Here is a 69,013-nt window from a genome sequence, read left to right as displayed (position 1 = left end):
ACCCGGTGTGCAAAACGCAGCACGCCAAATCCAGTGCGAACAACCCGTCACCCCGGGAACCGCTCCAGCGAGGCTCCCCGGCCTCTCCACGAGGTTATTCCTGTTATTAACACGTTATCGTTGCCTGGATAAACGTTTTCTTCCCAGCTCCCAGCGCTGCGTGGGCACATTGGTGCTGCCGCTCAGTGGCAACGCGCAGGACGGTTCCTCCTATGGGCCACCGAGCGGCTTGTAACTCATTTTATTTAACCAGATTCATTTATTTATTACTTAAATCATAAACATTTGGATGCTTATTATGGCTGCTACCACCCCACTGCGTGCATTTAATATATAAACGAATGTTTCTGTGTGTATATTTGTATTTAGAAGTGTCTGCTCGTATGTTTATTTACTGTATTTATGTTTATGGTTATGCCAGCAATGCCATCTACAGCTTGCAGAACGCCGCAGCATTTGTCCTCAGGCTATACATTAATTTATTAATTATTTTTAATTGGTTTATTAATTAAATCAATAAATTAAACAAGCATGAATTCAACGCCTGCGCCTTGGCCACGCCCCCGCGACTTGGCCACGCCCCTCGCACAACCACGCCCCCATACACCAACCGCGTCTCCCCTCGCACCCGTGGCCACGCCCCCCCGGGGAATCCCTTGCCCAGCCCAGCATCGCGAACGTCCGCGCCACGTGTATGCGTGCGTGCGTGCGTCACGTCCGGCGGCGGGCCCCGGAAGTGGCGCGGTGTCCCGTTGCTATGCGGCGGGGCGGGAGGTGAGCGCGGTGTCCGCTGCCCGGGGCCCGGCCGAGGGAATAGGGGAGCGGGAGCGGAGCTGCGGGGCACGGCGGGTTACACGGGGCCGGGCCGTGCGGCCTGCCCGCCGCTGGGGTCCGGAGGAAGGGCCGAGGGTCCTCCGGGGGCTGCTGGGGCCTGTTCCCTCCGCTCGGAGCGGGGCCTTGGTGGCACCTCGGGCTGGTGGTTTGTTAAGCGGGGGGCGTGTGTGAACGGGCTGTGGGAGCGGTGGGGAAGGACTGGCAGTCCTGGCCTGTGTTGAGCTGTCACCATTCGTGGGGTTTTTAAAATATTGCTTCTATTATGTTATGTCTGGAGCCCTTACAAAGATGATGGAGTGGAGCATCTCCCGGGTGAGGAAAGGCTGAGGGAGCTGGGGCTCTGGAGCTGGACAAGGGGAGACTGAGGGGGGACTCATTCATGTTTCCAGATATCTAAAGGGGGAGTGTCAGGAGGATGGAGCCAGGCTCTTCTGGGTGACAACCAGTGACAGGACAAGGGGTAATGGGTTCAAACTGGAACACAAGAGGTTCCACTTAAATTTGAGAAGAAACTTGTTCCCGGTGAGGGTGGCAGAGCCTGGCCCAGGCTGCCCAGGGGGTTGTGGAGTCTCCTTCTGTGCAGACATTCCAACCCGCCTGGACACCTTCCTGTGTAACCTCATCTGGGTGTTCCTGCTCCATGGGGGGATTGCACTGGATGAGCTTGCCAGGGCCCTTCCAACCCCTGACATTCTGGGATTCTGTGACTTACATCTTGGGGACTGGCTTTGCAGGTGGTAGCGGGGCTGAAGATCCATCTGCTGACAGTGCCCTTTGAACGCTCTCTAGATCATCTGTGTTTTCTTTCTAGCTCAGGAACAGAAGAGCGATGGCTTTGGGAATGGGGGACGTGCCTGCTCAGTCTGAGGTGACCGGCTGATGTCGGAGCACCAGCTGGTCTTTCTGTTCCTCACATCCCAAAATGGGGAGGTAAGAATCCCAAAGGAACTGTCAGATCAAGCTGTGATGTCTGTTGAGTGAAGGACAAGGAACTTAATCATTAATTCGTGGCTAATGGTGAATTCAAAGGTGGGAATAGTGTCTCGGTTACACTCAAGCCAGAGCACGAGCAAAGCTAGAGCAGAGTAAAAAGTTCTATAAATAATCTCTTTGTCCTTAGCCTGTTTTAAAATGCACTGTGCTTCTTTTTGGTAGTAAAGTCCATTTTTAAAGCAGATTATCCCCTTTGAATTTTAGGATCAGCATCTCGTGTTTGCTTCCTGCTTCTTGGCACTTCAGCATCTCCCCGGTGGGGTGTCCCCGGATTCTCAACACCACCCTGCGGCAGATCCTCGTGATAGGAATTCTCGCTGCTGCCGTCTCTTTGCTTTACTACTCGCTGGTTGTTATCCGCAATAAATATGGGCGTGCGTACAGGGACAAAAGGTTCCACAGGTGAGAGTGGGAGAGGCTTTTTGGGAAGGAACAAAATGTAGTTTTGGTGTGAAAGAGAAAACACTGGCAGGTTGCGTCTGTAAAATATGTGAATGGGGGGAAATGGATGAGTAAAACTTCCTGCATTTTATGAAGCGTTCCTTGTCTAAGTTGATTATCACTTATCAATAATTCAGCTTTCTAATATTTTATCTGTATGTAGCAGCTCAGTAAAACTATTGGTGCCAGAATGTTGCATGGTAAATTATTTTGAAAATTGCTTTCAGTATTTATTGTGGGAATTGGATTCTTATTGGTGGCACTTCACTTCCTTCAGCAATAGTGAAAACTGAGTGATTCCTATCAGGAATTATCTGATGTTGAGAAAAGCTTCTATATTCAACCCAACATCTGATTTTCTTCTAGATATCTTGCCCGAGTAACTGATACTGAAGCCACAGATACAAACAACCCCAATCTGAACTATGGGATCGTCGTGGACTGTGGCAGCAGCGGCTCGAGGATTTTTGTGTATTGTTGGCCACGGCACAACGGGAATCCGCACGATCTCTTGGACATCAAGCAGATGAGGGACAAAACCAGAAAACCGGTCGTTATGAAAATTAAACCAGGTACTGGAAAGAAATTAATATTAGATGCAATTTTCTAAGTAGTTGCCTGTCCCAACTTTGCTTTTTCGAAGCCCATATTTAAGGTCTCTGGGTAAAGGACACTTGTGAGTTGTCAGCGTGGCACTCCCCCCAGGCAATTATATAAATAGGTAATAAACCTAGTGCAGGTTTTTGTTTCATATTTGGAGGATGATTAACTGTGAACTTGGTTTGTATTCCTGTAGCCGATTTCCTGGGTTTGGCCTTGGGTTGCTCATTTCTCTGCGGTGTTGGTTGTTGAGATTTACCAGGGGATACCTGATGCCTGAGTTGTTTCACGCTCGTATTTATCTGTTTCACCAGGCATTTCGGAGTTTGCCAGCTCTCCTGAAAAGGTCAGCGATTATATTTCTCCACTTCTGAGCTTTGCTGCCGAACACGTGCCACGCGCAAAACACAAAGAGACGCCTCTTTACATTCTGTGTACTGCAGGAATGAGGATTCTGCCAGAAAGGTTATTGCACATCTGATTTTTAGCCTTTAGAATAGTGACCTTGGTGTGTCTGACTCTTTTTAACCGCCCCAAATGTAATTTTGCAGCCAGCAGAAGGCGATACTTGAAGATCTGCTCACTGATATTCCCGTGCATTTTGATTTTCTGTTTTCGGACTCGCATGCAGAGGTTATTTCAGGGAAGCAGGAAGGTAGGTTAACGTTGGAAAAGCGACCTTTGAAATGTGTATTATTTTCACGGTACAACTTGGATAATTTTGTTGTTACTGTTGCTTTTTAAAATTCTCGTTTGGTTGGGAGACCTTATTCCTCAGTAGCACCATGTGGAGTGTGGAGATGATCATCTGCTGTGATCCTCTAACTTGTCTAAATGTTTTCAATTATCCGTGAAAACAACTTCTCTGTGTTTAGCAGGAATTTCAATCTATTTTCTCCAGCTTTGGGGAGGGAGGGGTGAGGATAAGGCACAATGTTCTTGATGGAAGAAACTTTGCAGGGAAAAACAGTTTCTAAAGGAGCGATGTTCTGGTGTGATCAGCTTCAAATCACTTTAAAAGATAAAGTGCTCATTTTTGGTGAAATTTACGCATCAGTCTGTCTTTAATACATAGAATTAGGACTCTTTATTATAGCCTTGACTTGGGAGAGATGGAATAGACTAACTTGTCAGGAATGTTTAACTTGTAAATATTCTATGTCATAAACTATGAGCAGTGATATATCATAATAACTCACATGGAAAAAGATCCCTCTCTGTTTTTAAGATGATATGTACCAGATACTCCTGAAATCTGTTTTCTTATGCACGTAGGAGTATACGCGTGGATTGGCATCAACTTTGTTCTTGGGAGATTTGAACACACAGATGATGGTAAGTATCTTAGTTGTGAACTGCATTTTAGGGAGGACTTCGAGTACCTCCCTGTGCTTTCCCCGTTGATTTTGGACAGATATTAGTGAACAGTGCGTGTGCAGATGCTGATGTTGGCTTAATTTCTTTGTGAAACTTCAATGATCTGCATTGCTAAAAACCGAAAGTTAACTTTAGGCCCAGCTCAGCTGTATTTCTCGTTGGTCTTTTATGGTTCTGTGCAGAGGATGAGGCGATTGTGGAGGTGCACGTCCCAGGCAGCGAGAACAAAGAGGCCATTTTCCGTAAGAGGACAGTGGGTATTCTCGACATGGGCGGCGTGTCGACTCAGATAGCGTATGAAGTCCCTAAAACTGTAAGCTTTGCCTCTTCGCAGCAGGTTATTATCTGTGCAACTTCCTTCTTTTCCTTTTGGTTTATTTTCACACGCATTCGTTGGTTTGGTTTTCTTTGTTGCGAGTCCTGTTCTTCATTACATCACGTTCTAAAACCAAGGCAAGAGAAGGAGGCAAATACAAACCCTTCATCAGCTAAGCACTTCATTTGTATTTTGTTCATTTGAACACTTATTTCAGTTTCATTATTATAATTTGCCACTAATTTTTTCATTTAAGTGGGCATGCATTCTGTGTGTGTGTGTGCATGTATGTGCCATTTTTGAATTTCTAATAAGACTGTAGGAGTTTAGAAACAAAACATTGTGTGGTTCCTATACGAGAAGTTGTATATAATACGTTTTTTTCCTTCACGTTGGGTTGGAAGAAATGGAATTAACAGGACACGGGGGGTAACAGTACAGTTTTTTTAAATATCATCTACATCCTCAGCACAATTCATCTCTTGTAGGAAGCAAATGTCTTTGTTACAAGTCGTAAATGGAGCATAAATTGCTCTAACTTCAGTTCACTGAGTTCCAGAGGAATTCCTGACTTTTTGAAGCTGAATAACCTCCTATTAGCTTCATTGCGAAATTATCTAAATAGCATAAAAGCCCTATGTTTTGACTCTCAATGCATCGTTATAATGATATATATCTTCGCATGAAATGATGGGTTTTTATTATCACAGGTTGTATAAATTATAGATACAGATAAGTAAGGAGTGAAGTTTAAAGATGTCAAGGGCACCCAGTTGTCCAAAGCCCTAATTTGTTAGATTCTGGTTCATATTGTTTATAGCTAATTTTGGGTGTTTGTTCATACAGGAGGAAGTAGCCAAAAACTTACTTGCAGAATTCAACCTGGGCTGTGACGCTCATCAAACTGAGCACGTGTACAGAGTCTACGTAGCCACGTTCCTTGGCTTTGGAGGAAACGCAGCGCGCCAGAGATACGAAGACAGTGTGTTCACCAGCACAGTGCTTAAAAACAAGTAAGGGTCTGCTTGGGAATATGGTTCTGTGCATCACTGGGCTCAGGAAGCCCCTAACCTGGATGTATTTAGCAAAAGTCCTGATATAAAACTTAATTTCTCTGTGTGCAATGCTGAAGTTTCTTTAAATTTGATGCTGTTTTATCTCAGAGCTCGATGTTTCTGATTTGGGGTTGTTACTGTGCTTATTCTTTTCTTCTATACAGACTGCTGGGCAAACAGACTGGCATGAGTTCTGATTTACCCTACCTAGATCCTTGCTTGCCGCTGGATGCTCAGGACGAGATCCAGCAGAACGGACAGATCATGTATCTGCGAGGAACGGGAGACTTCAATCTGTGTCGTGAGATCATTCAGCCCTTCATGAATAAGACCAATGAAACGCAGACGTCCCTGAATGGTGTCTACCAGCCTGCCGTGCACTTCCAGAACAGCGAATTCTATGGTTTCTCAGAGTTCTACTACTGCACCGAGGACGTGTTACGCATGGGAGGAGATTACAATGCTGCCAAGTTTATGAAAGCTGCAAAGGTAAAGTGTTCTGGAGGGAAAGCTTTTTCTAAATCAAAACAAAAGCGTTTTGTTCTGAAAGTCTTGCAACAAAACTCTTCTTCTGAAGATCCAAAATGCTTTTATCCTGCAGTGAACTATCACAGAACATCATTCTTCCTCACTGGGTTTTCTTTCTTGTTTTAAGGCACAATAGTAAAATGGGCCATAGAGGGAACGGGGCTCATGCTAGTCAACTATTGATAATGAGGAAATCTGTGCTGATTCCATCCCTTGCTTCTTTTTAGGAATGTATTGGTTGTTAGGAAAAGAATTCCTCTTGCTTCATGCGCTTTGTAGCAGTTTCTCAGGTGTTATTCCTGACAGGGCTCGGTCTGTTGGGGACAGTTTCCAGTAAGGCTACAACATAAAGTAAATGAATATGAGCTGCTTTAATGCCCTAAAAACATCTCCAGGTACCTGACCAAAGACATTAAGTGCTACTGATATTAATTTATCTGCATGTGCCACGTATGGATCAAAATGTTACAGAAAATACCATTAAATTTGTGATCTGGATTATAAGTGGTGCAAGGCAAGCTGGTTTTTGGAGTTTTCCAGCTTTTTTTCTGCTCGAGGCAGAACCAATGTTGAAGTCTTTCTTTTTTTTTCCTTGAAGGATTATTGTGCCACTAAGTGGTCCGTCCTCCGGGAGCGTTTTGACCGTGGTCTTTATGCATCACATGCTGATCTCCACAGATTGAAGTGAGTATTTGTGTTTGTACAGCAAATTCATTTGCGCAGAGTCACCAGGGAGAGGTCGAGGTCATGTCCCAATGATCCATTTAATGAAATCATTGAAAGTGTGAATATAACCTTAAATATTGCATCAGCCGTTAAAAAGTACTGGTAATTATGTGTCTAATTGTGCTCCCTGGTCCTCTGGGACTCTCTGACTGCCGGTCTGACCTTGTGCTGCTCTTTCTATAGGTACCAGTGTTTTAAGTCCGCCTGGATGTATGAAGTATTTCACAGCGGCTTCTCTTTTCCTGTGAGTTACAACAATTTGAAAACAGCTCTGCAGGTTTATGATAAAGAGGTGCAGTGGACCTTGGGAGCCATTCTTTACCGAACACGGTTTTTACCTTTAAGGTACCAGCTGTTTTCTCAAATATCTGGAAATAGCGTTTGGGTGGAAGGTGTGGGAGTTCTGTGAAGGGGAGAGTGAAGCAGGTGATGTTGCCAGTGCCTTGTGTATGTCCTCAGTATGTATTTCAGGCAGCTCAATTAATGCTTTATAAAGATGATTCTACTCAAACGGGCTCTGTATTGTTTGGTAGGATAATTTGGAGGCAAAGTCTGACTTGCAACTTAGGTCTGTTATCCCTTTGATTCTTTTCAGAGACATCCAGCAAGAAAACTTCCGTGGCAGTCACTCCCACTGGAGGAGCTTCTCCTTCGTTTACAATCACTACTTGTTTTTTGTCTGTTTTCTGATCGTGCTGCTCTCCATCCTGCTTTACCTGCTGAGGCTGCGGCGCATCCACAGGCGGATGCTGCGGAACGGCTCGTCCTCTTCCCTCTGGATCGAGGAAGGTCTCCCAGCACAGAAGATCGCAGGACCCTTATGAGATGCTGCGGCGGAGACTTTTTATTGGACTTGCTACACAAAAAGCCATTTTTGCCTCAGGGTTCCTCCTTTTTGTCCCTTTAAACCATTGAAGAAGCAGATTGCCTAGAGCGTGGGATACAGCTGGGCTTTGGAAACGTGGGAAAACGGGGTCAACTTGGCTTAGTCTCATTAGACAATATCTGCCAAAAATTATGTGTTTTATTTTTAATATTGCACTTTTGTGTGTAATGGGACAAGCAAAGACTTGTCAGTAAATGAGTAGTAGCAGCTTAAGCTATGTATGGTAAGAGAATGAGTGTGAATTCTCATCCTTTGGGTGAGGTTGTGAAATACTGTTAGCTGGGGTGAATGAGGACTGCTTTTCTCTTCTTTTCCAGATTCCAGGATTGGTATCACTTGACTCCTTGATTCTGAGCCTGCTCAGTCAAAGAAAAGGAAGTGCAGGGTTTTCAAAAGCAGTAAGAGAACCTTTTAGGACAGCTTATCTGATTTTATATTCTGGAATAAGTACTGTGATGGAGAAGAAAAATCTATTGCACCCAATGCTGTGCTTCCACAAAACTGCTTAAATCAGTTTTGGTTATGTGACACTTGCCCCATTTGTCTCGGAAGCGATATCCTCATAGTGGCAAAAGTCACTAGTTTTTAATCCTTTATTTCTGTTTCATAATCATTCAGAGATGTCCCTGAAACTCCAGTAAGGTGAAGAGAACTGGAATACGCCCAGACTTGTGTTTCTGCTAGAGTAGACATGCACAGTGTCTCTTTTTGTTGTTTTTGGGTACTCTGATTTGTTAATTTATATTTTATTTAAAACTGTTGATTTTACTTGAAAGCAAATTTGTCCATGATTAAAAGTGGGATTTTTATGAACTTCTGGTGTATGGGTATTTTATTGCACATTATCCCTTTTGTTCTCGCTGCTTGTACCCAACTGGCCAGACTTTCTTCTCTTCTAGTAGGTGTGAATGTGCTGGAAAACTGGATGCTGTTTGCAGTGCTGGAAACTAGACACGTTCATACCATTTTTGTCGTATTTAAGGTGCAGTTTATTCATCTAAAAATCTAGATACTTTGAACTGGTTTGTCTCCTTTCCATATGCTTGGTTTTGCCTTTGTGTAGGGAATTTAGGCCTGATCTGCTGAACTGCAGCTAAATTTAGGTGCTAAACCTCCCGTCCCTTCCACCCAGTGTCTGGAGATGGCTGCTGCAGTCATAAGAATTACCTGGATACGTGATGGAATTTTGAAATGGCAACAGAATCTTTAACTGAATGTTCAGAAATAACAATGACTCCTTTTTATAAAGGAGCCTTTGTGCCTTTCAAATCCAAGCGCTGGTTTGCAATTTGCTACTTTTCGAGCACTTAGATAATACACAGTCAGGAGCTGTGGTACAAACTTGTTGCACTCCTGGGCCGATAAGAATGATCAGGAAGCTGACAGTGCCCATTGTTACAGAGCTTGTACTTCCCGATTCTGAGATGCCCAAAATGAAAGGCCGGAGCTTTTAATTGCGCCCTTAGATAAAGCAGCTCCTTCCATGATAGTGGAAGTATCAGTGTGGGACTTGGCAAAATCCAGGCAGACGCTGAGCATCTCTTAGCAAAAGAGACAGTGTCTTGAGTGCAGCAAGCAGAAAACAGTCCAGCCCAAAAGAGACCGATAGAGAAACTTATGAAAATCATAAAAATATGAAAAAAAGAAGGAATGTTTCAGACCTAAACCAGAAATTCCTTTTAGATGCTGCAGCGTTTTCTTCTTAGTGGCATCCTTAACACTTAAGAGAATGCCAAAAAGAGAGAAATCGCTGTAATATATAACTTTAAAATTTATTCTTTAATAAAGCCAGCAAATTGTTATTAAATAATGGACAGTCATGAAGAAAACCAAAATGAAACGACTATTCTGGCCTTAACCGAGGTGCTATAAGGAAAAACAGTTGTCTGAAGTTAAGTAGGATGTCACGGTTGAACCAAGCGCAGGATTTCGACGCTGCTTTTTTATCTTGTAGGATGGACCAGCCCTGGCTGTGCAGGATGGAGCGTGTGTGTTATGGCCCCCAGAGCTGGAAGGTTTTGGTAGAACGAGCCGCAGGTGAATGCAGCAGGAACAGGTACAGCACTGGGAGAACGGACACAAATGGGGCTTGTGCTCACATGGAGCTTTAGGGTTTCCACACTCAGGTTTTTTGAAAGCACCACGCTGGGGAATGAAGATATGAAGCAGGAGTGTTTGGAATGGGAAGGGAGATAAGGTGATGGATGGTGGTGAGAAAGTGTTTGAGGAAAATGGGGCAGGAAGCTTTTTTTCCATTGATTTTGTTCTCCTTCTGGGTCATGGTGGTATTGTCCTGCTTTTTCTAGTGAGTTGGTTCGGAATAAAGAGTGACACCCCTTGATCTCACTCAGGTGTGGGAGGAACAGTGAGAGGCAGCTGAGTTAATTAAGGTGCACAGGAGAAAGTGATTATACTCATTAGAAGCAAGAGCATATCAGGGCTGGGAGAACAGGAGGTTGAGGAAGAGCAGACAGTGCTGTGCTCTGGTGCTCTTTGGGCACGTTACTGTTCATCTGAGCTAATCCAGCTCCAAAATGAAGGTTTTGAGCTCTAGAGAAGGGGGGGAATTGTGGGTTTTGTTGCTGCCGTGGAGAAGGTGCAGTAGAAGTGGGGTGGGATGCTGTGACAGGCAGTGAAATGTGCAGAGGGGTCTACAGCCAAGAACTGAAGTGGAATAACAAGCCAAAAAACGACTGGTTGCCTTGGATTGATTTAACAACGCACCTTGGGGCATGGAGACCACTCCATAGAGTCCATAGGGGTGTAGAATCCATTCCTGCTGTTGCTTGGAGAGGACTGAGTGTCTTGAGGGGAATTTCAGCAGGTTCTTAGGCTGTGGATCTAAAAAGGTCAGTTGTCCTTGCTTTATACCTTTGGAAAGAGTAGAACACAAATGACTTGGAACTTGGATGCTTTCAGGAGGTGGTTTTAATGCTGTATCTGGGATGGGTTTGGGTTTAGGGTATGAGAGTAGGGGTTTTGTCCTGGGGAAACATGTTTTAGAAGAAAGGGTGTCAAAACCTGGGTTTGAATATGATCCTGACCATCAGGGCAGCAAACTGGCACCAGGCAACGCAAGATTTCAGCGCACGGGCTGCGTGAGGCCTTTGTGCGAGTTCACTGCGCGTTTGCTTTATTGAGAATGACAGATGTGCGAGTGCCTTTAATTGCTTTAAGAGCTTAAAGCCCACGAGGCAAGGGGAGGAGGTGCAGATTTCAAAAGTGATCAGTGAATACTAAACCTAAACGCCCGCATTGACAAGACCGCTGTGCTTTTTGGTGGTTGAACCATCCTGTGGCAAGTGTTTGCAAATTCAGCTCTTAGCTCCTTTGAAAATCTGACTGTAGTGTCTTAACCATTAGAATTAGAGTGTGTGTGGTGGTATTTTGTCGTGTTTCTTTGGTTTTTTTCCCTTCCCCTCATAGGGTTTTGCAGGATGAGGAAGAGGAGGAAGAAGTTTGTGACATGTCCATATTATTCTTACAGCTCTTTTTTCCCCCCACCTTTATCTGGAGCTGCAAAAAGAAAGAAAAGGAAGCCTTTCAAACCCACCCTTGGACAAGCCTGCTCTGAAGAGACTACATTAAACAACAGCACCGGAGGAAACACGATTCCTTTAAGAGACTTAGCAATACCTGTTTTCACTCAGCGCCTGTTCCTGGGCTCGGATTCCCAAGTCACAATGGTAATGTTTATCTGCTTGTGTCTGTTTCTGCATTAACATGCTTTATTTTCTTTCTTCTGCGTCTCCTATTCACCTCATCCTTTCTCCAGGTCCATTAGGGGCAGGTAAAGCCTGCGGAAAAGCGCAGAGGGGAGGCGAGGGCCCTGCTCTTTGACCTGTCCCAGTGACCTGGAACGGACAGGCCAGTGATACCAAAGCTTTTGGCTTCATGGCCTCTTAAAGATATCACTCTTCTTTGTGTTGTTGTGGTTTTGTGTGGGGAAAAATGGCCAAGTAAGGCCAGATGTGGCCCCTAATGGAAGAAGAAGTGGTTGGGAGACACAAGTTACGCCCATGAGAAAGGCAGAGTGTGATAGAGAGGATGGGAAGGGATGAAGCACAGGGCTCCTCCGGGAACACCAGCCCTGCAGAGCCAGTGGAAACAAAAGGGTTTTCGGTCTCTGCAGCACTTAGGGGACAGTCAATAGCGACTCGATGGCCTGCTCGATCGGGGGCACCGTGTTCTTTCTTGTCCTATTGTTTCTGCCATTGTTGCTACTAAATAACGCATGAAGCTCATTGAGAGCCCAAACGAGCCTTGTGAGGACTTGCTGTGTCCCTGTCCCTGGCCACCAGCCTCTGTGTGTTGTGTTCAGGGGACCTGGTCCCGATAGTTGTTTTTTTCCAGGTCACCCTCCCTTTGTTTAAAGAATGGGAGGATGACAATGACTTTCTCGCCTGCTTGTGCTTGAAGGTCTTTGGATTGGTAGGAAGTGGTGCTGGGAAATCACTTAGGACTGGTTTAACGGTGGGTGATGAGTGGTTTGTGTTGCTGGAGATACTTTTTAGAGCCTTGGTCTTTAAAAGGGAGTGCTCAGTACCATAGAAATGCACCAAAAACACTAGCATGACACCCAGGTTTTCCTGAAATCCAAATGCTTTCCAGGGTCCTGGAGGGAACTACAGCTCTACGTTCCCTGCCACAAATAATGTGCAGGATTTGAACCTCCAGGCTGCAGATGTTTTCTGTTCCTGGGTCTCACGTGTATGGTTCTTTGCCAGCATTTCTCTTCTGATAACTCCAGTGGTGAGTTGCAAATGAGATTCCAACAGTGCCATGTTTTCTAGCTGTTCTCTGGCCTCTCCAGCTTGATGTGGCCCAATTTTGGAGGGTGGTAATCTTGGGTAACTCTTGGGGCTTCACCTGCTGTGAAAACTGAGGCTCCTCAGCCCCTTCCTGATCACACAGGAACAAAGGACGTTAATAAAATGGTGGGATCAGACGCAAGGGTGTGTAATGCATCCACCACATTCCCTTCTGCATCCCATGTCCTGCCCTTTCTGTGAGCAAATTCAGCAAGTGGAGTCTCTGTCCTTGAACTCATTGTTCAAGTTTCTGCATAAGAGCAGAACCACCAGCGGAGATTGTCCTTGTTAGGACATGTTCTGTGGCCTGTCACGGTGAATCAGCCCAGAAGACATTAAACCAGATGTTTCCATAATGCCTTTTAAGGTTGAGGAGGGATTTGCTGTGTTTGCCTGGGAGTGATGGAGACCGGTACGTCGCGTTCTTGAGCTTCCTCCCCCTTTTTACAACCAAATGCCTTATTCTGTTTGTTTCCTCCCTTCTTCTGCCTTTCTCCTGCATGCAGCTTCCTCAGTCATAGCAAAACAAATCCTGATAGACTGGAGGAGAGGCCAGTTCTATCTGCTCACTGCTCGTCAGGGCTACAAGTCCCTTTTTGGGCTCCTCATCCCCGGCCGCGGTGTCTGTGCTGTTAGGAGGGGGACTCTTGCCATCTAGTGGGAAGGGATGGGAAACCTCAGCACCTCTGCCATCCCTTTGAGGTAAGAAGACAAAAATATGGCTCTCCTTCCTGAACTTCTAGTGTGTGTCATCAATGAGGTCCCACAGTGTTGCCACCGTCTTGAATTGCTGAAGCTGGATTTCTCAAACTCTTTCTAGACATCTCTTTTTGTGTTTTCTAGGGGCAAAGCTCTTTACACCCCTCTGTGCTCATCTTGTGGATGGCTGAGCTGCAAGAGGGAATCTGTCAGGAAGCTGTAGGTATGGGGAAGGATGCTGGTGTGTCCTGCTCAGATATTGCAGCCGCCTGCGTTTTGTCAGGAGGTTGCTTGGGGGAAGTTGCCTTTCAACAGCTGAATCAGTGCTCAGAGACAGCTCAGATCTCTGAGTAATTGCTCTTAGAGATAGCGAATGAAAAGTACTTGCCAAGTGCCTTGTGCTTGAGTCTTCCTTGGCCTAGGAAAACCAGCAGCTCACGTTCCTGTTGGGAGATTTCAGTACTAACTTTCTTGAAAGGTGAGGGAAAGAAATATAAGAACGTGCTTTATCTGGGTATGCGCTGCTCCACTGTTCAGGGGCTGAGAAGGAACTGCTGCTGTTGTGCACAAGAACAGACGTCACCTCTGAGCCCCCGGGTCTGCTACAGCAACCTATCTGCTGTGAATATTCACAGGGCTTCAGGCTTTCACCCACCTTGGTGTACGAGCCTTTTGTTTGCTCAGAGCTGGGTGTAGTGAATGGATGCTGAAGGTGCATTAATCTCTAAGTGATGCGTCAAACCGAGAGCTGGAAGACACGGCTCTGTTGCAGGTTTGGTGAAGCTGATTTGTGCTCCTGTTCAGATGGGTTTGTTAATGGTGGGGATCTTGTTTCTGAGTGTTTTTGTGGAGCATGGAGGTCGGCTGTGCCTTCTGCTACCTGATGTGAAAATCAGGTGGGTGATGGAAAAAGTAATCATGATGTGGTCATCATCTGCATTGCATTGACCATTGCACTGGAGCACATGCAGAGATTGATCTCAAAGGACTAAAGTTACTTCTTATAGAAAATGAATCTCATTTTCCTGGTTTTGTAGGCTGTAAAAGCTTTATGATGCAGGGGTCCCACCCTCAACAGGAGCAATGCAAGCTGACAGTCCCCTTGGCAGCAAATTGGCAGTAAGAACCAAATAGCAGGGGCTGGGACTCTGGACGGTCAGTTCAATCACTACCAAGCTCCTGATGTAGAAATTTCAGTAGGGATTAAACCTGTCATAAAATTGGGGGATGCCTGGACATACTTCTCTGTAATTGGTGTTTTTCACCGGCCTGCAAGCTGAAAAGCAGGGATTGAGCTCTGCAGTTACACATTGTGGGAACTTTCCACCAGGGCCAATGGGTGTGAAAATTGCCACGTGTCATTAACGCTCTTACAGGGCAGGCAGGTCCTGCCGTTCTTCAGGTATCGCCTCAATCATCTGTGTGCGGAGCAACCTTTACGGAGCTGAGCGTATCTGCTGCGTGAATTGGAAAGGGCGAGTCGACCTGCGGCTCCAGCGAGTCTACAGAGTGAAAACACGAGGTTTGGGGAGGCAATGAGCCTTTCCTTTTCAGAAGAACTGAAAATTGGAGACGAGAGATTATAGAACCTAATAGCGTGTATCTAATTTTTGGGAGCGTAGACCGTGACTGTGACTGCTTGTCTGTGTGGCAAGGTGTGTCCTTCAGGCAGATGCAGAAGAAAAGATGCAGGTAAAGGATGTGGACGTGGAATAGCCGCTGCATGTGTAGCCAAGAGACCAATTCAGCCAAGCTGGTACTTGTACAAGTGTTTTTCATTAAAATATCCAATATTTGCAGAGCTGCTGAATGCAGCAAAGCAGTGTCCGCCGTTAGCGATGGTGCTGCTGCCACAAGGGTGCATCTTTGGCCTTTTGTAGGGAGAGGCTGGGATATGGGGTGGCAGATCTGTGCATCCATTCTGGAGAACAGCAGTGAGCTCCACAGAGCCCAAAGAGCAATGAGGTCGCAATTAAACAGGTTGAGAGGTGACAGGGTGGCTGGTGGGCTTGACAAGTGGTTTCCCTCATTGCCTGTTTGCATGACCAGATGATGCAAATCCAGTTCAAGCAGCGTTTTTTTCTGTATGACATGATTTTGAGCAGTTTCCTAAGTTTTCCTCTTTCGGTCTTAACCAGCTGCAATATGAAGGGGGCAGCAAACTCCCTGAATCCAGCGTGTTACCTCGAAGAGCTTTGCTGAATTCCTGCTGAATGCTTCGCTTTATGCAACCGGCAAACCCTTCCATCAGCTGGAAGCCTGCATGGCATTTGCTGCTCGTATCCTTACCTGACCCGGGCATTCGGCAAACATTCCTTCGGCAGGCTGTCATGTTTCTCCATGCCCCGATCAGCAGACGCTCACACATTCCTCCTGGCCAAACTGCCTTCGGGTTCCTGCCAGTCCGAAATAACTCTGCGGAGCTTCTGCTGCGACACGTTTTCCCAACGACGTTCCTGAGACTGAACGAGGCGAGTCCAGCCGGGGTGGTGTGCTGCTGATTGCCATGGTGCTAATTGCAATCTGCAGCCTTTCGCTGCTTTTGTGAGTGGGGACAGGAGAATTAGGGCGCTGTGGTGGGCAAAACCCGCTGATGCTGGCTTCTCTGGGGAGAAAAGCCAAGCTTTGATTCCTTGCACCATGGGTTTAAGTCCTGACATCTTGATGTGCTGTGTATCACACCAAGAAACAACTGTCCTCTTTCTAATATTTCTTTTTCCTGTTTTTTTAAGAACACAATTGACCCTGCAGGAGGCTTTTCCAACTCATGGCAACGTGGCTGTCATGGCCATTACACTATTATCAGATGGTGTAGTCTCCTCTGGGTAGGTATCACCTCCAAAACCAGTAAGTACTGGGCCCATTGTGTTGAGCTGAACCCTCCGTTCTTGACCAGACCACTTTGTGTAGAGTCTGTTAAACGAAAATCAAGAGAGACTTTGTGCCGAACACCTTATGGTCTCTTGCAAGGCTGAGCTGCTCTGGTATTGTCAGTTCATTCAGTGAAGAGTTATGACATTCCTTAAATTATTCAGGGCCGCATTACGCTTCCAAACGAGCTTCCTGGCTGTTGCCAGCATGTTGCGGATTCCTTTTCTATTGGCGCCCAGTTCAGTGCAATGTCCTGTTCCAATAATAGGAACTAACCTAGAAGAGGATGCAGTGGTCCTGTGCTATGAAAGGGCTTGCTAGAGAGTCATTTACAAATATGAATATACTGAAATAAATGGGAATATTCCTTCCAAAATCAGCCTTTGGGAATACCCCCTGTTCTTTCTTCAGGCTTGTTTGAAAACCCATTGAACATCGATTTAAAAACCCAAGGTCAAAGGTGATGAGAAAATACATTTCTATTCTGCAGTGTAAGCATTTCCCAAAGAACATGTTGCTGTCTCAAACTGGGTCAGAAGACAAAGTTTCAAGGTCTTTTCTGTAACAGAGATTTGAAAGCCACCGTTTTCTTGGTATTTTCACAGTAACAGAAAAATGGGAGTGTATAGAATGGTTACGGTGCATTAAAAGCCTAAATGGCAGACAAAAAAGGATAGTTTTAAGATACAACCACCCCCAATTGAAACAACAGCAGAAGTTTACAGTTGCCTCGGAATAATATCTAATTGATTTGGCAACTTCTTGTTGATAGAAGAACCGTTTCAACCAGCTCAGACCAGTGTTCCTATTTCACTGGTTCTGTTCACACCACAGATGCTCTGAATTCCCTAACACAGCAGAGATTGGGATTTTTCATTGGTCTTTCCATTTTTTAATGAAGATTTTTAGCATCCGGTTAGTCTTTGGGACATCAAGGAGTAACTTGCTGCAGATCTAGATGGTTTTTACGTGTGTGCCTTGCTTTGAGCTGCTGTCGGTATGAGCTTTAAGAACATCGAGTGGCTGGAAAAGCAGTTGCTGGATGGCGAAGGGTTAAGGTGGGTGATTCCTGAATAGCGGGGAGAGCTGCAGAGTCCCCAAAGGGTTGGAGGTTTGACGATGGGGACTCCCCAAACCATGGGCAGGGGTGCGGGTTTGACGATGGGGACTCCCCAAACCATGGGCAGGGGTGCGGGTTTGACGATGGGGACTCCCCAAACCGCGGGCAGGGGTGCGGGTTTGACGATGGGGACTCCCCAAAGCGCAGGCAGGGGTGCGGGTTTGACAATGGGGACTCCCCAAAGTGCAGGCAGGGGTGCGGGTTTGACGATGGGGACTCCCCAAAGTGCAGGCAGGGGTGCGGGTTTGACGATGGGGACTCCCCAAACCGCGGGCAGGGCTGCGGGTTTGACGATGGGGACTCCCCAAACCGCAGGCAGGGGTGCAGGTTTGACAATGGGGACTCCCCAAACTGCAGGCAGGGGTGCGGGTTTGACGATGGGGACTCCCCAAACCGCGGGCAGGGGTGCGGGTTTGACGATGGGGACTCCCCAAACCATGGGCAGGGGTGCGGGTTTGACGATGGGGACTCCCCAAACCGCAGGCAGGGGTGCGGGTTTGACGATGGGGACTCCCCAAAGCGCAGGCAGGGGTGCGGGTTTGACAATGGGGACTCCCCAAAGCGCAGGCAGGGGTGCAGGTTTGAAGATGGGGACTCCCCAAAGCGCGGGCAGGGCTGTGGGTTTGAAGATGCTGCGCTGTACGATCCTGCGCTCCTCTGTATTTGTGGGGTGCTTGGCACTGTGATGCTCTGCATCAAATTGGGGTGCTTAAAACCCCCTGTGATCACACTGTATTATTGATTTAACCCTGGTATTGGTGTGATTCGCAATATTTGTTCTCTAGGAATGTCCCGAGAAAGCATTTGTGTACCTAATGCGCCTCCTTCCTTGCAGCTCTGGCTACATTTCCCCCCCCATTTCTCTTCTTTTTTTGCAGTCCTTCTGCTCGGATTACAAGACAAGCCCATGATATCACTGCTATGAGCTGAGGCTGAAGGGGCCGGGTCTTGGGAGGGGTTTGCTTGGCGAATTCTAGTGAAATTTGCCAGGAAGCAGCAGCTTCTCGCAGCGTATTTCTCTGCCTGCAGGATATTTTCCAGCGCAGAGGGGACCACTCAGCCGGCAAAGAAAGAACTTCGTCAAGCGGGACAAGAGCGAGGTCACCCCCAGCACAACCCACCACTGGCTCCGAGGTAAACGCCATCCTGCCCAGAGCAGCACAATTATTGCTAGAGTTGAAGGAGCTCATTAATTAGTTTAAACATTTCTAACCCTCTCTTGCTTCGGGGCTGAAAGTTTGATTCCTCTCCTTCTCTTTTCTCTTTGAATGTCTTTTCTTTCTCCCCATTAGTTTGTTAGAAAGTATGAAGTTTAGATGTAAAGGGCTGGGAAGAAGGGAGATATTTTTTCCTAATTCCTGCCCCCTGAGACTTGATTTGTTGGGGTGGGATGACACAGATGTCCAGTGTCACTTTGCCACATGTTGTGACCAAGTTACAGCTTTTTTCCCCTTGTTGCTCACAGGCACGCACAGATGAAATAGAAAAGACGTGTTGCAAACTGTCTACAAGTTCAGGCAATGCATATTCTGTAATATTATTAAAATATGCTTGATTTAGAGCAGAAAGCTAGAGCACATGCCATCAGCATTGTGTAAATGTTACCAGCTAAACTTCAGGAGCAGTTTAAATCCTCCTCTCTGAATAACTCTGCTCTTTCAGGGGAAAGGCTCCAGTGCAGATGTTTCCCATTGGCAGAAAGTGCAAAACAATCATATCTCTACTTTAGAAATGGTTCTGCTGTCATTGCTTGGGCTTCGCAGCCCCTTGCAAAGGAGCCCTCAGCCTCCCAGCAGCTTTCTTGAGGCTGTTTTATTGTGCAGCAGTCGCAGTATTTTTGGAGATGAGTCCAGGTTATGCAGCAATATCCACCTGAAAAGTTGCAGCATAGAAATGTGGGGTGTTTGTCTCTGCAACAAACCTAAGCCAGGTGGGGTTGTGGTTCTTCAGCATGCACACAGATAGCTTTGCCTTCTTTTACATTCATTTTTGTTGTTTATTTAAACAGGTGTTACTGTGTGGGGGTAAACAAAGGTATAAACACCAAGGTGTTTATACACCAAGGTAGTTGAGAAGACAATAAAGATGCTGGTTTAGCTGTCTGAAGGCATAGTATGAAAACTATTTAGCATCTCTATAATCAACTCATGAAGATGACATTGCAGTGCTTTCAAATTTGTACTGAATAGGGGCTGGAAAGAATTGCTTCAGGGCTCCTACTTGCCAGTTCCATTCTGTCTGTATTGAACTACCCAGAGTGGTGGAATTTCCTTGGTTGGAAGCTAGAGAGCAGTTAGGAAACATAACATGTTACCATGAACTACTGTGATAGCAGAACACAGAGGGAGAAACCAGAATGGGTCACTAATATGAAGCTGGATACTTCACTTGGGGTGATGAGGCTCAAGATGACTCTTTGCTCTCCAGTCAAGCCCAGTGTGGTGCTGGGGCACAAGTGCAGGGATGAGGCCTTTACATAAATGTTTAAGAAAGCTTTAGCAGCTTAGAAAAGCCACCAAGGTTGGAGAGAGTCTTGATGATGCAGTAGAGGACAAAGCCTTGGTCTTCAGCAGAGTGGTTTAATAGAGAAACTGTGCATTTTGCTGAACATACCATCCTTTTGCAAAGTAAGCGGGGACCCAAAATGCATGCCTAGCAATTATCTGGATTTGTTTCCAATATCTTGACTCCTAAGTTCATTGTCTTTACTGTACCGCTAACTTCCTGTCTGTGTTTTTTTCTGTTTCTTCCTTATTTATTTTAACCTTTTATTCTCTCTCCTCTTGAACTGTTCCATGACATCCTTGGTGCTGTCTAAAAACCCAGCGATGTCCTGTCTTGGGACAACGCCAGGGGATGGAATGATGCAGCAGATCAAGCCGTCGGTTTGTAAAGCGCTTTCTGTGCAATCCTCTGGGAGCACGTGTGTCCAGATACGTGTTTACTATGAAGAATATTTGGGAATGAGTTCTGTTTCCTATTAAGAGTACGGCCCAAGGTCTGTGGAGCAGCCAGCTGGTGCTGGCCAGGAGCCTGAGAGATGTCACAGTTCACATCTCCATTCGTCTTCGTTCTCTGACACCAGGCAAGGGGAAAGACAAGGAAAATAAAGAGCTTCCCAAAATGAAGCATGTTTGAATTGCAGCTGTGACTTGGAGGGAAGATGCTGAGTGTGTCCATCTGATCCCCAGGCAAGTTATTTTTGCCTTCTGAGATAAATGAGTGCATCAGGGAGCTAAAACTGGAAGCAAACGTGAATTGCTTCAGTTAGAGAAATAGACCTAAAGAACTCTGGTTAGGCAACTCCCACAAACACTGATTTTTCTGTTGGTAGACTTGCAGCTGTCTTTTAAAACACAAGTCAAGTGCCTTTTGTTTCCTCCTCTCCTAACTTGTGTGTGTCTGTCAGAGCTTCTCATGTTTAGTTTCAACAGCAACAACTTCAACATACCTTCCTGGGCCATATACATCTTTTTTTGCTGTCTATTCTAAGTGCTGTCTGTTGTAGTTTATCCCCATCAGCTGGCAAACACTCCAAACTGTTTTTTCTTCCAGGTAGGACATACTTCAGTAAGATTTTGGGGGGAAGTAAAGAGGGTGCGTATGTAGGTACCTTTGAATGGGAAGCAGAGGCTGGAAGGTTCTTTAGTAGTAATTAACTCATGTTATTTGTCTTGAGTGAGCTGGTGTTTCTGGTTTGGTCTGAGGTGACGTGGTGACATTCAGAAGGGGGTCCTTGCTGGGAGGAGCACGCTGTTGATTTGGGAAGGTGAACAGCCTGTTAATTTTACCTGGTGAAGGCTCCGAAGAAGTAAAAGCTCAAGATAATTCTGAAGTGGAGCTGGTGCGTGTTTCCCCATAAACCTGTGTCCATCTGCCCCCTTCAAGACTTTAGACCAGAGGCCTGGAAAGGACTGAGTCAGCAGCCAGCAGGAGCAAGCGTTCAAGCTTTAAATTACATGTTAATGTGGCGATGGAGAATCATCTTACAGCCTGAAGTGCAGGACGGAGAGCCAGGAGATCTGGAGTGTTTTCCTGGCTTCTCCACTGACTTTATTCAATAGGTTTTTAATGGTCTGTCTTGGATGCTTTTGAATGGGGAGACCAAAATATATACTTTTAGCATTATGTCATTAGTAAATCTGGAGGCTATAAAGGAGAGGGTGTGAGGGGAGGAATGAGCCCCACAATAAAGGGAATAGCCAGCCCAAACCAAACGTCCTGCAGATCTAAGCCTAGATTTGTTCCTTGGGAGTTCATGTGCAGCTTTATTTAAGGGAAAAAAATGTGTCCAACTCTTGCTCACGGGAGCAGAGATTTACTGAAACATTTTCCTTATTAAATTTTGTTATAGTGGCTTATAATGATGCTGCCACAGATGTGTGTGTAGTTGGCTGCTGTCGGATACTGTCCGTGTTTAAATGCTCTTAATGAGTCTGTTGTTGGGCTCCTGAAGTTTCCCCGCTGAACCTGGGTTGTGGAAACACTAAAACCTGCCCGTGTTCAAATTCCACTGGCTTCTACTTTTCCTGACATCGTGACTTAGTCTGAATAGTTTCTCTTTAGCACCTCAATAAACAAGACCTGTGGGTAGGGGGGTGGTATTTCTGGGGTGATGCAAACACTGTGCAAGCTTTGTCTCCTCTCCGTGTTTGAATGTGGGGCTATTTTGAAGCAGCCGGTAACACGACCTGAGGGAAAAGGGAGCTGTGGTTGCTGGTACACACTGCGGTGGTGTCTGCCGAAGCGTGGAGGATTGTGGCCGCTCTGATCTCATGGAGAATTCCTCTGGGATTTGCTTCCACAGGTGAAACTGGACTAGGATGGTTTTTTGGACCAGCCCAACCTGGTCCTCGCAGGATCCTGACAGAGGTGACACATGATGCCGTGTGGCCTGAGCACAAAATGTGTGTCCTGATTGATTTGCCTTAGTGAAGGTTTGGGATGGGGTTCCTACAGGCTTGTTAAAGTTCCTTTTTGCTGGTCAAACTTGCCTCTGTGGAACAGGGAGCTCTGGGGCAACCTTGTCCTCCCTCACCCCACTTCTATTGTTAAATGGGGAACAAAAACCCACTTGCAGTCGTCTTTTGGAGTTTTGAGGTTCTTGGGGTGTCTGAGTTCACGAGGCTTTGCGAGGAGTGACAATTACACCTCCTACATTTACTATAATCTTAAATTATTGTCTCCCTGACTAATCTTGGTATCAATTAAAGCAACCTGAAGTCTGTTGTCACCCTCCAGCTGCTCGTGGACCACGGGATCTCCCAGTGCTGTGACTTCTTTAAAGGGCTCTGACATGGTGCGGTGCTCTGTCTGCTTTGTTAATTAACACTGAAGGGAGCACCGCTCTCAGCTGGGAACTATTACATCCTGCCTCCGAATGGTTTCCCCACATCATTGTGTCTTTTGGCTGAAATCCTTCAGCGAAATGACTCGAGAGCTTTGGTTTGAATAGCAAGCGGTCCTGGAATTTGGATTTGTGCAGTTTTTAGCTGTTCCTTGGCCTCCAATCACGACACCCCCTATTAACCTGGTCACTGTTTGCCTTGGACCAGGGAACACATGCTGACCTGCTGGTTACACACTGTTTGTCCAGCCTTTTCTCCACTGAAATATTCTTATTTAGTTTACTGTTGGGCTCTCTGGAGTATGATAAAACTGTAATTTAGAGGGGAATTTGGTGTATTCTGTTAATTAAACCGATGTGCCTTCTGATGTCTTGAGAGCTAAAGGTCCTTCAGGACTTGACCGTAGGGCCACTCACCACACGTTATCTGCCTTTGCCTTCTCGAATATCCTGATACACAGCAAGAACATCCAGATGTTTCAGAATCCAGCAATATAGAACCTGCACAACATTCTAGTGTATGTGGGACAGCCATGGGAAAGCTATAATGACTTATTTAGGAAGAACTTGCAGCTAAGCCAGGGCCCTGCTACCCCTCATCTTAATTTTTGGAGAGAGATTGTTTCAGTCCCACTTAAGTTTGATGAACATTTGCTGAGGCTTTTAAAATCCAATGTATGCAGTAGCAAGAAACAACAGCTGCGTGAAATGAAGTAGGTCAAAACAGATGTTTAAAGCAGATTAAAACTCAAACAGATTTTTCCAAAGAGCACGAGGCTTGAGGTTAGACATCCCCGCTTTGGTATCCTCACTTATAACTAGCATATGTTATTCTTCTCTGTCATGATCTAAGGGGGTCACTTGCATTTTTGTATGCTGTTCATGGCAATTGCTCTGCCCATGTGTTTATCCTCTGGGCTAAAAAAGCATCTTGTATCCATGAGAAAACATTGTAAGAGGTTTCTTTTGAAATCCGTGCTGGTAGGTACTGAAGTCGGGCATGTCTGACTAGTACTAATGTGCCTTGACCAGAGAGCCTTTTATTTGTACAGAACACATGTATCCTGTGCTGTCGGGTGCATTTTCTTTGGGAAACCCTCTCTCTGGCATGGGGCAGGACTTGATTTTATCGCTCTCTCTCTCAGCTTCACCTCCTGACCTGCAAAAAAAGTGAAAAATACATCGTTTCCATAGCAATATTTCCCTGAATGCCTGATGCAAATATATAAATCTCAACCTTGTGAAACCAAGGTGAAAGTACCTGGCTCCTTGAAACCAAATGTTTGCTTTCCAGTAAATTTTTGCTGTATATTCCTCCTTTTACCCCTGAGATTTAGTTAGACCTGTTGTGAAGTCTCCACTTGCTTTTCTTGTTCCCTCCCCTGATGTCCAGTGCTTGACTTGTAACCCACGTTTTCTATATCATTTGTCTGTTCCTTAGGCAAATGCCTTTCGTCCCCAGGTCTCAAAGCACCTCAGTAGGAAGCGCAGGATCACCAGCCCTGTTTAACACCAGGGGAAACTGAGGCACGGCCCTGGACGTGACCTGCCCGAGGTCCCGCAGCAGGTCAGTGTCAGAACTGAGCTTTAAACCAACGTCTCTGGAACTTCAGGCTGGTTGCCTGGGGTTTCTGTGGCATCTCGGAAGGCTGGTTAATGTGTTTTGCTGCGTCTCCGTATGTATATCTGATTTTCTGAACGTTTTTTTAGGGATAGCTAAGACCTAGCGAAAATACAGGAGGATGTTAGCTTCTAGACATCCATTTTTGGAGCCAAGTCTTTCCCCTTCTCCCTCCCCTTTGGTGGCTGCCAGGAAATAACAGAGCTTTAAAGAGCTGGAGAGTTTTTTCCCACTATACTCTGGCATTGCTTCATTTGGAAACTATTCAATCATCAACCCCCACGTGTGCTGCTTGACCGCTCCATGTGCTGGGGACTGCGGGAAGCGGGGCAGAAAAGGGCCAGAATTCAAACTCCGCACAGCATCCGGGTGAAATTCCTTTAATGAGTCAAAAAGCTGCTGGTTCGTGGCTTAAATGATGAGCTTATTTAAGGATGTAGCACTTAGATGACAAGTCAGTCGCTATCCAGACTTAGCAACCCTAAACTGGAGACCACTAACTCCTGCATCGGACAAACGAGGTTGGCCAAGATTTCTGCCAAGTGTTTGTACAGTAACACATGTTGATTCTCTACAGATGAAACCGGACACGCAGCGATAGAAATAATTCTTCAATGGTCGTATTGGGAAAACAAGCTTCAATATAAACACTGTATTGTAATACGTTTCATTACCCTTCTGTTTTGCCACTGTTTAAGTGATCATTTTAGTTTCTTTATTTAAGGAGATATGGGGAAAAAGGGGTTTAGTTCTGACCTGGGTTTAAACCAGGGTTTGCCGTAGCTTGCTGGAGCTGCTGAACTATTGGATTTACAGAGAAACAGGAAAATCAATGGCTCGCACTTGCGACCTGTAGAATTTTACCCTGGAAAAAATGTTTTCCAGCTAAAACTATTCAGCAATGTGGTATAAAGTTTGAAATGCTTATCGTGATTTTGGGGGGGGGGTTTTGTTCTTTTACCCCCCAAGAAATAATTTATTGGTCTTTGTTTTTGACAGGGGGCATTGTACATAGTCTCCTCCATAAATGCTGAAAGAAGAAGCAGAAAGTCTGTGTCATTACCAAGCTTTACTGAAATTTCCTCTTATTTCAGGACAGCCACGCGGTCCCTACCTGCACTGGTCGGCCGCTGGTAGCAAAGGACTTGGCTCGGGGAGCTGTGAGCGCTGAAAATGGCGAGATTCCTGCGTTTTCCCCGTAACCACTGTCTCATCGCGCTGTTCTTCGCCTCCCTGAGCCCGCTGGGCTTTGCCCAGTATGAACACTGGCCCTACCTCCCCGGTTACCCCGAGCCACCCCCGCAGGTATACCAGCCCCCCCAGAGGCCGGCCAACGTCCCCAAGATCCAGCTGCGGCTCGCGGGGCAGAAGAGGAAGCACAACGAAGGAAGGGTTGAGGTGTTTTACAGCGGAGAGTGGGGCACGGTGTGCGACGACGACTTCTCCATCCACGCCGCGCACGTGGTCTGCAGGGAGCTGGGCTACGTGGAGGCCGTGTCCTGGCTGCCCAGCTCCAAGTACGGAAAGGGGGAAGGTAAGGAAAAGGAGCAGCCGGGTTGTACCAGTCATTCTTGACCAGACAATCAAACTGAAGGGAGAATGAGGTTTCCTACAAATGTAACAGAAATAGCTTCTCAGTGGAGCGGTGTCTCTTTAAATCAGGTTCCCATTAGATTAAATAAGAAGCGTTGGCTTGTTTGGACTGAAATAAGTTGAGGAATGAAGAGCTGAAGGAACAGATTGTGGCGTGTGAGCTCTGGCAGGGATGCTGGGGAGCAGCCAGCGCTGGGTAAGGGTAGGACCAGTATAGCTTATCAAAAGGGAAATCACACCAAGTGTAACTTATTCCCTATTCGTGCTTCCATTGCCTTGCAGTGAATCAAACAGAACATCTAAACGCTCCTTCCTCCTATTTGATTTTTCCTCTGAACTGTTTAGGCTCTAAACAGACCTACGTGATGCTATACAAATATTTCTTTTCCCTTGTTAGCCTCTTTAGAAACACATGCATCGCATTGTGCGGTGCAGACTAGCTATAAAACCCCTAAGGAGTGTGCGTGCTTCATCTCCTATATAAAGCTATATTTATAATAATTCTCTTGGGCTGTTCCTGGTGGGAAAAGCTATTCACCCCCGCCCCAAATTGTACAGCCCCAAATTGTACATCCTTTCTCGCTCTTTGAAATTGTACACGATAGACTTGTGAATAATTGCGGTTTGCACCTTGTTGCACCTCATTCCCAAATACGTGCTGAACAAAGACTTTGAAAGGTGAATGTTTGTTTGCTGTAGCAATGAGCTCTTAAAATAACAATGCTTGAGGGAGACTAGCTCTGTGATAGCATGGAACTCAATGGGTTTAATTGCTGTCTTTTCATGTGCTGTTAGTTAAATGTTGACTTATGGAGAGTTTTTCCTGCAAACACAGAAGTAACCCACAGATTATTTCCACTGCAGCAGGGATAAATGTGTCTGTTCCTTAGCACCACTTGTTAGTGCTCACACCTATAAAATTGCCCATAAAAGAGCAAGCGGACCCAAACAGTGACTTGACCGAGACGCGAAACCTTCAATGTTGTCCCAAGCTGTGGATTTTGGCTCTTGGGGTAGAGTAGGAGATTTCCAAGCAAGAAAGAGGCCGTGACATTTAAAAACAACCCAGAAACTGATTGCCAGGTGATTTTAATGGGAGCGAGTGTTCTCTGCATGCCAGAATAGCTGGGGAAATCTCAATGTAGGGGGAGTTATGCCTTCCTCAAACTGTAGGGCCAGGCTTTGCGGGAGCTCTTTGCTCCTGTTTGGGGGAGCACAGCGAGGGCTGGGGATTAACCAACTGAACCTAACAGACCTGGGACAGCCAAGGGAATCGGCTACAGAACCTCCTGGAGGCTCTGAAGATCATCCAAAGGATGTTACTCTTTAGATAAGTGAAGTATTTGGTACCCTAAAATATGGGGATTGCTTGTTTAGGGGGCAAATTGTAGGGGAGCAGCGGCTGCCCAGCGCATTTCCAAAGGGAAAAGCAGCGCTTTGAAAACATGAATCTGAGATGCCGTTGGGTCTTTTCCTCTCAGGTGCTTTGGGAAAACATGACGTGAAGTTTGCAGTTGACACCTATTGATGTCTGTCTGCTCATCTCAGAAATGACTTCTGAGGAACCTGGTTTTTGTTAAATATATATGCATGTACATGCGTACGTTTGTGTGCACACTTTTTGCTGGAGAGAAAATGGTAATTACAGTGTGGAAATTGGATCTGGCAATTTGTTTTCGAAGAGCACCCAAATCACAGGGGGTTCTAATCAGCAGCGGTTTGGTAAAGCTTTTGCAAAAATCTGCTTTTAAAAAGCTGGGGCATTTAATCAGAACTTTGAGCTGTCTCCAAGAAGACATTTAATGAGGATCTGATAAAGGAGGAGTGATGTGAAGAGAAGCCTTGAAGAGAGGAGGATGATTTGGTGAATATGATTAGAGGGCAGGGTCTAATCAGGCAAATCGAGGGGACCTGGTGACACTGCGTGCTGTGAAGTGGCCGTCATCAGAGGAGGTCAGTGGTCAGATCCACTTCAGGCTGCTGGTATGTTTTATTTCCATGTAAATAAGGAAAATGTGTGAGGCAAAGCTGTTTGCAGTTACTAAGCACCTGAGGTGTATCATTGATGTTCCTCAGCTGTTTTATTCAAGTTTATTTTAGCAATAATCTCTTCCCTTAACACAACAGCCTCACTTGTTTTTAGTACACTCCTGATTTACCCTCTTTGTGAGTCTCAGTTCCGTTTTCTTGCCCCTTTAGGGAAAATTTGGCTGGACAACGTCCACTGCACGGGCAAGGAGAGCACCCTGGCGGCGTGCACGTCCAACGGCTGGGGGGTGACGGACTGCAAGCACACCGAGGACGTGGGGGTGGTCTGCAGCGAGAAGAGGATCCCCGGCTTCAAGTTTGACAACTCCTTGCTTAACCAAATAGAGGTAAACTCACTTAAAACGCCAAGCTGCTGATCAAGGGCTCAAGGGCTGGCTGCTGCTGCGCCTTATGGATTATCCCAGCTGTGTGCTCTGGTTAGAGCAAACTCTTGATGGTGCTTCTAGACACAACTTTCAGATTTGAATTTCAGCCGTTCAGAGCACTTTGTGTGTAATAAGAATCTGAAAGGGTTTCTTAATAGGATAAATAAGGAGAAAATGTATTACGCCTGTTCTGCAGTTTTTGGAATTGAAGACGGGTTTATGGTGTTTATAGGAATGTATTTGAAGAGAACAGGATATGTGCTGTACTCATAGACCTTAAACCTGCGTGACTCTGTTCGTAGTAGTAAATTACTGAGTTTCCTTTCCCCTGATACCTCCTTTTTGGTCCTAGGGTCGGTTTGGAGTGCGGGTCAGCAGGTAGGCTGGGATATGGAGGTGAATAGGGCTAACAACCATGGCTTGAAAATGGGTGGATTTATAAGGAAGGATATACAGAGATTTTTGCACAGTTTGGCTAAGCAATGACCAAGTAACCATGATAACTGTATGGAAATATTTGCGGGAATGGGGGATTAGTACTGGAAGTGATGAAAGGAGTTGAAGAGAGGAAAACGTGGGCTGGTCGCTGTGGGGACGGTTCTGGTTCTTGAGGCTCTTGGGAAATGACAGAAGTGAGATGCTTGAGTCACCTTCCAGAGGACTTGTCAGCTCCCTGCAGAATGAAGAGCTGGGGGAATGCTGGGCTGGAAAGAAGCTGAGCTGAGCTTTCAAAAGAAAAGAAAAAATGTGGTGGTTTTCCTTCAGCTTTTCAGATTGGAAAGTATTTGTGGTGACTCCCTCATTTCAGATGCTCTGGTGTTTCAGTATGTGAATTTAGTGGTTGCCCCTGGTCAAAACTGATCGACAGAGCCTATCCAGGTAGCCAGAGCCAAATCTTATTTTAAGCAGAGAATCCAGGATGTATCACATACCACAATGTGGTTTCCATGGCTGAATCTTGGCTTTGTGCGTGATCTGAAACAGTGGATACAGCCTCCTTTATCACTCTAAAACCAAATTATTCCAGCAGTTGATTGATGTAGAAAAATTCTCCCAGCGTTTTCTTCTACCAGATTTTTGCATTGGAGGTTAACGCTGTGTGGGATATTTGACAAGGGAAGATAATACGCTCAGTCAAACCTTTTATTGCCCTGCTGAGGCTTTAGGAAAAACACTATATGGGTGAGCGGGCAGCATTCAGCATCTTCTGCAAGCGTGCAGATATAGGATCCGATAACCCAAATTCTCGCCTTGACCTTGCTAAGGAGGGGGAAGAAAGAGACTTTTCCGGAGGGATCCCAGGCTGCACCCGTCAACGTCCCCATTTGTTGCTCAGGGAATGAGGCGAGATCATGGAACATCCCTGATGGCTTTGGCAGACGCCTGTTCCCCAAAGCCACAGCGAACCCTCCAAACAGAAGCCTGGAAGAAAAGATGCTTTAGTCTAGACAGAGGTCACTTCACTCTGGGATGCTTGAGATATTAATCATAAAAGCTTTGGAGGGCTCGTCTTTTCCATTAGCTAAGCACTGGAGTTTGACTAATGAGTTGAACACACTGGGTAATTGAGGGCTGGCTTGTGCCGATGCTGTGGGGGTGCTTAAGCTTCACATAAGTAAAATGAATCATGAGATTGAAGCAGTTCATGTAGCAGGAGCCTGACTCATCAACAGGATCCCCCAGGAGAAATCGGTGTGAGACAAGTCGTGTCCTGGCAGCTCTTGGGAGCCCCGGTTGGATGAAAGTGTCCACGGATGCGACATGTAACGGCATCCACAGCAATCACTGAGGAGCACTGGGCGGGGGACAAAGTAAAGAGAAGAGTAGCTTTATTTTTAAGTACCTGCACTAAGTTGAGAGTTGTCAGACTGGGACTTTGTCTTGGTGGTAGAAAATAGTGTTGCATTTTCTGGGCGGCATGCTCTATGTGTCCATGTGCTTCTCCCCTCCCTATCACTGCCTGGATTTTATGAACAACTGTTGCTTTCTGCAAAACCAAGCTGATTCTTCTTATGTCCCTATAAGATCACTGGCAACCAAAGGGATCTTTTTCTGCTGGTTTCGTTGTAGCAGAATTAAGGCTGAAGGTGATATGCTATGCATTTTTAAGATGCCATTGTGGAAGAGGTTTTCAGTCACAGCTAGCTGTCAAATGTTTAAACTCTCTCCCCCTCTCTCAACTTTCCTCCTCTTCTTAATCTTCGCTTTATCTCGTTAGCAGCTGGCGTGACATAGTTTGAGTCAAAGACGATGAGCAGGGTTACTCATAGGGTCATAAACTCCAAAACAGGGAGGTCAAAAGGCTTGTGTGAACGCGAGCTGAAAGTCTTTGCCCTCTCTAACACGCCTGGGAATTCTGCACATCATACCTCGCATTCACCAGAGGAAACATCATCGTTTTGTGAGCTGCTGGGTCCTTTAGCCTGTAGCCCAAAGCTTGTCCTAGTGATATTTTTCTCTTTGGAATGAGATCGGGGGTTGGAATCTTCTACTGAGCAGTGATGCTGTGGTCGGGTCGCTCCACCAGTCCCACTGGCTTCAGCTGTTGCACGGACCTCAACCAGTACAAAATCCCCACTGAGTGAGCTTTCCAGTGGAAGAGATTTCAGTTTGCCCTAAAGCTGCTTTTACAGCCAGGCTTTACTCCAGATAGGCCTGGTTTAAGATGACGCACTGAGCTTATGTATTCAATTGCACCTTCCAGCGTTGCGTTCCCACGCTAATTAGTAACAACTGCAACGATTCCCAAATGCATCTGTTTGCAAACCGATGTTTTTATGACCAGGAGATTCACAGGAGCGAGCGCTGACCTCAGTGCATGTTCATGTGTCGGGGTAGGAGCAGCGATTTTGTTCCACTTTCCTGTTGCAGACGTTCCAGGTAAATAAATACATTGTGCATCCTGGTACCCCATCACCCTTGGGCTTCCCTTGCCTGTGACAGGGAGCTCTGTGTGTCCCCACTGCCAGGGACAGCTACGTCATCATAAATTCATCATTTAAAAGCATCTTAAAGACCCTTTAGTGCTGAGTTCTCTGGGGCTGCCAAGATTTACCATGGAAAGCCAAGAGGGAAAAGATAATATCTGACTTCATTTTGACGGGGCTCCAGCTTGGAGGGGCTGTCGCGAATTGCCGTTTGCTCCAATCTGGCCTTGCTTCCTAAAATCTGACAGGCAGAGAGTTCACACTCTCTTTAAAGCAACAGGATAACCCTCGAGCAGAGTTTATTTTTATTGGACGACGTACATACCTCCATTTCCCAGTTTGGAAGGGCTGCAGATAAGTAGTATAGAATGAGATTTTCCATCGCTATAAACCACTTGGCTGATGTAGATATGGTCAGGCTGATCTTTTCCCATCACAGCTCATATTTTGAGGGTCACGTCACATCTCTTCCTGTCCCTGAGCTGTTCCTTACCCCGCTGGGAAGGCACCCTTGCTTCTGTCAGACAAGTTACCATAGCAAAGCATTTTGGTCCAGCGTGAGTGATGGAAGATCTGTGATAAGAAGACGGGAGAGAGAAAGGAGGAGGGTTAATTCTTCTACCAGGACCGAGGTTGGGCAGGTCTGAAATCCATCAAAGAAACTCCCATCATTTCTTGCTTGCTATATTCCACAGCCGCTGCGGCTTTTTTAGCCTCAGGACTTGTTCAAAGGGCTGTTTCTCGGAGGGTGATGAATGTGCGCAGCAGGGCAGCCCTTTCACGGGCTGCTGGCCGCTTGGAATTAGCCTGATCCCCCTTTAGCTCGGTGGCCGCGTCACCACGGAAGGTTGCTCACCTTTTCAAAGCTCAGTGAGTGTTTGTTCGGCGCTGATGTGAGCGTAATTACATCGACTGCTTTTTACAGAGAGGCTTTTCCCCCTTTTTAAAGCATGTAGACTGAATACTTAGTCTTATGAATGGAGAGAGCAAGGGCTTGTGGTTTGATTGTTGCGTGTTATTACCTGTTTGCCTCTGGGAGCATTAGGAGGGAAAAAGCAGGTATGTATATTGTGGTATCACATCCTCTCTCATCCCACAGACCTGTGAGAGTAAGCTGAACGCTGAAAGGGTTAAAATAAAAGCAGTAGCTGTGCTTGGCAGTGCTGCAAGCGTGTGGCTGAGCCGGGCTTAACCCAGCAATTGTAGTTGAGTGTAAATGCTGCCCACAGGACTCCAGTTGGTGCTGACCCTGCTCGTTGGGATCCTCCACACAACATCTGCTCATCCTGCCCGATGAGGCCAAAGCTGCTGTTAAAACACCACCATTTAACTCAGAGTTTGATTTTTGCTTGCGTTCCTCCTTTTTTAGCCACAGCCTGGGGTAAACTTTCTGTTTTCCTTACTCTAACTCATATTAGTGGCTTGATGGACAAGTCAGGTCTAACCATGGTGGCAGAGCACAATACCCATTTTATTCGTGCTGGTTGCTCTTGTAGGAATTAGTGTGGCAGGAACATTGTCAGTGGTGTCTTGGGAGCTCAGAGGAAAAGTTTAATCATGTTGGTTTCAAGCGCTCAAAGCACAGAAACTGATGGAATTTGGGAGAAATAAGTGCTATAAATATATACATAGAATAGTTCGAGCTTTGTAAAATATAACAAGTGGAATCTGCTGCTTTAGCCGAAGATCTGTGAGCACATGGGACCTTGTGCTGTTTGCCCCAAGTAAGTGCTGTATCTGGTGGGGCAGGGGCAGCGAGCTGAGGACTCACCTGGAAACACAGTGAAACGGAGGAGAAAGGCTGGAAGCACCATCTGTGCGTCTCTCTGTTGACACGCTGGGGCAAAACGTACAAAGAACGGGATAAAATCAATGCAGAAGGTGCGGAGTGATGCCTGTTTCTTGTTGTGCAGCTCACAAGTGTGCGAAAGCCGTGGGGTGGGCAGCACGGACCCCCTTTAATGTCCCTTTCCAGGGTGCCAGCGCCTGCAGTTTGAATGCTGCACAGTCTCTAGTGTTTTCCCGAGTCTTTGCGGGATGCCAGAAGCTCTGAAATGAAAATGATTCAACGTCTGTTCACAAAACCACGAGCAGCGAATGCCATCCCTGCTTTTTCACTTTGTACTGTCCCAATGCAGCACAGACCCACCTGCGACTGCCTTACCAGGCTGACCAGCAATTTTAAGACCACAGTAACTAACTCCAACACTTAATATATTTCTTAAATAAATGCACGATGGGTGTTTGGTTTTTTTAACCCATCCCCCCCAAACATCCTTAACAAAATATTTGTTGTCCACCCTCTTCCTCTGTGTGCACACACGGAGGCTTCAAATAGGACATACTCTAAATATATCAAATTCCTGCAGTCGTTACAAGTTCACAAATAGATCTGGTACCTGGGCCTAAAGCACAGCTTTGGCCAGACGGTGGGCAGACGAGGTCTGGCTAAACACACCAGGCTGTGCTGCTATTTCTGGCTTCCTTTTCGCTTTTGGGTGTATGTGAAGCATTAAAAGTCTCACTTCAAAGCCCAGTGGCTCAAAGGCTGCGGTTATGCCAGGTTAAAAGTGGATTGAACTGTATTGTCTCAGTTTCTTAGTCGGTGGGTAAGTCTTGCTGCCAACTAAATTGGGCTCAGTGGATGAGACCATATAAAATGCTGCTGTATGCTGAGCTGCTTCTGAGTGGAAGGAGGGGAGGGGGACAAGGACATTTTTTGTGCCTTGGCACACGGGGAAATGTTCCTCTTATCCAGCTGTTTGCCACACATATCAGTGGGGACTCTATTGTGGGGAGTTTCAGGTGCTGGTGACCTAAATTGCGACTTGAGCTCCGTGTCTTGACTGTCTGGTTCTCAGTGTTTGGCAATAAAAGGTTTATTTGCCTGTTTGTTATGACAACAGTGAATCTCCTTCCCCTTGGTGTAAATGTTTACTTCTCCAAGCATAAGCCCCGAAGCTGATGCTTTGTGTGTCTAGAAGAGATCTCGGCATCTCTTCTGGTGCTAACTTCAGACAAATATTAATTAATCTGTTTTGGGGTCAGCCATCGTGTTTCTTTAGTGCTGTAATTTCAGAGTGTCTGATGGTTTCTAACTGCCTGCCTTGGTTTTTCTTTGTGGTGGCTCCTGGTGCTGGGTTCGATGGGCAGAGAGCTGGTGCTTGTCATCTTGGGGGACAAATTAACCTGTTTGTATCCAGGGCCTGAGTAGCTGATGCTGTGGTGCTGGATGTGAGACCGTTTTTGTGTTGCACGCATCAATAAACCATTTAGTGGGGACTTAGAACAGACTACGATCTTGTGCGAGTAATAAACTTGGCCAGCTTGCAGCGTCTGCTCCAGATTGCCTTTAAAATAGAAGGAAATGGAGAATGTAAAAGGTTTTGCTCATCGTGAAACCCTCGGACCATGATGTGCAGCATCCTCTCCAAAGCTGATATCTCCAGGGTTCAGTGCTCTTGCCTTCTCGCCCTCCATTCCATCACCAGCCTTTCTTTTCTCTGGCGCTTTTCATTGCCCTGCTTTGCATTGGCAGTCGCGAGGCTGCCGCTGAAGCATTTCACGGCTTAGCAAAGGCCTCGGCTTTTGTCGTTTATAATCCGCGCTGTATTTGCTCCTGGACCCTCACCCTGAATTGCACTCTCATCCCTTTACACTTTTGTCCTGCATAAATGAGAACAAAAAGTGCTTGCGGTCCAATGCAGCGTGATGTTCCCAAGGGATTCCCGTCCCCCGTTGGTGACCCGTCTTTGTCCTGCAGCATCTGTTTCAGCCTGTTTATTTAACAGCTGGAACCTTGTTAGTGACTCAGAGGCGCAGCTCCAGATGTTTAAATGGAAACAGATTCCACCCATTCCTGTGTATGTGGAGAGAGAGCTTTCTACAAAGTCATCTTCAGGGGAAGGGACTTAAGGGTTTCAATAGAGAAGATGCCTCTGGGGTGAGCAAAGTCTTTGTGGAAAGATTTTGTGTTATGTTCTTAAATGGGGGAAAAAAAAAAAAAAAGACAAAACATCAATTAATTTCTTGTCCAGGTTGCAGCCTTAATGTCTTGGTGTTTGGGAAGCCAAGAAATCCTGGAGCTCTCTTGTACATGAAAAGTGATGCAAATAGGTGCATCCAAGGGGTGGTGGGATAGGTCAGGCCTAGGGAAGGAAGGAGCAGTTTGAGTGGATTATGGGCAATCTTAAAGCAGGAAAGAAACAAACATGGACTATCTGGAGACAGCACACAGGCTCCCTGCATTTGTTAAATCAAGGATTTGTGGTAAGAAATGCACCTTTGCCAAAGCTGTGTGTCTGTACCATCACCTGGCGACCAGATAGCGGCTGGAGCCAGCACCAAACTCTTCTGCTCCTGCTCTGCCGGCCTCAGCATCACTCATGGGGATGGGTTTTGTAAATAAAATGATAAAGTAAAATACACAGAAGCAAAATTTCATTGCGGTTACTTTCCTGCCTGCATTTGAGTCGTTTCTCTGGCTGCAAGGGAGCCACACGCAACCATAGCAGCGCAGACCTGCCTGCCCCGTGCAGCTCTCTGGTTCCTTAATCTCATGGCTGAGAACGTGGCCGTGTGTTTAATGTGAATATTGAGATGCTTTTCCAAAGAGCCCCTCTGCAATCCCAGCTGCTGTGGCTTGAGTTCAGCCGGGGATTCAGGACCAGCGTCTGCACTCGGCAAAGTCACAGTTGTGTTTCTAGGAATGGAATCTGCTCTTGGTATTAATTACTGGGCATGCTCAGGGCTGCTGCAAGAAGAAAAGGGCATTGCTGAGAAAAGGGTATTGAAACAAGCCTGCTGTCCTGGGTGTAAGTGTTCTGCCATCAAAAAACAGCAAAAGGTGAAAGAAACCATTATACAAGTTATGTTGTTTTTTGCAATCAGATCTGAAGCTGTGGGGAAGCGTTTGGTTCAGAGAGTGGAAACAAAAGCAGCTGAGGCTCATGTGAAAACGTTCCGAGCCAGGAATCCTTTTGTGCGAGCTCAAAAACAAGCCCCTTTCTCTTTGCTGTCCCCAGGCAGGCCCCGGCTCTCCAAAGCCGAGATTCGTTGGGTTTGTGACCGAGAGTCTTGGCTTGTGGTTAAGAGGAGCAGCCATGCAGGTCTTGGATGTGGCTCTTGGCCAAGAAAGGAGCGTGGTGGAGGGGAATATGGCCCAACCCAGAATAGTTGGACACTTTAAGTTTTTTTCACCTATTTTCACACTGATTTGCCTTGTAGAAATGTTGGAAGTCCCAGCCAAAATTGCATCTTTGCCTTGAGTAAATACAGATGTGATGCCATTGCCACAAAGGTTTTGCGGTTCAAAGCCGTCAAGATGGGTAGAGCGTTGTCATCGCATTTCGGAAGAGGTGAAGACGCACAAGCAAGAGGTGCCAGTGAGGAGGTGGCTGCAATGACACAGACCTGTGGCAGAACTGAGCATCATCTCTTCAGCCTCAGACCACAGAGTTATTTTAGCTATGGTCTGATTTTTATACCATTAAATGCAATCAAGCGACTCCAGTGAAAAGCTGGTTGATGCGGAAGCCAGTGTTGAATCTAGGAATAGATGTATTACGCTTCCCCCTCCTGCCCTCCAGATTTATTTTGCTTTCTGTTTCTTCACACCTTTCAAGGCTGAGGAGGCTTAACTCAAGCAGGAGAAAAACACCTTAGGATTTCTTGTTGCTTGTGCCAGAATGGGTGACTTTGGTGAAAATAAGGCTGTGGTTTGAGGGGTGAGGCCGGTAGTGATGGAGCAGACCCGCAGACTCCATGCCCGGGGTCAGCAATGTGAGACACGCAATGCATCCTCAGAACGTTCCTCCAGCAACGGCGAGAGCTGATTCAGCCTCGAGCATGTGGGTGGGATCGTTTCATAAGCGGAGAGCTTGGAGATCCAGGTCTTGATTATGCTGGTAGCTGGATTCTAAGATTTAGAGTTTAGGGGGAGGAAAGGCAAGAGGAAAAGGGGCTGGCGCGCACATCTGCACAGCTGTTGGCCTGGATAGCGGGAGTTGCGCAAGGCTGGCAGGGAAGGGCTGTGGTGTGCGAGCCAGGACAGTTGACTTTTTCTGGGTTCGCTCCCTCTTCTTGCTTTATGGGTAGAAAAACCCTCAGCAGCGTTTTCCCCTTGTGCTGGGAAGCTGCGTGTGGTTTTCTCCCTCCCTGCTTTGTGTTGCTCAGCCTTAGACTGAGTGAACCGTGTCCCGTTGGCTTTGGGGCTTGGGCTTCTATTTGCCTTCCTGTAATGTGGGGTGCAGCCAACCCAGTGTTATTTCCTAGAGGCAGCATTGCTCTTTGAAGGCTTTACTTCACGGCTGATACCTGCTTTGCGATCCTCAGATCTCCTTTAAAGGATTGATTTACCAGGTCCACCTTGGAGCTTCTGTGTATGGCTACGATGCGAAAATAAGTCATACTTTCGGAGATGAGGTTTCCTCGTTGATACGACAGCTTCTTGTAGGCATTTGTCTCCACGTGTACATAGAGCAGGGACAGAGTGATTTAAAGAGGTCTGCTCTAGCCATTAAGTATTGTTTGCTTCTGATTTTTATGTGGAGCCTGTTTTTACCATTAGCCCGGCCGCTCTACACGTTGGTGTTGGAAGATAAAGTATAAATCTGCCTGTATTTGCATTATTGAATACTCCCGGTGTAACAAAAACTCCGTAATGAAAGGAAAACATTCAAATCTGCAACGAGTTATCAAGAGAAAGCTCTTAGCGGCCCTTTCTCCTTGAGAAACCTACAGTATACATATTTCTATCCTTTGTTCTTTAATCTTTCTATGTAAAGCTGGTATCTACAGCACTTGGGATTCTTCTCAGCCGTTTGCTCAGACTCACGGCAAACCCTTGAGTTGCTGTATCAATAATTCTCTGCCCTAAACCTACTCTCTGTGAGCCGAAAGGGGAATGGATGTGGATTGGTTTTGCTCTCAGACAGATCATGAAAATGTCATTGCGTGCCGGTCTGCTATAGCTATCTGGAGATAAATAACACCCTTGAGGGTATGAAATGATGGCTTATTTCATTCTAGTTTGCTCACTTCTTTTTCCCTTGGCAAAAAACCCATGACAGAGGGGTTGGGTTTGCTAGAACAGAGTCCCAGGTTGGAGCAGCATTTCTTTTAGTGTGTGTGTCAGCATCTCTGGGGGAAGAGGGACGTGTGGTGGGACCTTTGATGGGAGCCAGCGGTACCCAAGCCCTCGTGCTGGCTCCAACGGGGTCTTTGCGAGCCCAAGATCCAGCCGTTCAAGTTTGCACCTTATTTTTCGCGTCTGTAAAATGACCATCCAGGACAACCCTGTCCAACCAGTTAGTGGGAAGGAGCTGCCCAAACACACAGCCTGGCAGTAGGAAATGTGGGGATCTCGAATCCCGGCCGGGGTCACGGCTCCCCGTTTTTCTCCAAGAGCTTTTATATTCTTGCAACTTTGTGACTTGTCTCTCTTTCCTTTTCTGACTCAGTTTCTGGTTTCTCGTTGTTCTGATATCATAAATCCCAGCAAGGGATTCTCAAATGTGTTTGAACATTAAAATATACCTCCTGGCTTGGAAAATCTGTGGGATACAGATGCTCGGAAGCTGCAGGAATAGAGCAGGGACGAATTGCTGTGGGTTTCTTCAGCGTTCTCATTGGCAGCTATTGGAGGTGGGCTGGATGTCTTCATTTCTCTCTGCACCTTATTTCTCAACCTGCAAAAGGCAGCTGAGAATCCTCAATTTCTCCCACCCTTTGAGTGCCCCGTTTATCCTGAAGGCTTTGCAGATTTCTCACCCCCGTCCATCGCTGAGACCTCTAATGATGCGGGAGTGAGGATAGTGATGGATTAACGATGACTAATAGGAGCAACGTGGGAATAATGACTCTGCTGCTCCGCGGTGGAAGCATCAGGCAGATGTTTAACATCTGGAACGGCACTTGGTGTGATTTGAACAGGGCTTAGCACAAAACACGGGGGTTCAACGCGCTTCCTCAGTGTGAAATCCCAGTTTATTCCAAATGTTCCTCCTCTCCATCCTGCTGAGGACCGGCTGTGGCCTCGGATCTTTCTAAATTCAAGGAAAACGGAAGCGTCTGTCCAGCAAAAGACACGTGTGGGTTTTAGCACGTTGCTCGTGTCAGGTATAGTCAGGGAAAATGTTCCATTTCAGCTATTTAAATAGGCAGTATGGTTGATACTGACGTAACTATGTGTTGCAGACATACTTAGTGCTTTACGTAGGGTGGGAATATCCTGCCGTCACAGATGGAGAAACTCACTTTGGCTGTCTCGCCCCCTTTCTCAGCTCTCAATGCAGATTTCCTCCTTGGTTACTATCTTTTCGTGTGCTTTTCCAGTGCGATTTTAAGCTTTGGCTCTGTGGCCTTTGGGTTAATCCTTTTATTACAAACGCTTTTAGACTTTCAGCAGTCAAAACTATTTCCAAACGGATTTAAGGCTTTGATTACCTCTTGTTTCCTGGTGAAGAAACTAAGGCAAGGTAGAGCAGAGAAACAAGGTGCCCTCCCAGGCAGCACTGGCCTGTGGCTCCAGGTACACACATTTTCTCCATCAAGGGAAGAGCTGGAAACGTTTCCTAAACTACACCGGGGGAAAAGGGAGTTGGAGGTGTTGGAAACCAGCCTGGGGACACCTTTGATGCACAAAGGCTCTGCCGCTCTTCTGACAGCACGTAGTCAATACACCATGCAATATTTCAAGAGAATCTGCCACATTTCTTTTGCAGATGGACCTCCCAGGCTGCAAAAGGGCGCACAAGTTTGCTCTTGCAATCAGACCCTTTGAGCACCTTAAGATGCCTCAGATGTAACAAATTTGGATGTCATTGTGGGGGTATTTTTCTTTTTGAGGGCTACAGGAGCTTTCAAAAGCAAAGCCCAGACTGTGAACCATGTGTGGGTGGCACTGTCCTTACTGGGGACACCACAGGGTCCTGTTTGCCAGGGTCACTGGGGGCGTCTCATGGATGCTCCAGCATCCACGGTGGAAGGAGGAATCAGTGATCTGTAAAACTGGGTGGAAAATGCAGATGATATAAAAGGGGTTGAGGAGAAGAAAAGGGGGGAAAAAAGTGCCTTAAGTGCCTTGCTACACAGAGGCTCGTGTCTCTTTAAAGCTCTGGGCATTTTTCTTTTCCGAGCGATTGAATTTGAGCGAGAGGAGGGGAAGATTCCTCAGTTCTGATGTAACTGTGAGCAGAACCACGTGGTTTTATACTCTATTTTTTTTTGGTACAAGAAAAGCTCTCCTGGAAGCAAGTTATAACAATTTTCAGTAGCTCTTTTGTAATTGCTTGCTGTGGCGGATATTTTCCAGTCAGCCTTTTGCTCTGGGCTTGGGTCTCTGCGAAGGGTTTGTTTGTGCAGCGTCCTCACGTAGGCTCCAAATGTGAAATCCATTCCATTCCACCTTCCTGACTCATCTGCCGTCCCAGTAACGCTGCAGCCGGAGGAGGAACCTGGCTCGGGGTGAAACACCAGTGTCAGCACATCGGGATCCCAGTTTTCACAGTGGGGAAAGGCTTGATGATTGCCCCAAAGTCCTCCTCTGCAGGCTGCCAGCGTTAAGCTGGCCCTAGCAAAGCTTGGTTCACTTCTATAGTAGCTAAGACTAAGGTCACTGCGCTTCAGGAACAAGCACTTCAGTGAATTAAATGTACAAAGATTTGTTCGGTAGCCATTTGTAAAATAATGCTTGTTTTTAACGAGGAAAAGCATCCTCTTTTGCAAGATGGGGTTGCACGAGGTGGAAAGGGCTTTTCCTTTCCCGTTGTGTCTTTTCCTAAACAGCTCATCCTTTCTGCCTCCATTAGCCCTGAACAGAACTGGAATTAGTTCCCCGTTTCGAAGCTACACAACCAGTTTCCTTGCAAACCGCTATAATTTGCGTTTCTTTGTGCTTGCAGAACATGAACATCCAGGTGGAGGACATAAGGATCCGGCCCATCCTCGCCACCTACCGCAAGCGGGTGCCCGTCACCGAGGGATACGTGGAGGTGAAGGACGAGGGGACCTGGAAGCAAATCTGCGACAAGCACTGGACCATGAAAAACTCCCGCGTCGTCTGTGGCATGTTTGGGTTTCCGAGCGAGAGGAAATACAACACCAACGTCTACAAGTAAGAGCAGAGCTTTGCGTGAGACGCAAGTTTCTTTGAACACTCGGGGCCTTGTTCGAAAATGCAAATTGTCAAATGACACTGGAGACCTTGAGGTGGAAAAACCTCCAACTGCTTCATTCCTTCAGATCAGGTTTTCCTTCTGTGTCAATATTTGAAATGTCAAGTATTTCCCTGAGCAGAAAGGAGTCGTTTGATCCTCACCATTCGGGCCGAAGACCTGGTGTGGTATCAATTGTGTTTGATAGGTCCTATGGTAGGAGATGTAGACAGATGTGGGTAAATCTTTTGTTGTTTCCAGCTATAGCGCAGTCATTTCCTTCACCAGTGGGAACTTCAGGTTCTGTGTTGTGTGCAGAGGATGGAACTGAGCAAATTAATTGTACTCTATCAGTAAACCGAGCTGCTGCTTCTGCCTGTACATCTGAGATGCTGCTTTTGTGGGATGATTTCAGTGCTGCTTTTCCTTCCTATAACTGTAGATTGCTTTAACATGAGGGAAGAAAATAGCGATCCATGGGGAGGATGTTGTGTATTTCAGAGCTGAAAGCTGATCAGTTCGGGCTGTGATTCTTGTTCGTTGAAAGCCAGGAGCTCTGGTCTTCTGTTGCTTCAGCTTGCTTTTTGTCACCAGCCTCCATCACAGACTCGCTTCTTCCTACACTGTTCCCTAGAAACAACACCCTAAAGCAGATGCAATATAGCTTAAGTGAAATTGTCTCGTTGCTTTCCTACGCTGTGACCTATAGAGCGGGAAAGCATCGAGTGGTTAAGGGGAGAACCGAATTCTCCGCGCAGGAGTTGTGGTTTTCCTGCCTGCTCCCTTTGGCCTCTGCCATCGCTATTTCTGAAAGCTCCTCTGGAACCGTCTGGCCACGTTTCATTTCTTTCATTAGCCAGATAGAGATCGATTGAAGAGGTCCTTGGGTTGGAATAGCACAAAGCCCACATAGCAGCACAAAGACTATACAATAACCCGAGTGGAATCCTGTTTTCAAGCTTCCCAGGAGGACGAGCAGTGTATTAATAATTGCTACCAGGTGGTCTCATGTTTTGCCCTGGACATCAGTTCGAGGAGTGTTTGTGCAGAACATCTCCCTCAATCTCAGCTCTGAGATTCCCATCCCCTGCGTCAGAGCAGGAGGGCACAATAAATTACCTCTAGGAAGACCAAGTCGGTTTTTCCTGCTTCTCAGTTGTGCTGTTTCCAAGAAAAGCATTAACTTGAGCAGCTGGAGCCATCTGCCTTGAATCAAAGGGTGCTTGGTAATCGCCCTGTCTCTTGCACTGGTGCACGTAGGGATGGAAAAGCTGAGGCACCGTTGTTCAGCATAATACTCAGCAATGTTGAAAATCCCACTCACTGGAGCTATGAAAATACAAATACCAGGCTTGGAGATCTCTGCTACCGAGCCAGACAGATGGTGTCCTAAAACCTCCCTCACCTTTACTTGTTTTCATCAAGCAGCGACATCTCACTGGGCTCCTGCGCCCACAAAAAGATATGTTGGAAAATACACTGATTTTCCCAGGTTGGAAGAAGATGGGATGGCACTTTATTGGAGGGAAAAGCCTTGTAAAACTTTGTCAGCTAGATGGTTTTGCTTGGCTAGTGTAGTTTAAAAGGCTGCGGTCGTTCTTGGGGCATTTACCTTTGTGTTGGCAGAACTCGGGTCTTGCCCTCCCTCATTTGTCAATCCATTTCTCCCAAGAGCGGATCCTCTCCTGCAGCTGGAGATGGGTTGGAATTGGGTTTCTGCTGGGGGGCTACGAGTGTCCCCGTCCCACAGCCCCCCATCCTGCTCCCCACACACCACAGCTTTGCGAGCTGATCCCCTGCTCCTGCACAATGGTGGGAGGTGAAATGATTTGCAGATGGATCTCGCTTGAAAGAAAACAACTTAGTTCATTGCTGTCCCGGTGCCAGGGTTTGAGTCCTGAATGTAACCGAGACTCTGCAGTTGACAGCGCGATTTATGTTCGGAAACAAAACAAATCTCAGTGTTGTTTCCATGTTCTTGTTAATTCTTCAAAGTGATTTTTATATAAGCACTGTTAACTCCTCCTCCCGATTCCTGCTCTGATTGAGAAAGCAGAGTAGAATTAAATGCATTTTGTGGATGGGAAGAGTAGAAGTTTGTGACCGGAGATGCCTAAGGCAGAGAGATTGACCCGATACCTTAATGGTTTGGGCTTCAATTTGACCTGGAATTGACTAAACTTTCTGCATTAAAATGTAAATGAGAATGCCCTGAGTTTCTATCCATAGAGATCATCTGTATTCCCTTCTTTTTTCTTTCATATATTTGGTCTGGGGAAATGAGGTGGGGCTTTCTCTGGCTGTTTCTCCCCAGCCTACCAAGGGCTGTTAATACCAACCAGATGTTGATGCCTCCTGAAATTTCCAGGCTGAGGTCATTGTTTGCTATTCTAAGGCATCCCCGCAATTACTTCTCTAAGCCGGGCTGTGTTTCTTGTCTGCTTTGAAGTCTGCGGAGCATTCTGCACATTCTGCCTGCATCCTCCCTGGGTTTACTTTTCCATTTTTTTTAATTTTTATCCCCACTTTGTATTTCTCATTCATTTTCTGTCGATTCAGGGTCCCTGACAGCTGGTTTGGCAGATTTGGAGATTGACAGCCGGTGTTTTACCCCCAAGACAGGCAGGTTTTCGGTCGCTGCTCTATGGGGTGGATCTCAGCCTTGCTCCATCCTCCATCCTTCAGCTCAGCTTTGCGCTCAGCACACAATGCAGTTGCATCTCTATCTCCACACCAACTGTATTTGGCCATAACCCCAACCCGGAGAAATTTGGTTCCAGAAAGGATAAATCAGTGGCCGTGAGCCATATGAGCTTGTCAGCAAAGCTTAGCAAGCAGAGGGGAGAAGATGGTCCCATTGAGCAGCTGAGACTGTCCAAATTAGCCCACACAGGACCCCCAAAGAGCATCAGTGGGAAAAACTTGCCCTGTCCACTTTATTTCCAAACCTTTGGAAAGCTCCTTGTCCCTTCCCCAGATGCTGCCCGGGCTCCCTGTCCTGCAGGGCTGTGCTACAGTTAATCACTATTTGGTGCTCCTTTTTTTCCGGGCAGGTTCCACGCACCTCGCTGTGCCATTTACCACGGCTAATGCTTGGATGAGCCGGGCTGCATGGCAGCTGCTCCTGGAACAGAGCAGCCCAGGGAGCTCGCAAAGCCACGTCAAAGATCGCGGCAGGGCGTTGCCTCCTCTGCGCCGCCTTTTTAACTTCTAGCATTTCCCTTTTGGTAACGATATGACCCATATTTCATTGACTATTTTAGGTCCGATAGACTCATCCAACAACACAGTTAGGATGAAGCTGGATTACTTTATTTTCTTATCACACATGCCCTTTCCCCCTCAGGAGTCCCTGGAGCGACTCCAGGCAAGTGCTACGTTTTGGGAACCAGAAGCAGCAACTGCTGCCAATCTCCTCTGCTGTGAACTTGTCATCAAGGGAATTGCTCTCGCTCTCGGAAATTGCTTTCAGGCTCACGGTTGTTAACACCGCAGCTTTGAGAGATGCCGAAGAGCCGTGGTTTTCTTCCCAATCTGCCATCGTCTTCTCCCAGCTGATCGGTGATGGCTGGCAAAGGGCAAAGCTTGAGCACAGGACAGAGCTTTTGGGGGGCTCTGCAGTCCAAACTCACCCACCTTTATTTGCACAGGCCCTGTTTATACACTGTGATTTTAATTAACTCATCTCTGACCCCTACATAACGTAGATCTCTATTATGTGCATATTTGTTGCTCTAGCTGCACTGTTGATCCACGCTCTGATTTTTAGCTTAAGGAGATGACTTATTAACTCCCAAGTGTGACACCTTAACAGAGACTCATTGTGTGTATGAGCAAATAACGCCATTCAACCCTCATTTCATTTCAAGGCATTTTTTTCCCAAATGGAGCCACATCAGTGCAGCTTTTATGGATTCCTAACTTTCCCTGTTCTCTTTTATTCCTTCAAGGATGTTTGCCAGCAGAAGGAAGCAGCATTACTGGCCGTACTCAATGGACTGCAGTGGGAACGAAGCTCACATCTCCAGCTGCAAACTGGGCAACCACCTCAACGTGGACACGGGGAAGAACGTGACATGCGAGGACGGGATGCCCGCTGTCGTCAGCTGCGTCCCCGGACGCGCCTTCGCCCCCAGCAGCCACAGCGGCTTCCGAAAAGCCTTCAGGCAAGAGGTGAGCAGAGATTAAACACAACCTCTCGAGCAGGAAAAGCCAAGGAGTGTAACTATTCACCATGAGTTATCAGGCCTGAGCATGTATCTGCATGTAGCCACAAACCAGACAGTTGTGCCAATGTCCCCTTGTCTTTCTTGCTGAGTTTCTATCCCCTCAAATTCGTGGTGTCGTGTTTGTCTATAAGGGTCGAGACCAGCTCGCCGCTGCAGCTGGCAAAGCTGTGAGCAAGTAGTAAGAAAATACGTTTGTCACGTTTCTCTTCGAGCTGTTCCATTCAAGCCAGTTGAATTTGTGCCCAGTTGCTGCCGCGCTTTGCTGTTTCACAGCCACTTAAATGCTGCTGGGTCATTCCTCCTGTTGAGGTACGATGGAAATAAGCTGGTGTTTCCGCTACCCCTGTGTTTCCTGCAAAGAAATGCCCTGAGAAAACAGGAAAACACGGCCTAGAGAAAAGGCTGAATAAGCTCTGTTTGTTTAGTCTAGTGAGGAGAGGGCTGAGTGTAGCGTAAAAACTCTAAGATATGCAAAAAGCTGTTATAAAACGACCCTGGAGTCAAGTTGTTCTCAGTGTCAATGGGGCGACTGAATGCGACAGAACAGCTGAACTTGCAGCAAACATGTTTTAGGGTGATGCTAGAAGTTTTCCAGCTGTAACTATGTACAGCCTTAGAATGCAGGGCTGATTTTGGAACCTGGAGGCTCTTAATGCTGGGCCAGATGGGTTTTTTGGTGGGTGCGTTTAGGTGCTGTGGATCTTGGCCTGTAGCTCTGTGACTTTAGGAGGAATGGGCTGTTGCCCTGGTTTGCTTGCCTGGAATCCAGGCTCTTCTCTGCACGAGAGCTTGCAGGATCTAGGCCTCGAAGGTGAAAGATCTTGTAAATCATGACTAATCTTCTGAGCCACACACGCTGCCAAGTAATTCCTTAAGCCTTTGTGTAGGCTTTGGATGTCCTTTTTGTGACCCCAGCCTGGAAAACTGGATATGCTTCCAGTTTTAAAAGCGAAGGGGTTATTTTTTTGGGTCTCTGCACAAATCACATGGGTTTTAGGTGACTTGAATTCCACTTTGGTCTCCTCGGTTAACTCAGGACCCTGATCTGGAGATCTGCACAGCAAATTAATCCATCTGGCAACAGGTAGATGGTCTTTTCCAACCAAATGATTCTGTGCTAGCTGGCTCAGTGCGGCTCCCAAACCCCCTGCGAGGCTCCCAAGAGATATGGGATGGGAGCTGGGTTGGTGAATATCCAGCAGGGTTCTTATGCTTGTGTGAAGAAAAGCTACTAAATCCAAGCACTAAAACTGCAGAGAACTAAGACGACTCTTTCTTTTCTGCCCGTGAGAAACATCTGTCTACACATCCCATAAGCCTTAACAGATAAAGATCTCCCGTTAGCCTTTTGCATTACATGGTGGTTAAGATGCCTCAGGGTAATATTATTACTTTTTGCGCCACAACTTCCTTGTAATATGCTGTGAATAAGATCTGTAAGGCAAGGACGGCGGTGGTAACACCCTTTCTGTGTCTTCCAGCAACCCTTGGTGAGGCTGAAAGGAGGAGCCAACACGGGCGAAGGACGAGTGGAAGTGCTGAAAAACGGGGAGTGGGGGACGGTTTGCGACGACAACTGGAACCTGGTGTCGGCCAGCGTGGTGTGCCGGGAGCTGGGCTTTGGCAGCGCCAAGGAGGCGATAACGGGCGCCAGGCTCGGGCAAGGTGAGACCTCCAGGGACCGGTTGTGCATCATCCACCTCTAAGAAAACCCTTTCACATTGCAGGACAGAGCGTATTTTCACCGGAGTGTTCGTTTTGGGGACCAGGAATAGTTTTCTCTACCCTTAATAAGTCTCTTGAGTCCAGGAGCTTGAGGCCGAACTGGAATATGTAACTTAGAACAATCTTGAGATTCCTTGAGAGAAGTCTAGTGATGACGAGTTGAACCTTTCCCTCAGACATCTGTTTCAGTAATTACCTCTTTATTATCACATCCGTTCCTCTCAAATTCCCTTTAGAAGTTCTCTGGGTCCACATCACAGTGTAAACACATTACTAGAAGGTTCATGGCAAAAATGGGTCCTGGATCTGGACTTCAAACACTCTCCAATTTAAGATCAGAACACAAATTTAGCCCATTATAAATAGAAGGGCATTTGAATGGTTCAGAGCCAGGTTTGGGTTTGGATTTCCTGTATTTGGGAGTTGGCTTCAATCCCAAACTGTGGCGAGTGGCAACTCAAAGCCTAACGCGCCCCCTCGCAAACCACCTTCTGATTCACACGCCTTGCTCCCAAAAACCCTAAAGAAAATAACACCAACCAGACCTTCTAGTGCGAGACCAATATCTTCAGCCCATCATGACTTGGAGCAGGGGAGGGAAAGTACCAACACATGTAAAGCACTGTGGTGCTGACCGCAATCTGGAAAGCTTCAAAATGTGACCTATCCATTGGATTTGCCAAGAAAATTCTTGCGGTGGGATGTGAGGAGCTGCTGATGTATTCAGCTGCCTCTAGGAAACAGCAAAATCATCGTGGGGGGGGAAGCGGCTGCCACGTGAGGGGGGAGAACGTGCCGTTCCTGCCGAATCCGCAGCCTGGAAACTCTGAGCAGCCGCTGCCCGTTCCCACACGCTCGCTTTTCCTTTCTCTTAATGATGAACACCAGCAAAGAGTCAGTGCACGCTGTCAAAAGCTGTCCTCCGGGATGCTGAGCGCTTGCTAACTCCCTTCAGCAGCCGCATCACCGCGCTCTGGTAGGAAAAGCTGCTCTTTTGGCCCAAATTCACCTCCGCGCTCCCGTTGCACAGAGGAGTCTCCCAGCTGCTAAACTCCATATTTACACTTTGCTTTGTTACGGCTGCATCTCGGTGCATTTGTGTGTTCAAAGGCTGATTTGCAGGACCAGCCTCCTCATTGGGGGTTTAATTACGCCCTCTTGTTGCCGTTGGGGTTGTTGGAGTCACGGCTGCCCCAGAGCTCACTGACTTCTCACACATCCCCGTGCTGTTATGGTTTATTGTCCAAGCAAACGTGTGGATGTCCCCTCTAAATATCAGGGCTCGACGGGGAGCAGATTCCAGCAAACAGACCCAGCCAAAAGGTCATAATTTGTGAATTCCTCCAGCTGAAGTTTGTAAATTATGTAACAAGGAAACTTGGCTTTTTCTCTGTTCCTTGCACGCTGGAGTGCCAGAGACTACTGGAAAGAATGTAACGGTAAAATTATTAATAATAACCTTGCAGCTTTTTATTTTTACAAGAAATCACTGGAGTTTTTTCAGGATCACGGTGTTTTGAATGCTAGAGGCCCGCGTGATGTCTGCACTGTATTAATAAGCCGTCACTGGATATTTCTTCACCACACAGTAGCACGGGCAGAAGGTAAGGACCCTTTCCTTCTTTTCCTCCCCCAGGCATGGGTCCGATTCATCTCAACGAAATCGACTGCACGGGCTTTGAAAAATCCCTCACGGACTGCAAATTCAACACGGAGTCGCAGGGTTGTAACCACGAGGAAGACGCTGCCGTGAGATGCAACGTCCCAGCCATGGGTTTCCAGAATCAGGTGAGAACCCAAATTAAACCTGTGAGCACGGCGAGGGGGTTTCACCCTGGAGCAGCGTCTGCCCTCCCGTGCGGTGCAGGGCAGGAATCGCTTCACCTTCCATTTAGATTTTAACATCTGTATTGTATCAGGAGGGCAAATACGGATGATGCTGCCTTTTCGTACTGAGCTTTGAGCTCTTTCACCCATTTATAAGCCCCCAAACGGGTCTGTGAGCGCTGAACTGGGCTTTCTGGGCTCAATGACTTCAACCACAAGCCTTGAGAAGACCCCGAGCGCCGCTTGCCCAACTGTTGCCCCTTCCCTATGAAGTTTGTGATGATGATTATTGACATTTTATGCCCTGCAGCTGCGTCTGAGCGGCGGCCGCAACCCGTACGAGGGCCGGGTGGAGGTTTTGGCGGAACGCAACGGCACGTTGAAGTGGGGGACGGTCTGCAGCGAGAACTGGGGCACGGTGGAGGCCATGGTGGTGTGTCGGCAGCTGGGCCTGGGCTTCGCCAGCCATGCCTTCCAGGTGCGTCCCCGCTCCCTCCCGTGCCCGTGTTGCAGATATCCGGTCGGGTAGGGGCTGCTGGAGGAGGGGGAAAGCTTTTCTATTCAAAATACAAACCACAAACCACAGCGTTCAGCTTCAAGGCAATAGCTGGAGGGACCCTGAGGGTTAAAAACCCATTGCACAACAGCAACTGGGGGGAACCCAGAGCAGAAGGAGCCTGTTTTCAGGCTCAGCTTTCCTGGGAAGTCCGACTCCCTTAGTCCCGGTCAGGCTGGTGGTTTCGTGCACTTTGTTGTCCCTCCCTGAGCCAGTGAAGAGTTGAAGCCAAGTTTAACCCAGTGTCAAATCACTCGAAAACAATTTGATTTTGCTCCTGCAGTTACTTCTCGGTACACTGGTGTGGGGTGCAGCCGTATGCATTTCTTGCTCCTCTAACAACAAATGCCCTAAACCCTCCCTGCTTGCACACAACTAAGAATGGCACTTAATAAAGGCATAAAAGCTTCCAACTAACGAGCCTGCGATAACCACAAAGGAATAAAGTGTTCTTTCCCAGCGCAGTGAATGGCAGCCTGGTGTGCAGAATGGAGGAAAGCAAGAGGCAATGGGGAGAGCTGGAAGAGGGAAGGCAACAGCTTCCCACCCAGTTCCCAGCTGGATAAATGGCTGGATAAGCAGCTGGTGTAGGCAAATAATCGTGGTGTAAGATACTCTTCTGTACTGACACATCCCTCAAGGGTCACAAAGTGAAAGAGGGGCAGGCAGAGCTAGGTGTGATGGTAGATTTTTTGAAAGGAAATATATAACCTCTGGGTCTTTATTGTGGTTCACAGACGCTGGGAAAATGAAGGTTTTGGCTCCTAAAATAAACTGGTTTCTCCCTAGGACAAAGTAATCCCCTGCCAGAGCTTGCTGTGGAAATGCAGCCCCTTGATGAGGCATTTCAGCTGAAAATCAGCAATTGCCAGCAGCTTTGGGGAAACAGCCACTGAACAAATAAACTTCATGTGTGTTTATGTAGATGGAAACCCGCACACAGAAAACAGCCTTAGATCAGTTCTGGAAAGAGAACTATTTTCCCCAAACAATTTCTGGAAATCGAAAACTTGGGCAAACGAGCACAATGTGGTCATGGAGACCAGAGCCTGTCCCTGTTCCCCTGTATTTTCCTGCCTGCTCAGTGCTCGGATGCAGCCAGTTCTGCTGATAAACCCAGTGAGGATTCTCCTCTCTGCCCAGTTCCTGCTGGTTTTGTGTTGGGATGAACAATAAGGCCCCAAAATGCCTCAAAACCTCAGCATCCCCGGGGCTGCTGGGTGCGTGTTGAGAAAGCACGAGAGACCGTAGGCAGAAGGGGATGGTTATGACTCCGCCTGGAGATGAGTTTGTCTTTAAGCAATGACCAAGCCAGGATCCAGGAAGGACACACTGGGATTGTGGGCAGGCAGATTCCAAGCGTTTTAGCTGTTTTCCATGGATCTGCAGGTCCCCAAGGGACACAGCGAGGTCAGGGAGCTGGGAGGTAGGATGCTGGAGCTGCCCAAGCCGCTATCAAGGCGATTCCCCTATTCAAGCTGATTCCTCCAGCTGATTTACTCATATAAGTGCTGAGGATAGCCAAATCCGCTCAACACTCGCCTTTCCAGCTGCCTGGCTCTGTTGACATAGCCCTGAGAGCCCAGCAAGAAACAAGACATTTCTTCCTGTAGCCGAGACTGCTGGTATTTAGAACAGAAAAGGCCCTTATGCATATCCCGGCTGCACCAGCTACATGAGCATAAAGCTACACTGTGTTGAACAGGGCGGCCCTGTGTGCGTGTGTGCAAAGAGTGTTGCTAACGGGGCTCACAAACAGCCTGTAGCAATGGTACAGATGGGGTTTCTTTTCCTGGAAACGTGCTCCAAGTTTTGACACTAAAAGATCATATGATTCTTCTTCTTCTTCTTGTTCTTCTTCTCTTCTTCATCTTCTTTCTTCTATCTTCTTTTTCTATTTCTTCTTCTTCTTCTTCTTCTCTTCTTTTCTTCTTCTTCTTCTTTCTTCTTCTTTCTTCATCTTCTTTCTTCTTCTTCTTCTTCTTCTTCTTTCTTCTTCTTCTTCTTCTTCTTTTTATTCTTCTTCTTCTTCTTCTTCTAATTCTTCTTCTTCTATTTCTTCTTTCTTCCTTTCTCCCAAGCTTTGCAGTTGCAGCTTCATCAGGGTTTAGCACACTTAATTTTGGGGGTGGTGTTATGCTGTGAGTTAATTTTCTGACATTCCCACAGGTTTTGCAGAAGTGGGTGATGAGAAGAGTAGTGAGCAGGGTTTGAACATCTGTGAATTCCCGCTCAGAACCAAGAGATGCAGACCCTGTTAGTCCTGGTGCTCCTCAAATGCCTCGTTTCCACCGGCATTTCCAGCGTGTCTGTTAATTCTGCCTCCCCTCCCTGAGCAAGCAGCCATTCTGGCATTACTTGTGGCCCTCCCAAGTGCACAGATGTCACAAGACAAATGTGATTTAATTGCCGGGCATCTCTCCCAAAGGCATAGCCTAAGTGACTTAAAACAGCCCAAGGATGGACAGAGCAGGGTGGAAAAGTGACTTCACAGCTGGATTAAAAACAAGCAGAGATTTAAACCAGCTCAAAAACAAGGAGAGAGATTTGCTTAACACTAGTAAGATGGTCAGGGCAGGGAACATGGTTTTAATCCCAGTCTTAGCTTTTTGCTTAAACAGGCTTGGGCTCATTCCGTGAATTTCCAGCATCCTTTGGCAACATCCATCTCCTTGATAGCGTTGGCTTTTGTGTTGATCTTTGCTGGGGGAGCAAAGCAAGTTACGGGGGGGTGAATATTCCCCCTGCAGTCCTCTAAACACTAACAAGTGTGTGAAATGCCCTTTTTTCTGCCCAGGAAACCTGGTACTGGCACGGAGATGTCAGCGCTGACAACGTGGTCATGAGCGGCGTCAAGTGTTCGGGGACGGAGATGTCCCTGGCCCACTGTCGTCACGATGGAGCCCATGTCTCCTGTCCCAGAGGAGGCGGTCGCTTCGGTGCTGGTGTGTCCTGCTCGGAGAGTGAGTAACGTGGGTTTTATTTGATTTTTGCATAAGTGTTTGCCCTGAGATAGGAGAAAGGGGGGTGGCCTTGGATATAGAATCATAGGATCATTTTGGTTGGAAGAGACTCTCGAGATTATCAAGTCCACCCATTCCCAAGCCCCTGGCACTCACCCATGTCCCTGAGAACTTCATCTCCGTGTCTGTCCAGCCCTCCAGGGATGGTGACTCCAGCACTGCCCTGGGCAGCCTGTTCCAATGCCCCACAGCCCTTTGGGGAAGAAATCGTTCCCCACATCCAACCTCAACCTCCCCTGGTGCAACTTGAGGCCGTTTCCTCTCATCCTGTTGCCTGTTCAAGGTCAAAACAGCGGCAAATGCTTGCTGATGGGGCTGAGAAATCACGCAAGGAAGGGGCTGCATCTCTGGCAGACACTTGTGGGGGTTTTTTAGCAGCTTATCAATGAATTTCAAACCATCTTTCCGCCAAACCAGCTGCCCCGGACCTGGTGCTCAACGCGGAGCTGGTGGAGCAGACTGCGTACCTGGAGGACCGGCCGATGTTCATGCTGCAGTGCGCGCTGGAGGAGAACTGCCTGGCCAGCTCCGCCGCCAACACCTCGGTCACCTCGGGGTACCGGCGCCTGCTGCGCTTCTCCTCCCAGATCCACAACAACGGCCAGTCCGACTTCCGCCCCAAAAACGGCCGCCACGCCTGGGTCTGGCACGACTGTCACCGGTGAGCGCCGCGAAAATCGGGTTGGCGCGGTCGGCGTCTCTTCCGTCCCTCTCTGCTGACCACGGGGATGTTTTGCTGCGTTAGGGCAGCCGGGATCCTCTGACAGCAGAAAATCAGCTTATTACTGTAGGAATTATAATATAGAATGGTATGTGATGTGCAGCTCTCATTGGGAGAGATGTATGCACATGGGGATATGCATATATGCGTATGGACCTGCTGTGTGCGGGAAGGTGCGGCCATCTGAGCGAATTCCCTCACCTGGGAAAGGACCCAAGAACACGCTGTAATTCTGCTTTTTTTACAAAAATGCATCCCGACCCCACTTAAACTGTGTACAGCTGGGAGACTGTGCTGTGCTGATTCTGACAAACAGTAAATTCACCCCCAGAAATGCATCATTTTTCAGGGGGAAGCCAGTAGTTTCTGCCAAAGTAAATCAGAAAGAGGAGAGGGAGCTGGAACCAAGCCGTCCAGATGCTTTCCTTCTGAAATGATAGCTTGTTATACGGTTGATTTTCTCTAATTTGGGGAGCTAAGTGACTCACAGCGCAAAGCTCGCCCTGCTGCTAAGACTTACGCTTTGTGAAAACATTAGAGCAGTAAATTCTCAAATGTAGGAGTCCTTTCTAGTCTTGAGGGGGTGCAGGTAGCGCCATATCGCTCTTAAGCTTCAGATCGTGGCGTGGGGCAAATTCTGGCCACTCTTCCTGCACACAGGTTGGTTTGTAATATTTGCAGAACTAAAAGCTGAGCAGCGCGGAACTGAAGGTAAATAGAAAATAGTGTGTTTAGGGGAGGACGCTTGGACACGTTTCTGCCTTTCTGACCCTGCTGGGAGGGCGCTGGGGGAAGATTTGGGTACCATGAGGCTTTGAGCACATGGCAGGGTGGTTAAAAAGGCTCGGAGCAATTTGGGAGAGACTGGGAAAGCATCAGGGAGATGCCGAGAGCCATCTGGGGGCTTTAAACTGGATTCTGTTTACACAGAGGAGGATGAACTCAGCTCCTCTTCAGTCTTTCCAGTCTGTAAACACCAGGATGCAAACACCGCTTTGAATGATTCAGACATAGTTCAGAAACTGAGTCAGACTTGAGAAACTCCAGTTTTACTCAGAGACAGCCAAACTAAGCAGCCTCAGAGTCAACAGCTCAGAATGCCGCTGCTTTCCTCCCTCCATCACTGGGAGCTTCTGTTTGGATGGCTTTTGATGTGGAAGTAGAGCAACCAATGGGAAAGACCTGTAGCAGGGTGTGGAAAGGGATTAACTTTGGGCAGGTGGCGTTTTATTTAGTGTTTGCAGGATTTTTCGGTAAGGAGGTAAGAAGAATCTCAGTCTCTAAAGGAAAAATCTCCTCTTCCCTCCTTGCTTCTCCTTTACCTTCTAATTATGTGCACAGGGTGATGCTGCAATGATAGTTGGAAGCTTTTAAGCCATGAGTATTTTTAGAGCTGGAAAGGAGGATTTTTGCACCGTTTTCTCCCTTTTTGGTTTTTTAAACTCCTAAGCAACACCTTTTGAATTAAGCTTTGTCTGTGCAGTGGCATCACTCAGAGCTGCGGTCTCTACTTTGCTAGTCTGGGGTTTACAGCCCAAATTATGTGCTCTGGCCTAACTTGCCGTGCCCAGGAGTGCCGGAGCGCTCCTGCTCGCAGCCCGGGCTGAGTTGACACTAACACGTCCCCATTTAAAATGATGAGACGTCTCATGTGTGAACCCAGCTGTCAGATTGTTTAGATCTGAGCGGGGCAAGTGCTGAGAGAAGCTGGTTCCATCTGTTGTTAGTTTGCTGCCAATAAATTTACATCCCACTGCTTCAAAAGCAATAAATAAATACAAATAGCCAGGTTGCCGGTCTGGGTACGTCCAGCTCTGTTTGCAAGGAGAAATACTTCTCGTTCTGGTAAATTATGGGGCTGCTAGAAATGATGACCTGGCTGATGATGGCTTTGATTTTATTACTTCTCTTCCTTCCATTGTCCTGGGACAACTGGGGCTCTCCAAGAAACAGCTTTAGCACTTGATATAGAAACAAATATCCAGGCCAGGAGCCAGCACGGGTGATGATGCCCAGGGGAATATTTCCTGGCTGTGATTTCACTCTCGGTATTTACCCCCGTGGGGATGGGGCCGGGAGGTGAAATTCCTGGCCCGAGGGATGAAACAGCACAAAGAGTCAACTCTGGGCTGTACAAATCCAAATTTCTGCTGGGACAGCCTGTTAGACCTGGTAACAATGATAAAGAGGTGTGTGTTTTCCCTAAAGCTCCTTCTCTCTGTGCCTTGCAGACATTACCACAGCATGGAGGTTTTTACCCACTACGACCTGCTGAACCTCAACGGAACCAAGGTGGCCGAGGGACACAAAGCCAGCTTCTGCCTGGAGGACACCGAGTGCGAAGCAGGTTTGCCAGAGCCCTTTGTGCTGGCAATTTATTGCTGATTTTGGGCGAGGAATAACCTGATGAAATTTAACAAGGGCAAGTGTAGAGTCCTGCATCTGGGCAGGAACAACCCCAGGTTCCAGTATAGGTTGGGAAATTACATATTAGAGAGCAGTGTAGGGGAAAGGGACCTGGGGGTCCTGGGGACAGCAGGGTGACCATGAGCCAGCACTGGGCCCTTGTGGCCAGGAAGCCAATGGTACCTGGGGTGGGTTAGAAGGGGGTGGTCAGTAGGTCAGAGAGGTTCTCCTGCCCCTCTGCTCTGCCCTGGGGAGACCACACCTGGAATATTGTGTCCAGTTGTGGCCCCTCAGTTCCAGCAGGACAGGGAACTGCTGCAGAGAGTCCAGCGCAGGGCAACAAAGATGCTGAAGGGAGTGGAGCATCTCCTGGTGAGGAAAAGCTGAGGGAGCTGGGGCTCTGGAGCTGGACAAGAGGAGACTGAGGGGGGACTCATTCATGTTTCCAGATATCTAAAGGGGGAGTGTCAGGAGGATGGAGCCAGGCTCTTCTCGGTGACAACCAGTGACAGGACAAGGGGTAATGGGTTCAAACTGGAACACAAGAGGTTCCACTTAAATTTGAGAGGAAACTTGTTCCTGGTGAGGGTGGCAGAGCCTGGCCCAGGCTGCCCAGGGGGTTGTGGAGTCTCCTTCTGTGCAGACATTCCAACCCGCCTGGACACCTTCCTGTGTAACCTCATCTGGGTGTTCCTGCTCCATGGGGGGATTGCACTGCATGAGCTTGCCAGGTCCCTTCCAATCCCAAACATACTGTGATTTTTAGGTTTTCAGACCTCAGCTCTTACACTGAACTACCCTGAAAACCTAAATGTGCTTTTGCTGATTCCTGTTAAGTGAGAAATTCAAAGATGTGCCTCTGGGTGATGAGGTGGCAGCTCCCCCCATGCAGTTAAGCAGTACATATATTTTCATACCAGACATTAAGCAAAAACGCTGTTGTACTAAATCTCATCCAAAATCCCGTGCCCTGGAGCTTCTCGCTGTCTACGGGGGCTGGAGAACAACATGCCCAAGGGTGGGAAACGCCACTGTGGATCCAACACTTTTTGCCATTAACTCTTCCCATTTAGATGTGCAAAAACAGTACGAATGCGCCAATTTTGGTGAACAAGGCATCACGGTGGGGTGCTGGGACGTGTACCGGCACGACATCGACTGCCAGTGGATCGATATCACCGACGTCCCGCCGGGCGATTACCTCTTCCAGGTAGGGGAGAAAAGGCACATTTGTGACGCTGCCATTGCTTTTCTCTTATCCATTAGAGACAGGTAACCAGCGGGTTTATTTGTACACCTACAGTAATATAAAGTTATGTTTGCAAAGGGATTATATTCCCCAGATACCTAAAAGCTAAAGAATTACCTAAGAGGACAAAGTCTTACCAGATCACGTACTTTCCCAAGTGAAAAATCTTTGGAAATCTGCATCTAGCTAATAGTTGATGGTTTTATACACTCCATGTGCAGCTAATGTGAATACGCTGTGTTACATCTCATATTATATATATATATTTTATATATATATATATATATATGCACAGCATCCCACTGTCATCTTGTATGAAGTTTTTGAGCTGTTTGTAAACAACTCACTGTATTTGGGTATAAACAGGGCTATTTTCATGGTGTTTGCATGAGGAGTTAAGACTGTGCCTCCAGTTTGTTTAGTGCCAGTGGGTGGAGAGGGGAGAATTATTTAGCTCTAAAACCAGCCAATTAATAGGAATTATTGTTGTTTGTGCTGCATGCAAAAGCTGATTCTAAGTCTGACTAAAGTGTCATATCTAGTCCACCTTTACATAACTTGATGCTGCGTTTCTCCATCACTCCCTAGGTTGTCATCAACCCGAACTACGAAGTTGCTGAATCCGATTACTCGAACAACGTGATGAAGTGCAGGAGCCGCTACAACGGGCAGCGCATCTGGATGTACAACTGCCACATAGGTGAGAGCCGCTTCTGCAGGGGAAGCGTTCATGGTCTTCGAGGAGTGTTTTTCCTGAAAAGAATCCATGTAACCACCGATTTTTTTATCCTATTAATTGCTTGGGGTTATTTAAGAAAATACTTGCGTGTCGCGCTTCAGATTGCGACCTAGTTCAGAAAAGCCAAACCCGCTTAATCTGGATGAACAGGCACTTAAGTGTTGGATGGGTTCTCCAGCTGAGCTTGAAAATATTTCCATTTAAAAATCGGTGTATTTAGCTTTCATTGTCTCACCCGATATTTTTAAGCAACCAAAATTAGCAGTGAAATTGAGGGTAGGGTGTAGTTTGGTCCTCCAAATATGTAAGACTAGAAGCAGTAGTCCTGGGACTCGTGGCTGTTCTGGAAGATTTAATTAATGCATAAATTAATTAGGAAAATTGTTGCCCTTCTAAGGGCTCCAAGTGAGGAGTTGTGGTCACAGTTGACACACAACTGGGTGTGTTCTCTGCCTTGTGTCGCCAACTCTTTGTCTCCCCCTGCTCATCCTCTCTCTGTCCCGTCCCCTCCCCAGGCGGCTCCTTCAGCGACGAGACGGAGCAGAAGTTCGATCACTTCAGTGGACTCACAAATAACAAGGTGTCCACCCGATAGAACGGCGGCACCTCCCACCCCACTATTTAAAGAAGCGAGGTCTCCCGCTTCGGTCATTTCCCTAACCACTGCACACAAAGGAAAGAAAATCAAGCAAACAATCAAACTCTACGTTAGCAAGGTAAATTATTTCCTGAAGGCGCCTTCCTTCCCAGTTTAGGTGCTCAGACCACCATGTATCTCTAATTCCAGTCCTAAATACCGCGGTCCTTAGGAGCGGGATTTTAGACTCAGCTCCGTATCTTCACCGTTCCAACCTTCTCCCTCTGCTCGGCAGCACCATCTTTATTCCCAGACACAGCAAACGCAATTTGCCTTTGTTTGGGTCCCACCAACCTGAAGGTGTCTTGACTGTTCATTTTCTCCAAGGCATTAATCTCGGTATCTTTAAGCTCTTTTGACTCAAGCTTGAACGCACCATTGATGCAAACGCCTCCATTTGTGACGCGGCTTCTCGAACACAGCTAATCCTCCGTACCGCCACCGATTACTCCGTTTTAGCAAAGAAATAAAGGGGAAAAACCAAGAAAAAAGGAGCAGCTTTTTCTCAGCAGAACAGCATAAAGCATAATTTAATACTCTTGAAACTCTGGTATCCAACAACCAACCCCCAGCACAACCTCCGCAGAACTGTTTTCTGCTCCAACCTCCACCGTCGTATCCCAAAGACTTTGCGCATCTCCTGATGATGAGTCCACTGGGCTGGGAAATCCCATTCCACAAGTAAGCTATTTGCCCAAAACATCCTACATGTCTAAATATGACCCTCTATGCTGGATATTCCCTCCACCTTTCCCTTAAAGGATTTAGTTTAAGGCATCGTATCCTCACTGTACCTTAGAGGTCGCTTCGTGGGATCATCATCAGGGTTTGGACCCCCGTAAGTTGCCTTGGAAAGGATTCTTACAGTCGGGAAATTCATCATGGTGCTAAGCGTGCTCCTCTGTTTGTTTGAGGACACGCGTCGCTACACATTTTCAGACACTTGAATAAAAACGTTTTACCCAGAGAAAATGTTTTACATGCCATTTGTGTATTTCTACTCCACGACAGGTTAGGGCCACGTTCGCAATTCCTGGTTCTGAAGGCTTTGTGCTCCCTCTGTGTTGATACAGAAGACTTCTACAAGCAGCTCGTTAAATGAATCATTGTAGCTGCCCATGACTGAAACGGGCTGGATAACCCACCTCACAGGGGTGTTGTGAGGCTTCCAGAACGCAGAAGTCTTCTGCTATTCCTGTCATTGATCCAGTGGCATCGAGCAAAGGTTTTGAGCCTGTTTTTCGGTTGGAAAACTCCATTTTGTTCTCCAGATGCAGCAAAAGCAGAGCCTGAGACACACTGGAAGCTCAACTGCTGCTGCCACAATGTGTCTTGACAACTTCCTTGCTAAACAAAGCAAGTCAGGCTCTTTAAACACTATGGAAATAAGGGGAAAAAAACCCTCAAAGTCACTTGTGTTGTCAGTTTTGGGGGATATTTTAACAGTAACATTACAATGAAGTAAACACTAAACAGCTTTTTTGACTCCTGGAGATGCTCTGTTCTTGCTTACAGCTCCATTTTGGCCAAGGAGATGGAATTCCCTTCATCTAATGCATTTTGTTTTAAATTTATAAAGCAGCCTGACTTTCTGCAAGTGCCCAAGTGAGTAACAAGAGCAGGGCGAGACGCTCCCTAACCAAGAGCCCTCAGAGCGCTTGGCTCTCGCGCTCAATATCTCATCAATAACAAACTTCAACGAACTCCCCAAGAGAAACATCCCCCGTGGCAACTCACTGTTCTGCATGCCGTTTAATATCTATAATATCTTTTGTTTGTTTTTAAAGCCGAGATGATGGTTTATTCCTCTTGGTCCGGGTTTTCGGGCAGGAGCGTTTCGGCGTCCGGCTGCTTGTGCTTCAGCCCCAGCGCCCGCGTCACCAGCCGCTTGGCCACCGCCGTGTCCGTCTGGGGCCGCTCCTTGGCCAGCTGCAGGAGTTCTGGGCAAAAACAGGTGACAAACATTCATTTAGAGCCTGTTCTGCAACAGGCTTGCGCCTAAACCTTAAGCCTGAGAGACAGAAGGGGCCACTTCTATTTGCTTAGTTCCTTCCCAGAATCATAGCACATATGTATATATATATTTATATATATAAACCAGCATATTTATATATATAAAACAGCCTATTTATATATATAAAATAGCATATTTATATGTGTGTACATATATATATATATATATATATATATATATATATATATATATATATATATAGTGTCCCTTGCAAAATTGAGCAAGCCGCATCTCCGAGAACAAAATGAAGCCGCAGTCCAACCAATTCACCCGCGCACAGGCAAGTCTGAGCTCAATTTAAACCAATCAAACCCAGCTCAATCCTGAGTAAGCAGCAAGGAAAAAAGAACCTGAATCGTTAAAAAATAATAGCTAAATCTATCAGGTGCTTTGGGAAAGCCCTTTGGCCAGTAATCTCTATTTTCTGGCTTGCTACGGTTTTATCTTACACAAAATAAACGCGCCGAAACTTTACCAAGTCCGCAATAGTCTGGGTTTGGCAATTATCTAATCATTTATCAGCAACTATTTGCAAAGTTATTATCCAGTTAGCAATGGGGGCTTTGCTTGCTTTTTGTGAATAAAGGCAGCTTGAAGAAAAAGGGGCAGACTCAAAGCTTGGGAAATTAAACTGCTGCTCTTTCTTAACAAAGCTCAAAACAAATTAAGGAAGAGGCACTGTCAGCTAAAGAGCCAAATTTACATTTGGAAAAAGAATTTGCTATTTAAAGTAAATACAGATTTTTACATAACGTTCCCCAGAAGTTTATCATTCCGAATTGTGCCGCTCGGCACCAGCAACGAGAATCAGGAGCGGGAATGAAACCAGATGGAGAATCCAAAGCTAAATCCAATTCTTTGACCTTCCGCTGCAACTCGGCAGCCTGAATTCTAAACTCAGGAACTTCTCCCTGTGACAGTGTCCAATTAAAGCGCCAACAGCAAAATCTGTTTCCACCGCAATGTACCGTAGAAATAACAGCGTAGTCGTGTGTTCAAAGCCTCTGCTGCTCCGAGATTCACGGCATTTCTTTACTGTGGCAAGTGTAACTGATTACAGTATGATTTTAAAAGGCAATAAAATAAATCAAACAACGTCACTGGCTGAGCTTCACCGTTTCTTCCTTCACCTGGTACCAAATAGAATGGAATTGCTGTTGGGTTTGTCTCATCTATGATCCATAGCAGAGAAACCTCCTGGGCAGGTTGATGGCAAATGCAAACCCTACACAACAGCTCGCTGTCCTTAAACTACATAAAAATATATATATACAGGCCATTAATATTTATTTCCCCATTTAATTTGTCATGGTGACCTTCATAATATAGAAGACTGGCAAGCCAAGAAATAATAGTAATAATAATTAAAGCTTGTCTTACTTGGTCGCTGAAGCGCCTTGATCTTCGACTGCTTCGTTGCGTGGATCAGCGGTCGGATCTTTAAAGCCGAATAACGTCGGCCCAGGGCTTGAGATGCTGCAAAGAACAAAGATGGGTCAATATCGGTGGCTTTAATCATTAAAAAATCAGTCTGTGGTAAAATAACACTGAATAATTGGAGCTTCAGCGGCAGACGCGTGATGGCAAGACTTGGACTAAAATGGCTGGACTGAACTTGGTCGCTTCAATCACACAGAAAGAGGCCCAAGAAACATAAAGGAGAAGTCTGTCCTTATTAGACTAAATCCCAAGAAAACAGCGTTAAGTTTTTGGGCTGCACATGTTGGGTGGGAACTCCTCTTGGGCTGTTTGTCCCCAAAAGAGTCACTTGGGTGTCTGACCCACGAGCCACCGCGCTCGGAAGGTCCCTGGGTTATTGTGAACTAACTAGCAGGAATTTTGTCTGGTTATAAGAGAAAAAGCCTGAAATGGCAAAACATTAATTTCTAGAAACGCCGTGTGAGTCGCTCATTGCCCAAAGTTTCCCTAATTATTACCCAAGCCAATTAAAAACCTGAGTTCCCGCCCAATTCCAGCTTCTGGAGCCTGAAATCCTTTCAAGGAATCGTAACTGACTTTAAGCCCGAGCGCAAGAACCAAGAGCCGCGTGTCACAAACCGGCGCGGGGTCCCCTGTCCCAGCGGTCACACACCTGCCGACGGGCTGCAGAAGATTCCCAGGGCGTGCGTGTCGTCCACCCACTGGATCTTGAGGCCGCTCTCGCTGATGGAAAAAGGATGTAGAATGATTTTTGTTAATGAGGAAGAAAAGAGGAAAAGGAGGAGGAGGGGGAAAAGGGGGGGGAGGAGGAGGGGGAAAAGGGGGGGGAGGAGGAGGAGGAAAAGGGGGGGGAGGAGGAGGAGGAAAAGGGGGGGGAGGAGGAGGAGGAAAAGGGGGGGGGAGGAGGAGGAGGAAAAGGGGGGGGAGGAGGAGGAGGAAAAGGGGGGGGAGGAGGAGGAGGAAAAGGGGGGGGAGGAGGAGGAGGAAAAGGGGGGGGAGGAGGAGGAGGAAAAGGGGGGGGAGGAGGAGGAGGAAAAGGGGGGGGAGGAGGAGGAGGAAAAGGGGGGGGAGGAGGAGGAGGAAAAGGGGGGGGGAGGAGGAGGAGGAAAAGGGGGGGGAGGAGGAGGAGGAAAAGGGGGGGGGAGGAGGAGGAGGAAAAGGGGGGGGAGGAGGAAAAGCACAAAACCCAACCACAACACACCACACAATAAACCCATCAGCCACCCTGGGTTCCCAAGAGTATTTAGTATTTTTATCCAGGAATAGCTGGTTCTTTCCAAAGCGTTTTGCCCATTTTACAGGAGGGGAAAGGAAGGAACAGAAGAATATTAAATATGCCCCTTTTGAGCCCACAATCTACGATTTCCCATCAGCTGCCCACAAGAATTCTTTTCTTCTAAAAAAAAAAAACCCTTGGCCAAAATCAACCTCAACTTCAGGGTCTGACTTTAACACAAAACTGTTCTTTGCCGTTTATGTCGCGCTTTACAAAGACAACGCGGTGGCTTAGCTGCACATAATAGAAAATGAGCGATTCATCCTGTGTAACCTCATCTGGGTGTTCCTGCTCCATGGGGGGATTGCACTGCATGAGCTTGCCAGGTCCCTTCCAAACCCAAACATACTGTGATAATCATAATTACGATAGAGCCGTGGAGAACCCCTTGTGTTTAAATCATGCATAAACCGCAGGAAAACAGCCTATAATAAGGCACGGGAAGAGCGTAAGACATAAGGGCATAAAGGCAAGCCTAAAATTGAATATTAACCCGATTGTGTTGTGTGTTTGGGTCCGAATCTGCCGCTCTTGCTGTGCTCGGGTACTCACTGGAAATCCGAGAGCACTTCCAGCAGATCCTCAGTTTTCAGTGCTGGGGAGAAGTCATAGATTTCGGTGACGTGGCCGAAATCCCCATCACCGAGCTGCGCGTCGCCGTAGCTGGAGTAGTCAAAGCTGATCTGCTCGATGCTGATGTCCTTCACCGTCAAATAACCTGCGATCTGAGACCAGCAAAACCAAATAAATTAAAAGAATTAAGTACAATTTAAAAAACAATCAGGTTTCGGTTCAAAGAGCAATTCTGCAGGGAAAGAAGCTCCCGCCCGGGGGTTCTGCAGCCGCCCCAGCGCGGGGGCTCCCACACGTTCCCTCCCCTCCGCTGACTCCCAAGCCACCTTTTTTATGCCCAAAATATCTCCCCGCAGCAAAAAAAGGCAACACAAGCGCTACCTCGGCCAAGAGCTCAGCGGTTCCATCGTCCTCGAGGCCGCTCTGCCCGGAGACACCCGCGTCCTTGTCACCCTCCTCCTTGTCACCCGTGGACAAGCGCAGCTCATGCCACAGCACGTCGGCCAAGCCCGAGTGCTCCTTGTCCCCTTGGGTCACCGGCACCGTCCCCGCATGGTTCTGCGCCGGAGCATCCACGTTCTGCTCCTCAGGAGCCGATGGGTCGCATTCAGGGGAGTCTAAAGGCTCGTTTTGGGCTTCTGGGGGGTTGTGGGGTTGCGTTTGCTCAACGCTGGGGCGCTCTTGGTCTTGGCTTTGCAGCTCGGAGGAACTCTGGTCTCCCTCCACCGTGCCGGCGCTCATGTCCTCACCATGTTCTGCAGATGGGGATGTGATTCCGCCACTCTCCAGGGCACCAGCGCAGCTTTCCTCTTGGTTTTCCAGCCCCAGCGACGCTGCAGCGGGGTCTGTACAGTTACTGGTGCCACTTTGGGACCCCAAAACACCGGCATCCTGGCTGGTTTGCTCTTCAGCTTGCGCTTGGCACGGGGTCGTGCTGCTTTCTGGTATAACAACATCGCAGCGTTGATCTTGCTCTTCTGCTTCAATTGGCTTTTTATTATGGAGAGAAGAAAGCGAATCCGAACAGTCTTTATCCTGATTTTCCTGCCCAGAGGAATCGTTGCTATTCACTAAGGACGGGACATCCGTACAGCACGGGGGACATTCGTTGTTGGCGTCATCGTCATTTTGTCCTGAAGATCCCTCTTCTCCGGGCTCCCGTCTCTTGCCATGGACCACGGGGACACCACCTGGGCCGCCCTCAGATTTGTCCCGTTCCTCCTGTGCATCCGCGACGAACGTTTTAAGGCAAATCTCTTCTTTTTCTGAGTCGGCGCCACCGGTCACCGGGCCCTCCTGCTCCCCCCAGTCCCCCCTCCTGCGCATCGCTTTGGGGACATAAAGGGCTTTGTCTGGCTTCTTCCTGGGCGGCCTCTTGATCCTGCCGGAGCCCACGCGGGGGGTGTCGCCGTGGGTGTCCCCCCCGCGCCACGGCCGGCCCCCCCGGCCCCACGGCTGTGTGGGGCGCTGGCATCTCGGGGGGTTGCTGCTGGGTTTGGGGTCACTGGTCTCACTGGGCAGCCTGGGTGCAAGAGAACGGCAACACGTGAGGAACCCAAATAACGGGGCGTTTGAAGGGAGAGAGAGGAGGAAAAACATCAAATCCAGGTGGGGAAAGGAAAGAGCCTCTGAAACAAAGAAATAAACTTAACAGCAGAGGCAATGATACTGTTAAGCGCGTTCTTTACTTGATCAGATCGCTGGGGACCATCCTCCATACGTGCTGAAAACACCAGATGCTCCTGCGTTGCTTATATTCACATAATTATTACATATTATGCTACATCACTTCGAGGCCCCTTCCAATCCCTAACATTCTGTGATATACATTACAGTTTTTAAGAATTTTGACATATATCTATACTAAGAAATAACTGATGATGTTCGCTATTGGTTAGCTTCTTTCTTACACCTATTAATTATCAGTTAAATATAAACTAAGCACTCTGCTTCTAAACAATGTATTACTTAATCTTCTGTCTTGTCGTATAGAATGATCTAAAACTTGACAAATATCCCCTCGTTTTGCAGGTGGTCAGAAAGCGTTGACGACATCAGTTGGTTAGTGATGGGTATGTATTTGTAACTCAATCACAGCATGCGTTAATTTAGCAGCTTCTCTTCCCCTCTGCTGCCTTAAGGACCGGGATGCACTGTTGGTATTACTTGTGGAAAAGCATCACGCGAACTTCACACCCGTGAACCCGAATGAAAACTCATGGTTAAAATGAACCGATGCGTGTACGGCACCTGACGGCCGAGTGGCAGATCACCGTCCTCCTCCTCCATCCCTCTCCCACGGAAAAGCTGCTCAGCAAATCCACGTTGTCCACGGTGCGATGGATCAGGTACCGGAGGCGACTGGACAGCGGGGGGAACAGCAGCACCCTGTGGGGGGAGAGGGACCACGGGCAACATCCCCATGGAAAAAGGATGGGAATAACACAAGGATTTATTAACCCTTCTTCCCCAAGTCATTCCTGGCGTAGGATTTAAAACCAAGCCCAAAACCCAAGCAGGGCTTTCTGATATTAAAGCGACAAAACCCCGTGTCCATCCTAGACGTCCAGACAGATGCGCTCGCTTTGCACAGAGCCCCAGGGACTCTCATTCCTGCCCAAATTTGATCTGGGAATGGCTGGAAAACACCAGCAGGAGGGTGACGGTTCCTCCCAGCCTGAGAAACCAGCAACTCAAAGAAAACAAACGGGTGAACAGGCACCACGCTCAATTCCATCACATTTAAACACAGTCTTACAATTCTGGTTTAATTCCTGAGCATCATCCAATTGCAATTTTACTTTCTCTGCCAAACTTCTTTTTTAAAGGCCATGAAACACAAATTTAAGGTCATTACAAGCCGGCTGGAAGCTGAACTAAGCAATCCCACCCCTGCTCCTGCCCGACACCCTCTTTTTGGCTTCAAAGGTCACTGGACCAGGGAGCAGGTCCAGTTAAACCCAGCCTAGCCAAAGAAAAACGACGCAGCAACCCAAGGCAATGGGGTTTGGTGCTGGGAGGAGCATCTGGCGCCCTGCGCAGAGAGGGGAAATGAGGCAAGTTTGATTACAAAACTATTCATTAGAGCTCGTTATGCTGACTAGCGACCTGGGCTGGGCCGGGGATGGCGCGGAAGCCGCTGGCATCCAAAATAGTTCGGGAACGAATGGAGAAGGACACACGGTGAAAACCCTGCGCCGAGCCAGACCCCGCGGGCAGCAAACGCTGCTGCCCAAAAACCAGACAGTGTTTGCACCCCAAGGAACTGACACAAAACAGAGATGAGAGTTGGGACGTGCTGCTGCTCCCGGGGTGGCACGAGCCACCCTTGGGGACGCTTGGGGACCCTGTGCATGGAGCCCAGGGCTGCCACCCACCTGTGGTGCTGCCCCTGCAGCATGAAGTGCTCCAGCTCCTCGGTGATCCTGCCCACGAACTCATCCTCGTTGGGCGAGAGGAACACGCCGTCCATGCAGCGCAGCGCCAGGGTGGCGGCGGCGGGGAGCTGGGGGGGACGGGGATGCTGGAGATGCAAACCTGACCCCCCTTCACGCACCAGCTGCAGCCCTGACCCAGCCCTGTGCACCCCTCAACTGCCCTGGGTACCCTCCTGCACCCCATCCCTTGCCCTGTGCACCCTCAGAAGCCTCTGCTGCTTTTTGCATCCTATAACCCCATCCTTGTGCACCCCCAGCACCCTCTAGTACTCTGTGCACCCCAATATCTCCCCAGCACCCCTTGTGCACCCCATTCCTCCCCCAGTACCCTCTATACAACCCACTACCCCCCCAGCACCCTCTGTGCACCCCATTCCTCCCCCAGCACCCTCTATACACCCTATCAACCCCCAGCACCCTCTGTGCACCCCTTTACACCCCCAGCACCTTCTATGCACCCCACTACACCCCCAGCACCCTCTATACACCCCACTACACCCCCAGCACCCTCTATACACCCCATTACCCCCCACCCCCTCTGTGCACCCCATTAACCCCCCCAAGCACCCTCTATACACCCCATCAATCCCAAGCACCCTCTGTGCACCCCATTACCCCCCCCAGCACCTTCTATGCACCCCACTATCCCCCAGCACGCTCTATACACCCCATTAGCCCCCCAGCACCCTCTGTGCACCCCACTCCCCCTCCACACCCCTCTATGCACCCAACTAATCCTCCAGCACCCGTATGCACCCCATTTTCCCCCCACCCCCTCCCCCGTACACCCCATTCTCCCCTCTCCCCCCGCACCACGTGCTGCTTTCCGCACCCATCACCCCCATCCCCGCCACCCCCATCTGCCCCATTCACCGCTTCCCCCCGGATCCCCTCGTCCCCCCCACCCCAATCCCTCCCCCGGCCCCGTGTCCCCCCGTGTCCCCCATGTCCCCCCGGTCCCCCCGCTGCCCTCACCAGGCCCGGCCGAGCGGCGGATCCCGGCGCCTGCGCCCGGTCCCGGCTCCTCCCGCCGCCCCGCCCCGGGGGGGCCGGACCGGCCCCGGGCGCCGCTGCTCAGACATGGGCTGGAGCGTCTGCCCCTTTTCCCCCCGAATTACGGGCGATGGGACGGCGGGGAGACCCCGGGAACCCCCGACCCCCTTCCTGGGGACACCGCGAATCCACCCCCAGCCTGGCCCGAAACACCAAATCCTGCAAAAACCCCCATTTTCCTCAATGTTGGACTCACCCGCATCCGTGGAAGCGGCGGCGGAGAGATTGAAAGTGGGACATCCGCTCGCTCAATTTCCCTATAACACAACTCTTCTATTAATACTAATGCTTTTCTGTAATTGCAAAGATTCCTCCAGCCAAAAAGCCGCATGTTTTTTGGCCATCTTGTCGTCTTTCTTAGGGAGAACAGAGATGCTGAGAGCCTGAGTTTTGGGGTGACCACCTGGAGATTTGGTCATTGTATCAGGAGCACCAGGTGAAGCCAATGAGACTTACAGGTGCTAGTTATTCTCCTAGTTTCACCTTGCTTTCTTAATGAATCAATGCAGAAATCCTGGGCAGGGGGGCAATTTGCCCCAGGTGACAGTTCCTGGTAGAATAAAGGTCTAAAGAATTTAAAATGTGTCCCTGTTGCTCCCCAGCATGAGCAGAGATGGTCACAACCTGGCCCTGAGCTTCTCCCCCTGAGACATTGATTAAAATGTCTTGAAATATATTCATCAGTGATGCGCTCAAAGGTAACTAATGACCCTCATTATTTCTCTGGTAGGAGCTACAAAAGAACCATGTCTGGGCTCCTTTACATGAGGAAGATGCTTCCTGGTGGGACTGCAG

At 47.6% G+C, this 69,013-nt stretch overlaps 3 protein-coding genes across 8 annotated transcripts; 2 read left to right on the top strand and 1 right to left on the bottom strand.

Annotated features, from left to right (window-relative positions):
• Positions 1–635: 635 nt before the first annotated feature.
• Positions 636–8,569, top strand: ENTPD4 (ectonucleoside triphosphate diphosphohydrolase 4). Of its 2 annotated transcripts, none has more exons than XM_065040945.1 (13): positions 636–774; positions 1,646–1,764; positions 2,032–2,229; positions 2,635–2,840; positions 3,183–3,333; positions 3,420–3,523; positions 4,144–4,203; positions 4,428–4,558; positions 5,408–5,574; positions 5,781–6,105; positions 6,743–6,828; positions 7,054–7,215; positions 7,466–8,569. In XM_065040945.1, exons 2-13 carry the CDS (start codon positions 1,757–1,759, stop codon positions 7,692–7,694), a joined length of 1,827 nt encoding a protein of 608 aa, XP_064897017.1. In that variant the 5' UTR covers positions 636–774; positions 1,646–1,756; the 3' UTR covers positions 7,695–8,569. The 2 variants fall into 2 exon arrangements, with proteins under 2 accessions (XP_064897017.1, XP_064897016.1); XM_065040944.1 differs by having other exon boundaries at positions 4,428–4,582.
• A 6,103-nt stretch (positions 8,570–14,672) lies between these two features.
• On the top strand, positions 14,673–59,397 carry LOXL2 (lysyl oxidase like 2). 4 transcript variants are annotated; one of them, XM_065040941.1, is made up of 18 exons: positions 14,673–14,958; positions 15,405–15,737; positions 15,999–16,091; positions 18,287–18,391; positions 24,067–24,171; positions 25,320–25,759; positions 28,018–28,193; positions 41,062–41,273; positions 45,264–45,486; positions 47,024–47,207; positions 48,904–49,055; positions 49,405–49,572; positions 52,448–52,613; positions 53,091–53,334; positions 55,626–55,741; positions 56,874–57,010; positions 57,638–57,749; positions 58,304–59,397. In XM_065040941.1, exons 6-18 carry the CDS (start codon positions 25,399–25,401, stop codon positions 58,381–58,383), a joined length of 2,331 nt encoding a protein of 776 aa, XP_064897013.1. In that variant the 5' UTR covers positions 14,673–14,958; positions 15,405–15,737; positions 15,999–16,091; positions 18,287–18,391; positions 24,067–24,171; positions 25,320–25,398; the 3' UTR covers positions 58,384–59,397. The 4 variants fall into 4 exon arrangements, with proteins under 4 accessions (XP_064897013.1, XP_064897011.1, XP_064897012.1 ...); XM_065040939.1 differs by having other exon boundaries at positions 24,046–24,171; XM_065040940.1 differs by lacking the exons at positions 14,673–14,958; positions 15,405–15,737; positions 15,999–16,091 and having other exon boundaries at positions 18,196–18,391.
• Positions 58,925–68,435, bottom strand: R3HCC1 (R3H domain and coiled-coil containing 1). 2 transcript variants are annotated; one of them, XM_005513514.4, is made up of 8 exons: positions 68,415–68,435; positions 67,106–67,233; positions 65,979–66,116; positions 64,110–65,250; positions 63,708–63,880; positions 62,532–62,602; positions 61,820–61,915; positions 58,925–60,365 (listed from the first exon to the last, which is right to left on the bottom strand). In XM_005513514.4, the coding sequence occupies exons 1-8, from the start codon at positions 68,418–68,420 to the stop codon at positions 60,226–60,228; spliced, it is 1,893 nt and encodes a 630-aa protein (XP_005513571.3). In that variant the 5' UTR covers positions 68,421–68,435; the 3' UTR covers positions 58,925–60,225. The 2 variants fall into 2 exon arrangements, with proteins under 2 accessions (XP_005513571.3, XP_064897015.1); XM_065040943.1 differs by lacking the exon at positions 68,415–68,435 and adding an exon at positions 68,141–68,238.
• Between the last annotated feature and the right edge of the window lie 578 nt (positions 68,436–69,013).

This window comes from Columba livia, chromosome 25 (genome assembly GCF_036013475.1).
Source record: "Columba livia isolate bColLiv1 breed racing homer chromosome 25, bColLiv1.pat.W.v2, whole genome shotgun sequence".
NCBI classification, from domain to species: domain Eukaryota; kingdom Metazoa; phylum Chordata; class Aves; order Columbiformes; family Columbidae; genus Columba; species Columba livia.
This window is presented reverse-complemented; position numbering and strand designations above follow the sequence as displayed.

Excerpts from the sequence above, each read along its gene's own strand:
- ENTPD4 (XM_065040944.1), top strand. Across the intron at positions 4,583-5,407 it reads GCTTTGCCTCTTCGCAGCAG|GAGGAAGTAGCCAAAAACTT; the intron begins GTTATTATCTGT and ends TTGTTCATACAG. Across the intron at positions 5,575-5,780 it reads AGCACAGTGCTTAAAAACAA|ACTGCTGGGCAAACAGACTG; the intron begins GTAAGGGTCTGC and ends TCTTCTATACAG.
- LOXL2 (XM_065040941.1), top strand. The coding sequence starts at position 25,399 with ATGGCGAGATTCCTGCGTTTTCCCCGTAACCACTGTCTCATCGCGCTG. Across the intron at positions 53,335-55,625 it reads GTCTGGCACGACTGTCACCG|ACATTACCACAGCATGGAGG; the intron begins GTGAGCGCCGCG and ends TGTGCCTTGCAG. Across the intron at positions 57,750-58,303 it reads GATGTACAACTGCCACATAG|GCGGCTCCTTCAGCGACGAG; the intron begins GTGAGAGCCGCT and ends TCCCCTCCCCAG.
- R3HCC1 (XM_005513514.4), bottom strand. Across the intron at positions 63,881-64,109 it reads CCGCTGAGCTCTTGGCCGAG|ATCGCAGGTTATTTGACGGT; the intron begins GTAGCGCTTGTG and ends TGCTGGTCTCAG. Across the intron at positions 60,366-61,819 it reads CAAGGCGCTTCAGCGACCAA|AACTCCTGCAGCTGGCCAAG; the intron begins GTAAGACAAGCT and ends GTTTTTGCCCAG.